Source organism: Mytilus trossulus, chromosome 7 (assembly GCF_036588685.1).
Source record: "Mytilus trossulus isolate FHL-02 chromosome 7, PNRI_Mtr1.1.1.hap1, whole genome shotgun sequence".
Classification (NCBI taxonomy): domain Eukaryota; kingdom Metazoa; phylum Mollusca; class Bivalvia; order Mytilida; family Mytilidae; genus Mytilus; species Mytilus trossulus.
This window is the reverse complement of record NC_086379.1, coordinates 10444345-10516433: the sequence shown is the minus strand read 5'-3', so window position 1 is coordinate 10516433 and position 72089 is coordinate 10444345. Positions and strand designations below refer to the sequence as shown.

Below are 72089 nucleotides of genomic sequence, written 5' to 3'. Positions count from 1 at the left end.
GAACTATATTCAGAGATCTAATTACAATATTGGTACGATAACCTTTACTTATAAGTTTGTTTAAAGGTTCGATGAGTTTACAAGGATCACATAGTGATTTCCTAGCTTTAAGTACAATATTACCATAAAATTAAGGAAGTGAAATACCATTTTTAATAAGCCTTCTACAGCATGTACAGGTATAGCCAAATTTACTAATCAAATCTTTGTATCTATGAAAGAATTTAGTAAAAGTTTTAAGTAATTTATGGTGTCGAAATTCCTGACACAACAATTTACCAGTGATGCATTGATTACGTTCGTTAAAATCTATGACATGGTGTCTATCTATACGAATTTGGTTATATTCTTACATAAACCAATGTAACAACTCATTGAACTATTAAAAAACTTCATATACTACGAGTCACGTACACCTTAACATAGAAACAGATAACCTGTAAGTGTTAAGCTTATTGCTGAAGCTTCAATGATGTAGTCTCTTTTATTTGTTTAATGAATCGACAGTATAAGGTTACTATTTATTCATTAGTACAGCTGATATAGTCATTAATTTAATTTTCAGCATGATTGGACTATGTAGACTGCAAACGCGATTACAAATATGCAACGATAGATATTTTTTTACAGAGCTGCCTCTTCGTGTTGTGAACTTAATTCAGTAACGTTGATTTGCAATTACACAAAACGACTGACCTGCACTGTATAAACTGCATTTTGTTTTATTCAAATTTAACTGTGTGTATGTTATGCTCAAATATTATCTAATTTTACTTTTAAAAAATACCCATGCTCAATATCCATGCTTTTGTTGATTGGTTACTTTGAGTTGACAATCGGTAAACTTCGGAGTCAAAGCATGGTATTTAATGAGCTGCCATACTTGTTAAATCATAACAGACGGAGAAAAAATGATGATTATAAAATTGATAAAATCGTGCACAGAAAATTAAGTTTATGATATATACATACATATTGGATCAAGAATTGGATACTCATTATTTTTCGCAAGTCACTCATTTCATATGACTTTAAAGCTTCACAATTCCAAGTGTCGAAAAATATTGCATACGTTATAAAGTTTAAATATTCAATCGAAACTCTTTTGGTCGATAAAATCCGTACTAAGTGAACTATGTATATTGAATAAAAAGATTATTCAATTTGTATTATATAACATGTATAATGCTATTTAAACATTCTTTATATTTACTTGGAAAATTAGCCGATATTGTTTCTCGCAACTGCCTAATGTCACGTTATGTGGGCTAATAAAATTGACTTTTCAGTGTAATAAACTCAAACAAATACTTGTTTCTTCTGTTTGTAGTCATTGTTTACTGAATAATTTCCAAATCATGATATGCACTTTAGAAAAACCCATAGTGCATCGAGTGAATTTTGATCACATCGGTTTGATTACAATAAAACATGTTATTGCACTTTTAAATGTTACATAAGGTAAACCTATTTATTTATATAATCTCCGACACACGACAAAAAGCCTGGTATTAATTAGGAAGGTGAGTTCTACAAAAAGGATCGATCATTGATATGTAATAAGACCAAAAGTACCCTGTTTTATTACATATAAAAAAACTAACAATTGTTACTATTTTTATATAGCATTCCATTCTCAATTTTACCCAAAACCAGGATCGTTTCTGTGCATTGTCGTTTGGTTTTTTTTTTTTGTTGCGCTTTAGTTTTTCTGTTGTTTCGTTGTTTTCCTCTTATATTTAATGTGTTTCTCTCAGTTTTAGTTTGTAGTCCTGATTTGTTTTCTCTCAATAGGTTAATGAGTTTCGAATTGCAGTATACTACTGTTGCCTTTATTTAAATAGGGAGGAATAACACATATATCAAACCTAAAATATAAAGTCTTCATATCAATTATATATTGGCTTAAATCAGTTTTTCGTACTCAGTTCATGCGTTGTGTTTAGGTAAACAATCATTTATCTTCGTTCTGTCGAAAGGACAACTGCAAGTGAGCAAATGACTGTACTCAATCACATTTGAAGTGGTTAATATAGGAATATATGAAGGTATGGTGTAAAATGACGCTTAAGAAGTTTTGCTACTCAGTTTCAAAATAACAAGCTTTTAATAGCACTAGTATATATTGATAGGGGGTTATTTTGATAAAGGAACCAAAAAGAGCAAAAAAAAAAATATTGGTCAATTAGCTTTTTTCGAGATATTAGCTTTTGCATTTTTTTGTGGAAGGGGGGGATTTTCTTTTTAGATTTATCATAGCTTTTTCATTGACATGTTTAAGTGCTCGAAAACTATTAAAAGAATATCAAGGATGTTATACGACTCACATGAAGAATTGCCTCAGACAAATTATATATCTTGTTAAAACTGCAATCGCATTATCGTAAAAGAGAACAGAGTATTGTGAAATGCAAACGTTGGTAGACATTTATTTAATTGAGTCAGTCTGCTAAATTACAAACTATTAGAATTAATCTACACTATTAACAAGATTAAAATAACCATGTAAGTTCCAATGTTTACAATTCTTCGAACTTTTGCATAATAACACATCTCTTTTGCAACAAGTCTTAACTGCTCCGTAGACTTCAAATCTTCAGAAATATTCGATTAATTCAGTAAAATAAAAGTTCCAACAAGATTGGTTTATTATATTATTTCTACAGAATAATGAGTTTGGCAGAAATTGAAAAGGAACATGTTTCTGTGATCCAGCATGTATTATATTGACAGTTTTTTTGTTGTTGTTGTTGATTATTTTCAGTAATAATTCAAGGTTCATAAAGTACGAATAGAAATGGGAAGATGACAGAACTTTGGCTGGTTTAGTATTTGTACAAAATTAAAGTAGACAGTATTATGCTTAATGGTGCGGTTCGTGTAGCTCAGGCTTTAGTTTACTATGTAATTTGCAATTGTGTAGGCTGTTGTTTGTCTAGTAACCTTTTTTCTAATTGTTTTTTCAGTGACCATTCGCCATATGAATTATAATTGCTCATTTGGTATCGTCATGCTCATTTTATGTACAAACTAGTTCTAAACAACAAGAAATTCTTTATAAAACAAAACTGCAGATATTTTATAGCTTCACTTTATTAAGTGACTTGTTTATTTACACTTAGAAATATGAAAGCAACTATTAAAGATCCCTTTGCTTAACTGAAATTTTTGTAACAAAATAAGGGCTTATGTTTAAAAATGGTTTACAAATATTAAATGTGATTTCCATTTAATATTTTCTGGTTACTTCTCTCTAAAGAATGCATGTTGTTATTCTAAAACTAAAAACCCTGTTTTTGCTAACTAACGTTAAAACTGGTAGTTTTCAACCAATACATGTATGACGTGAATAGAATTGTGTTTTTTTTCAGTGAGAAAATGCGAAACAGTGTAGATTTTGACCAACGTTCTTTTAAATAAACATGTAAGAAACAATCTAAAAGTGTACAAGAGTGTTTGTAATTATGAACAACACCATGAAGTTGTTGCATGTGCTCAAGAATATATATGAATATTTCAGATAATCTATCAAACCACTCCTTTTGTTCCAAGATAGTGAAATATAATCTGATCTGAAGAAACACATGCAGGTTTTCTATTTAGTTTTCATATTTTATTGGCAAATGGTTTCAGTGTTTTGCAGCCAACTTTTCAATTTGAAAAACAAAAACAAATAAAAACTGACTCAAGGTGTAATAAGTACTACAAAAATGTTCCATAAAGGTTGCACTTTGTAAATACAGCTGTTTCTTAAACACGCCTCTTTTGGGAAGATCTTGAATATTCATAGAAAATAAATTTTATTTACATACTGTTTCCCAGTTATGCTCTCTGCATTCCATCTCACAGAGACAAAACTTGGGAATGTTACCAGTAAATCCACATGTGCATATTGTTTACATTGAAATCCGTAATAACCTTTCATTAGAGGTTGGGTTAGTTAAAAAAATAAGTGTTAGTTTAAACTCTGAGAAGTTCAGGGCATACAAACGTTGAAAATATGCCGCACAGCCCTATAATTTGACCTTTGAAAAAAAATGTGGTGCATGTGAACTTTCAATTCTAGGATAAGATTTTTTCAAAACTTCATAGTAAAAGTATTACAGTTTTAGCCGTAAAAGGAGTTCCTATGGGAAATTGCATTGTCAATATTTACAGAACCTATAGCGTAATGTTGTTTACGTTTCAATGTATTTGAACTATAAATCAGTAACGTTTCCGTAAACCAACCTGTCTCTTGTCACGTTGGACTTCAATAATTCAATCAAGTTAAGTTGGTATTTGATTTAAAACTTTTCAGTCTATACATAGCAAGAATTTTTCACTTTTACTAGTTTACACTCCCCGACCTTTACTAATCTTAGTTACTGAAACTAGATATGAAGCAGATATAAAAGAACATTTAGTAGATACAGCTGCAAAAACGGAAGCCTTTTAATAAAATAGCAGCTTGATAACATCATTATTTACAATCTCATTGGTCAATTGTTAAGACTTCCGTAACGGTATATTATTTAGGTGTCATATTCAAACAATGTCTACGTCTTTGGTTGTTGTTTGAAATCATCCCTTATATTTTTGTTTTACTCAATTTCAAGTTAAGGAGCAATCCTTGTGTTATTGGTTAATTCCTGACGAATGTTTAACGGTTTTAGAAAATGCCTGTACCAAGTCAGGAATATGACAGATGTAATCCATTCGTTAGATGTTTTTGAGCTTTTAATTTTGCCATATGAAAAGGGAAATTTTGTTTTGGATTTTCTTTTGAGTTTTGACACTCTATTTAATTCAATAAACTGTAAATGTATATAAAAAAGTATGCCAGAATTTATTATATAAATTATATTTCAAATATAGTTGATCCACTCTGCAAAACTTTTAACTTCATTTGTCTTCCTTATCTGGTATGCACTTGCAGTGTACGATATTGGGATATACTACCACATTTTAGATGAAATTAGTAACCTAGCTATAGAAGGTAATTGTTGTTCATTTTACTTTAATGTCGTCTAGGGGAATGTTGCGTGAATTTCATACATTATGCTGCTTCTATTCTGGAAAATTATCAATGTTATTTTGTACAACTTTTTGTGCCTGATATTTATCTTAGTCTTCTTTTTTTTTAACATATAAACAAAATTTCCGATCATTTGATTAACCGCTGTTCGAATTTAATAGATGTAAAATGTGAGATGTTCACTATCTTAATTCTTAAATCTATGATGAGTTTATTTCTCGAGTTACAGGTTAATTCTTATTGTTTCTTCAGTTGTAGTCGTCACATTAGCAGCTTGAAGACATACTTTAGATGTATAGTTCGCCAATCTCCCGAATAAGTCTCTCATGTCTGTTTTCATCGAACTATGTTACATATCTGGATATCACAATACTGATGCTGATACAAGAGCACTAACGTGTAGCTATGCCACATTCAAAATTCCATCCGAATAAAAACTGCTTTCTCGGCGTGTGCGATAATTGCGTCAGGTTTGTAAAATGTCAATATTGACTATTGTTCCCTTATTTTTGACATTTTTACCTTTAATGTGTGTTTGTTTTGTTAACATATCGTTGTCAACATAATGGTGTTTCATTCGACTGCCATACAAGGGAGATGTTAAGATAGCTACAAAACCTGGTTTAGTCAACCGTTTTCTACATAAGAAAGTACCTGTAACATGTCAGGAATATAACAGTCGTTGTCCATTTGTTTATGTAAGAGCTTTTGATTTTGCCATTTATACAAAATGTCATTTCTGGTATCTACGATGTTTATTTACTCTGATACTTTCCATTCGGAATTTTCTACGGAATTCGGTATTTTTGTTATTTTAGTTTTTACATGATGAACTGCCAGGAAAATACCAACGCTTGATACATGTATCATCAGAAGAATATTCAACGTATTGTGCATTAAATTAAACCAGGATCAGCAACATAAGAACATTAGAAGACAATTGGCTAATGAAAATAAATTAAACATATTTTCAGAAACAGATATACATAGCAAACGTAGCATATATATGTTTAATTATCAAATTCATGCTTATTTTATATACCTAGGAGTTTTTTTCTGTAAGAGAGCTGTCTGCATCTTCTATTATATTTAATGTTCTAATCATCAATTAGTCTGTGGTAGGTAGTTGTTTCATTTAAGTAATTATACCACACCTTTTTTTATCCTTATAACAATTACAGCGACAATAGTTTACAGAAGTTCAATAACATTGTTCTAATGTAATAGTATACTATTCAGCATTACTATTTCCAAATTTACTTTGATACATAATTCATTGCAATATGCATGAAGGTTCATACGTGAAGGCAACCCTTCCCCTGAAATGTATTTTCCGTTTTAATTAAAACGAGAGTTGAACATTGGTTATGGCATATTGTAACATGCAATGTAGTTGTAAAACATTTTTGATGATGGATATTAATATAATTTTCAAACTTTCAATACATTTGAAATACATGTAAATATACCTACACAGAAATTTAAGGTAACAAACAAATCTAAAGTAAAAAGTTTTTTTTTCTATTTTTTTATTGTTTAATATAAACAAAAAGGATGTTATATTTGTTAAACAGTTACAGTATGCCGTTTAATACGATTGTTCAGTTGAGTATTTTTACAATTTTAAGTTAATGACGCTTCAATAATAACATACTTTCTTACTAGATTCAACGCCTCCAAAGTAGAATCAATCATCGTAAATGAAATTTCCAAATGATTGAAGCCTTATTGCAAATAGAATAAAACTTACAATGTGGCAAAACGCACTTTATAAGAGGTTTATATAATAAAACACGTAAAATGATAAGCCAACATTTGTATAATCATGTTTTTGTTTATTTTAAAACAGTGACTGAAATAAAAAGAATCATAATGACGATTGATAAAAAAAAACCTACAAAATGGTGAAGTCATCTCTCTCGATATTTAAAGCTGCACCTTGAATATGATAATTAAATGTTTGTAAATAGAAACTAAAATCAATAACAAATGAGCCGATCTTGAATATGAGAAAACGCTGCCATGGTCCTAACAGAGATATGAAAACTCTTCCTGTCTATTTTAAAAATCTATCAGTTTGTATAACTTGTTAAAGATTGCCGCTGATACTCACATTTTGTCACATTCTGAGTATATTAATCGCAAAGATCATTTATTTGTCAAGTCATGATGTTGTTATTGACATTGTATATAAATTCTTCAAGTACTTATACGAATTCCTAAAAAACTTATACGAATCACTTATTAACATTGTCGACGTCTCTACTTACAAGCGACATGTATTCGTGGTCTTAGATCATTAGATACCAGAATAGTCTTCTTATCTGTTAGTTTATTTGTTGTGTCTTATTCCCAATTGTAGCGACATGTTTCTCGGTCTTAGATCATTAGATACCAGAATAATCTTCTAATCTGTTAATTTATTGGTTGTGTCTTCTTATTTCCGATTTTAACGTTTTGACTTATGTAATAAACATGATGAGGAAGTCGTTGTTGGTGCAGTTGGTTTTGCTCAATTTGAAGTTCGTACGATTCCTTCAGTTTTCGTTTGTTTTTCTTTTTCGATTTGTGAGATATGGACATCGGTATACTACTGTTGCATTAAAGTAAAATTATGCATTGAAACGGGGAATGTGTCAAAGAGACAACAACCCGACCATATGAATACCAACAGCAGAAGGTCACCAACAGGTCTTCAATGTAGCGAGAAATTCCCGTACCCGGAGGCGTCCTTCAGCTGGCCCCTAAACAAATGTATACTAGTTCAGTGAAAATGAACGCCATATTAAAGTGTCTGTCACATGTCCTGTTGGTTTCATAGAAATACGATAGCAAAGATATTTGTTGTAAGGTTGGGGATTTAGAATTCCATGACTGATTTAATGAATATTATAATGATCTCTGCAGTATGATAATGAACATTTTCAACAACTATTTGAGGGGTTTCAGTCTTATGACCTCAATTTCAAATGCTTTTTTTCAATAGCGATTGAAAAATCTTGCCTGTTTAACCCAATCATCAAAACCAACTTTTTAAAGATATTGTTACTTTATTGTCAGTCTGAATATATATGACATTATGTTCACTCCATGTTAACCAAACAACAATAAGTCATATATCTATCATCTTCTTTTTTCTTTCAAATTTCTAAATGTCAAATACTTTTAACTCAATCAATAGACCTTTTTAAGCGTTGCATAAACGTCTTTCGGGTCAAAATAATCAATAGTTTTGCACCCATAAGTAGTTTTGCACCCATAAGTAGTTTATAAAAAATACTTTTTCTATATCCTTCCATGAGATTGTTCAGTTTTAGAAAGTTGGAAAATAATTTAAGAAATAAAAAGGATATCCAGCTGGCCTATCCATCATTGCCTACAGTTTCGGAGACTATTCATACTTATGTCATTTTTAATATCAAATATCTCCAATATCTAATAGTTGTGTTTTCCATGGAGGCATGTTCAATGTATTCTGTTATATATGCCGTTTTTGGAATGTTTTTGTTTTTTGTTTAGAATTTTAGTTCAATATTTAGGAATAGATTTAACTTCTTAAACAATATTTTTAATTTTTTTTTTTTTATTATTTGTTATCTCTCGATGTCAGTAATTGCATCCCTCATGTTCTCATTGATCCGTCTGATTCAGTTTCTCATTTCTTTACCCATTCAGTCAAACTTGACCACACAATGACCAAAGCAATATAGAAACTTACAACAAAGCAGATAACTAATAATGTATTAAAATTGGTAAATAGTTTTACATTTGAAATTTTGTTTAAAACTACATTCAAATTTCATTTTTTTACCTGATCTTTTGCCATAAGCCTCGACGACAAATATTTTGATCATCAGAACAATAAACGACATATATAAAGTGATTTATAGTTATTTTCAAGTAATCGATATTAATGAGAAATTCTAAAATGAAAATATATGATGCGTACAAAAAGACTAATTATCTTTCTAATCCATTCCACTTCTATTTTTGACAAATTTGAAAATAGGACATAGTATAACCCTGGTAATGGTATTGATGTAGAATAGTACATAATCGAGGAAATGACATCTGTTGTGAAGGCAAATTAACAAATTTAAATGTTAATCGTAAAACCAAGAAAAGAAAGAAAGAAAAGAAATGAGCAGTAGCCTTTAATTTTCCGCTTTATGTATGAGGCTGTCTCACTAAATAATTCAAATTTGATGACTACTACCTTGAACACATCTATACAATTGAACTTTGAGATTAAGAAGACGACATAAACAGTTTTGTATCTCATATCTAGACTAACAATTATACATTGACAATGAGGATCGGTTAACACAAATGTTTACGTACAAAGAGATGATTTCAACTTCCTAATGATGAACTTACCATTTTTATGTAGCAAAATTCTAGCAGTGCTTGACCACGGAGTATATATCTAGTAATTGATTATCATGAATTATTTGAAAGAGGGTTGCTGCTCTTATAGTGGAGCAGCGAATGTTATAAGCAACACGACGGGTGCCACATGTGGAGCAGGATCTGCTTACCCTTCCGGAGCACCTGAGATCATCCCTAGTTTTTGGTGGGGTTCGAGTTGTTTGTTCTTTAGTTTTCTATGTTGTGTCATGTGTACTATTGTTTGTCTGTTTGTCTTTTTCATTTTTAGCCTTGGCGTTGTCAGTTTGTTTTAGATTTATGAGTTTGACTGTCCCTTTGGTATCTTTCGTCCCTCTTTTGAAAAGTCGCTTTGTTTATGATTTTATGAATACTTAAATACCTCATGTAATTTTAAGGTCTTGAATTGTCTATCGATTATTCAGCTTTAGAAAAATGTTTGTAGTAAATATCAAATGTGGTACAAATGACGTTAAAAATAGCCTTAACTGACGTTACCCAATTTACATCGAATACCCCACTGCTGATTCGGCAGATAAATTTCATAACAAACCCGTTCTAAAAACAAATTTGTAAACGAAATTGGTAAATACAGTTATTCTCAAACTTCATACAATATAAGGGCTTATAATAGTCCTATATGTAAAACTCAATGCATCTGAATATGGTTGAAAATAAAACGGAAAAATCATCGTTTTACACCTAGCATTATTTGCACGTGTTGTATAGGTGCATTTTAAAGGCACAACAGTAAAGCCGCCTTATAATACTTCAATCGACCCTATTTACTTTTTGAAGTTTATTCCTAATAAGATAGATATTTGGCTCAACATCTGCTTTTTATCCAGATTTCAAGTCCGAATATTTGTCACAAATTTACCGACATTGTTGTGGTTTCTAGTTATAGTCCAACATTCAGCGATTTAGTGATGGTCATTTGTAGTCATTTTCAAGCATATTTCTTGTTCATTTAATAATTTCTGAAGCCTTGTGATTAATTTATGTTTTTTTGGTATTTTTGTTTATTCGTTTTTGGTGAATTTAACTGGAAAAGTGAATATCATTGTAGGGATTGTTTGGTGTTTAGGTGTGTTTGCTTTGTTTTTTTATTCGATCAAATGGACAATTTATTAGTCTCGTTAAAACTGGTCCCGCCAGATGCCCCAAAAAGGAGAGTGGAGATTGCATTGGTGTTGACATATGTATTATTTTAATAAAATCAACAGAATCTGGAAGAAAAAGTCTGATAAAGGCTGAGACAAGGAGACGTGGTGATTTTTTCAGTTATTTGCATGAACTCTGACTGAAACAGCAAGTGAATAATCCATATTTAGGTATCATATGTCATTTTAGAAGAGCTACACAAATAAGAAGATTTTCATGTTCTTCAGCTGAAAAGGAAACACCAGATATAAATTCCGATTCATCTGATTCTTTGGTGCCTGAAAATATTGATCACAATACATCAAAGTGTATTGTTTGCAAAAAAATGTTTCATAAAAGGGTGAAACATTACATACATTTATCTCCGAAAGGATAGTCAATCTTAAAGATGCTGCTGTTAGAGCATGCGACGCTGAAATGATTAATCGAATAGGGCAAGATAATTTGCTCAATAATGCATTGTAACACGCAGCATGTCTGACCACATACTAGGCATGTAGACCAAAATCCACTGACACATCTGCGTATGATTTTGCATTTGAAAGGGTAGTTGAAATTTTTGGACAGATAATTATTCGTTACAAAAAGTCTCTCGTATTGTCATCACTTTTGACAATGTCCCAGTCTAAGCAGAATTAAAAATGCTTGAGATAAAAGCCAACTTAAATACATGTAGCTCCACCAAAACCAACGAACAAACCAATATGCATGTTCTTTATGAAGCAGCCTCAATATTAAGACAAAAAATGAAAAATGTTTATATATCTGGAGGTTATTATCGTGCAAATGACGAAGATTCGTTTGAAATGTCAGAAGCAATGGTGCCACCCTGTTTGATAAGTTTTCTTACTTGGCTTCCTGACAAAAAGTCTTTTGAGACATTTTCTTCAGTATCAATGGATATGTCGCATGGCATTCGAAGAACATGAGCTGCTCTTGTAGAGTGCCTGGTGTAAATTTTAATAACATAACTACTACATTTAGTCTTATTTTTGCAGTTCAGTTGTATCAAGAGTTCGGATCGAAGTCTTTGATTGCAAATTGAAATGCACATGGTTTCTGTATCTAGTATTTCAAAATTCAGTTCCACATGGAAAACTCGGATTTAGTATCACACAACGGTTTGAACGGAAACAGGACAATAATAAGTCTATGAAGAAAAAGTATTTTCGCTGTTGCAGTGCTTACCCTTTACAAAACCAAAAATAACAGGCGAACCGTCGCAACGTCAAAATACACTAAAAGTCTTGAACTTTAAAATACTTGTAAAAATCCAATCGGCCAGACTCCAGATATGTTGTGGGTAATTCTTTGAATGATATTCAGTGAGGGATCTTTCTTGATACATGAATTGTCGAGTAATTGTACCGAAAAAAATGGTTTTATTTTATGAAAACTGCGCAAACAGACAAGTTTGAGGGACAAATGACGTCATATTTTCTACAAGATCTAATTTGTTCGTGTAAGAGGGGAAAATCAATCCAGGCAGCACGTGTTTGCAAGGACCAGGGTCTTCCTCAAGTTTCACTGATTTATGTTTTTGCCAAAATTTAGGTAGTTGTAACAATGTCCAGGCAGAATCAGTCGACATAGCTGATGACACAGATGAAATGACATGAAAATAGTTCTTGTTGTAATATTTAGTAACTTTATTTTAATTTGCTATGATTTTTTCGAAGTTTCATCTGGTATGAAAATAAACTCATAATAGATATCCAAACAGTCATGTCGCAATTATTGAATTTGTTCTTTAATACGCTTGAACACATTGAGTAATAATCACTCCAATAACTATATTATATGAAAACGTATCTTAAGCTTGTTTTGAGATAGTTGGAATTCATTTTAAGAAACTCAGTGACAAGTCAAATCCTTGAAATCTGAGAGGAAATTCAACCTGACTGGACATTTTGTGTGAGTTATCAACTAACTAACTGCATTTCTGATACTCTTTTGAAAACTTTATCATAAAGTATTCAAGAATTGCTATTTGTCGAGGTCAAATATCAAGGTTATTCTGTTACTGTTTTTTTTATTAAGCTTTACAATTTGTATACCACTGACTACCTGACAAAAACGTTAAATAAAACGTTGTTCTAACGTCATGTGCTAATATATAAAAGATTGTGTATGAGCTAACGCATTTCTACATAATACTATTCATACAATTTATTGAATAGATTCTTAATTTTATAAATATCAATGGTATTGTTTCTCCAAATAAAACTATTATTTTTTAAGTGATGACCTTTGACCTTCCGGTATAAATGTACCAGATTTTTTTTATTTACGACACATATTTTCAAAACCTACACGATTTCAGCCTTCCAATAAGCTATTTAAATCCCATGAGGTATTTAGATAATTTAAATTTCTAAAAGTGTCAAATGGTGAAGATGAAATCATCCTTTCGTAATTTTTACGGACGCCATCACGAGTTGGTTGACCGCTATGGAATAACATCAGCTGGCGTACTAAATTATAATGCTGGTACCATTTATAACTATTTCATAGATGATAATGATTATGTTCCTAATGTCGAAACTACAATCCCGTCCCCTTTTCCTGAAAGTGACCTACCGGATTAGACTTGATAACAGGTTTGTACTAACAAGAACAACACGACGGTTCCCACATACTGGGCGGGATCTACTTACTCTTCTGGTGCACCTGAGATTACCCACAGTTGTTTGTGAGGTTTGTGCTGCTTCGTCTTTAGCTTTAATATTTTTTTGTGTACGTTTGTCATTTCCATATTTAGCCTTTGAGTTGTCAGTTTAATTTCGACTTATGAGTTTGAATGTACCTCTCGTATCTTTCGTCTCATGTTTACGAGTAGGTTGCAAAAAATACCGAACACCGAAGATATTCTCGACGGAAAGTCCAAAGGCTAATGGCAAAATCACGAGCGCAAACCCAAAAAATGAACGGAGGTGAAGGCTTTCCGTATGCAGCATATTGTGGATTAAACCTGGGCTTATAGCTAGCTAAACCTCTCCCTTGTATAATAGTCGCATACAATTTCTTTATATTGACAACGATGTGTAAACAAACAAACAAACATAATAAATACAAATGTCAAAAATAGTGGAACAGCTGTCCACATTGTGTTATAATTTCAATCACTATAACCAACAAACAAAGAAAATCAAAAGGCCATATTAACAAAGCATATTAGCAAAAACAAACGACAAAAATTCCGAAATTTCCAACACATAATAACAAAATGAAAGGAGCGCCTGCATATGGCTATAACATAACCTACAGAACTTATACATCTAACCATGACTTCCATAGTAGAGGATTGCTGCTTACAAAAAAAAACATATTTTTTAACCGAGAGTGTTTATAGATGTTAAGTTGCCATGATACCTCAAATATGTAAAGACGCCATCAAGAATGCTTCACTGATGCTGAATATATTTTTCACAAATAACTGCGGATATGTTGAAATTGTAATTACCACAATTCTGTCCTCTTTTCCATGAATGTTACATATTGAATAGACTGATGACCGGTTTCGTTCTTATATGTGCAACACGACGATTGCCACTAGTGAGGAGAACCCGTTTACACTCCTGGAGCACATCAAATAACCTCAATTTTTTGGTTGGCTTTTATTTTGCAATTTTGTGTATTTTTTTTATTTTTTCGTTTTATTTTACCATGACATTTCCAGTTTATTTTCGTCTTATGTGTTTAATTGGTGTCTTTCGTCTCTCTTTTACGTGTAGCCATTTAACAATTTGATGATTGTGATAAATGCAAAATTTCTGACTCACCAACCCTTGGTATATGATTCGATAATTCAAACCATTAGTATCAGTGGTGTTAGCTATTTACAACTGAGCTTTGGATGTGCTATTGACGTGTAATTATACATGCCTTGCCAATTATTTTTGGCAAGCTTGTATCAAAGTTGTTTTTGAATTTTGTACTTCTCTATATACAGCAGCGAAATTAGGTTGATGATATTTCATATAACCAGAGATATGGATTTATTTATGAACTAACCATTTATTGCAAAATACGTTTTTTTCATTTTTTCAAACATTATCAAATACCACAATAAAACAACCGTTAATATCCAATTTCATCCCATAACATAATTTGATTTTAGGATTGTACGATTCAGCATGGCTCCTCACATATCAGTTTTGTTATCATTATCACTTAATCACATTTTGTTATATTTTATCACTAAAATTGGATTTTAACAAATTAAAAACAATAATTTGGCGCATTTGTTTTGGTATTGTCTTTGCTCCTTTGTGTTTGGCATCTGGAAAAAGCTTTTTTTATGTGTCGCTGTGTATACTACCTGGTATTTTGTTATAATCGCCGGCCAATAGTTTTTCAAAATTAGCACATGGTTTTTGTCCCTTTTTATAACAAAAGTCAACTTTTGACGATCTATTCTCGATTCTTAAAATAACATTTTTGTTTTGACCAATTTTTTCTAGACTTTCGTTCGAATCACAGTTCTTTGACTTTCTTCTTGTGCATTTTTGTACGGCAAGTTGTAATCCGGCACGGAATTTTGGACTCAACCAAATGTATATTATTGGATTATAGCAACTGTTACTCATAGCTAACCAATGACTGAATACCCATACACTTGGCATAAACTTTTGGTCATATATAGTATGGTCATGGTCACCAACCAATGTTATCACATGGAACGGAAGCCAACAAAGTGCGTAAAATACTACAACTGTAGCCATCATCTTTATTAACTGAAAAATAAATTAACAGTTTTTAACATAAATTGTAATTGATTTGGGACTATATTTATTATTTAAGTTTAACAAAACAAATGAAATTGTATACTCTAGAAAACAATGACAATATTTCTATTTCTTTTCCTGAAACGCTGATGATGAGCGAGCGACATAAATACTTATTCTGTATGAAAGCTAATATTCTGCTGTTAATGATTCGTAACATTAAAAAAAAAAACATAGAAAAACTATTCTTATTTGCATCCTTTCGAAGCAAACTATGATTTTTCAACATAACAACTCTATTTGATAGAACCAGTTTATACCAATATCAAATTTCCATTCATATTTTGTATACATTTAGTTGATAGTAATCTTTGGCATTATAGATACTTATACAATATAAAGTTAATTGACGTACATAAGTTTTCATCAATAAAATAGTAATAACTTGCATTTCGCTAATATAAGTAATCTGTACCATTTCGATCTCGAAATACAATGTATCTACAAAATTTCTACACCAATGATATCGTAACATGATAGTTTTACTGTTATATTATAATAAATAAAATAAAATACCAATACATTAACAGCTACATTGAACTCAAAACATGACAGTAAACGGAAGCAATAATTCTGGAACTATGGCTATTATAGACTAAATGTTACTGTAGCTAGAGTTGTTACTTTTAAAAGATTCATTAACCTGATAAATCATGGCATCATTGTGATTACACGCCTCGTGGGACAAATAAGATTATATTATGAAAACCAACATCTTTTTATGTCTACTGTCGGTATTGATGTAAACATTTTCTATTGCTCATTTGTATTTGGTTATCTCTGTTTTAGAGATGTTTGTGAATGTGCTAGGGAGTAATTAAGAGTCTTTTAATTGAAGACCAAACAATAAACAACGTGTGAATAGAACAAAAATATTGATCGGTTATTATTTACGATTATGTAAAGATCGATCTTCATTGTCTGAGGATAAAAATCTCGAGAATATCATACAATATATGACATTGCCAATCCCAGCGAAAACAAATAAGTACATAACGACAAATAGCATATATAATTGGAACAGGGAATGTCTTTATAAAGACAAAAACCCGAACAAAGAGCAGAAAACAGGTCAAGGCAATCAAATGATCTTCAACTCAGCGAGGAATGTCCGCATACGGAGGCGGTTTCAGCCACCCGCTTAAAACATAAAACAGTAATGCATACCTGTTCAAAGAAACAGAGGCAACACTAAATTCCAAAACATACAAACGAACAGAAATAAAACAGAAACACACTTGTAACAAATGTATTAGTGCCTGACATGCAAAAGGCTTGTGTTCTTGTCCCTGTTGATTTTTTCGTTCCTTTTTTCCTAGTGTCAGTACAATTGCCCACCCTCTATCCCGTTTGATCCATTTTCAGAACCTATCTTTTGAAGGTACTGCTAATATGTTCTCTATCTGAATTGCATGAAAGAAGAGTGCTATGTTCGTTACTGAGCATGTTATTTTAAGTTTAGCTTTTGGATCCAGGGTAATATTTGTAATGTGATGTGACTCATTGTTTCTCTTTAATTTCTGCGTTTCTGGTTCATTAGATTTAATATAAAAACTTTTTTTAGGCTACACAAGTTTGATAAATGTAAACAGTTGTGAGAAAAAGTATCAGTTTGCAAATATAAATTGGAGTTTGGCTATGTTTTCATTGATATTTATTATCTAGCAATAGATCAAATTCGGCCTAGAGTTGTTTGAAGTCTACAGCTTCAGCAATGAGGTATAATCAATAGATTTTCTCGAGTGAACGTTATACAAAGTTTGAGTAGGTTTTTTTCTAAATTTACTTTTTAAGTTGAATTGTCTTGAGGACGGTTATACACATCTTTTCTATTGGACTTTTAAGACATTGAAACATTTTATATCCATTTTGAGCTATCGTCTATTCCCAGAACTTAAGTTTTTATATTAACGATATTTTGACGTTGTACATAAAAATGGCAGTATTCATACAGACTGCTAAATTATCTTTTTGTTATGTTTATTAAATGTCTCTGAAACTGACCGAATTAAATAATTAATGTTTACTCTTCACTAGATGTTGTCTGAGGAAAAGTAAACAGAAATAAGTAAAAAAAAACAAAATCACAACAGAAATGTTTTTGTTTCAGCAAATGGTTGTTTTTTAGGGTGGAACTTTCTTTTTGTTAAGGCTAACTTTTGTTATCAGTCAAACAAGAAACAGTTTAGTCCAAAATTACAATACATTTTTGTATATATCATTTTTAAGTTTTTATTTTAGTTACAGTTATAATTCAATACACCAGACGCGTGTTTCGTCTACATAAGACTCATCAGTGACGCTCAGATCAAATGAGTTATAAAGAAAAACATGGACAAAGTTGAAGTGCATTTAGGACGAAAAATTCGTAAAAAGTTGTGCCAAATACGGCTAAGGTTATCTTTGCCTTGTATAAGAAAATCCTTATTATTTTGAGAAATTTTAACTTTTGTAACAACATTCTTTTAATAAGAATATAACTGATTTTAATGTCAACACCAAAGTGCTGACCGTTGGGCTTGTGATACCATCGAGGACGAAACGTCCACCAGCAGTGGCATCGACCCAGTGGTGTAAATAGTTATCAAAGGTACCAAACTGTACAATATAACTACTAATATAACCAATTGTATTTGCTAATTTGAAAGCGGAATAAAATAATTTAAGACAGCAGGGAATATTAACTTTGTAGTTTTATACCTTTAACTGATAAAAGGAATGAGAACTTTATATTGTAAATTTTACGATGTCTCTGAAGTTACCAGTGAGTCAGATTTGTATAACATTGCTATTTGATTAATTGTCTAAATTGTATAACACTTTTTCACGTGTAGAAAAAACATGTGAGTGGATTCCTTACTTCTTATTGGTCAATGCTCTTTTGGGGCAGCACAAGTTTACGTGCCATATGTGCACTTCCTTTTATCATTAACTTTCGTCTTGATAACTTGTGATTCTAAAACATTGCGTGAAATTTAAATCAATATTGTGTATAATTTGAACTTATAAGTGTAAAATTAAAAAAATTCTGGAAGTTCCAGCCTGGATTGATTTGTTTCAGCAATTTGAGGTAAAGGCGAACCAAATTTTTGTGTATTTATAATTTGAGTTGTTTAATTAAATTAACTTCACTTTTTGCTACATAATGGACAAACGTGCAGTTGTTTTTGGCCATTCTTTCATTCGTAGGTTAAATGATTTAGTTTTATGCAATAAACATAATGGCTGGTCAAGTTTGTCTCTTTACGAAAGATATTTTAGTAAACTTATTTGGTTTTAGTGTCGGCACTGTACGTCAAGGTCCAAAATGTATTTTTCAACCATGCTTAATAAAAGTTATAGCTGATGATAAACCCGATGTTGTATTTTTGCAAGTTAGGGGTAATGATATTAAGCATGATAGTTTTGAACCAAAGCTATTAGCTCGAGATATAACTTCATTTGCATAGTTCATTATTGATGGTTATGATGTAAAACATATTATTGTCGGTCAATTTTTTCACCGTTTTAATGCGAATCGGCCATATCATTACAACGAATTTGTTAATGAAGTATATACACATGTAAAATTGATCATAACGAATATAGACAAATTATCGTTTTGGCATCATAGAGGCATGTGGTCGGATTATGAATCCCTGATAGCAAATGACGCTGTGCATTTAAATGAAAAAGGCACTTTAAAGTTTGCAAATAGTATCAGATCCGCTTTAGGCATCTGTATGAGACGTGGTTTATTTAAATGTATGCATATGTTACTCATTACTTTGAATTTACGGTATGAAAATATGTTGGTTTATTCTTACATATGTCGCAACCCAACACTTATTTTATTTTATTTATTGATTATCATTTTCTAATATTTTATTTTTCAAACATAATTACCTTGCTTACTTGGGTAAGGTTACCGTTTTTTTAATTGATTGAGAGGTCGTGGTTGCATTTACTTATGACTGTTGTGTGTTTGTTTTGCAAATAAACCAATTTTCCTTACTAGCTTGGTGTAAGGTATAGGATATTTTAACTGGTGCGAAGGGCGTGGTTGCTTGTACTTATGCCCTCTGTGTATTTGCTTCGTCAAATATTTGCTAATGTAGTGTTATTTTTATGTTTTATGCTTCGTCAAGAAACTCATGCTACTTCAGTTATTATTGTCACGGTGATATTGGTTTGGAACATAATATTTTTTGCATTGTAACCTATCATAGGTTATAATTGCCATGTATTATATTTTATACATGTTGGTTTTTTAGATATTTGATGATGTTTAATTCATGTTGTCAATTAATTATGTTTGCTAATACGTTGAAACATGTAGTTTTGGAATTTAAATCAATTATCATACCAATATTAATGCATTATTAAAACCAATTTAAATTATATTTTTTTGGATACATTCAGCGGTTTGTTTTCTCCCCACCTTTGCTATTATTTGTCATTTATTCAATTGATATGATTTTAGTTGATGTAATTTCGTATTAATTATGTATTATAATTGCTATTTAATTATAAACTTTTATGTCAAATGTATTATTTGCAAATTGTAATTTTATGCATTTTATGATTTTGAAAAAATGACTTTTTTCGTCAATCTTGTTTTTATAGAAATATCAAAACAAGCTCAAACTCTGGCTGACATATTTATATGTCAATGTTTATGCTATCTGTCTGTCTGTCTCAAAATATGTTATGGACTGATATAACTATGATATACATGTAAGCTGTAATGCATTTATAATAACGATTATGTATTGTTTACACAGAAAATAAGTTCAAAATGTAGTATTGATTGAGTTCTCTTTGTTGTAACTATGGGAATCAATTCACTTTTGCTGTAAATAAAGACTATTAGTTCATAAAAAAGTCCGAAATAAGGTGAAAAAAATAAATGGGTCCAAAATAAATGATGCGTATTGGTAGATGTCACGGACCAGTTGTCACACTCTCTTTTGTTTTCACTATCTTAAAACATGAAACAAACAAACCAAAACACTGAAAAAGCATAAGTACTTAAAAATCAAGTAAAAACTTAATGGTAAGGGTTTATTCAAAGCTTATGAATGTTCATCTTGCAAGACACATTTCAATTGTATTATGCAAAGCAAAATGCTACATTTATCATTTGAATTGTCTTTTAGGATAATAGTCTATATGCATGTTATCTCCCACCATCAAAAGAACTATAATCATCTTCCTGATCATGAATGAACTTCAAGCGGAAGTGAAATAATCTTTGTACATTGTAAAGAAATTCATATTTACTATTTTGCAGCTGTATGATTGAAATGCTATTGCGTCTTCTATACGCGGGACTTGTCAGCAAAATATAATGAAACAATTATCGGGAAACAATGTAATAACTCGTTCACATTAAGTACAAGACGGTCATAAATCTTTAAACTGAGATCCACAGTTCCTGATTTACAACAACTGAATTTGGTCAGCTAGTAACATGCACATGTACGTTAAAAACACTACAACAACTGAAATAATAGTCCAGGTGTGGCCCAATGCATAGAAAAATGCCAGCCACTCTCCATAATTTTTTCTTAATTATTTTGACAGTTCAAATTTCACGTTCGTCATCACAGTTGTCAACATTTTTAAGAACCTGCAATTTATAATTAACACAAATAAGGACATAGGGTAATGAGTGCAAATGACGCCACTCTCCATCAATCTCATAATGTTAAAAAAAAAATAAAGTCTACGTACAACCTTCAAAAGGGAGCCTTGTCTCATACCGAACAGCAATCTACCAAGGGCCCCATCATGACTAGTGTAAAATAGTTCTAACAGGAAAACTAACGGTCTAATATACATGTATGTTAAACAAAACCCTATTTCTTCTGGTCCTGAATAAGCTTGGAATTCCTGACGTTGGTTTGATGCAAACAAAAAGGATCAATGTATTATTATATTTGCTCTTGATAATCATCTCAATAGACTCTTTGTGTTGTAAGGAGAATAGCAGCATATATTTAAAAATCGATTTTATGTCAAAACAAGATGCTCTTAAGAGCCTGTGTCGCTCACCTTGTTCTATGTGCTTATTAAACAAAGCTAAGGAAACGAATGGTTTCAAGTCAAAATTGTGTTTTGATGATGGTGATGCGTTTGAAGTTCTTACTTTACTGAACATTCTTGCTACTTACAATCATCTCTATATATAATGAGCTTGGCCCATCAGTAACAGAGAAAAATATTTTGTAAAAGATTTCAAAAATTTACAAAATTAATGAAAATTGTTAAAAGTTTACTATAAAGGGCAATAACTCCTTAAAGGGTCACTTTGCAATTTTGATCATGATACTTTATTGTAGATCTTACTCTGCTGAACATTATTGCTGTTTACAGTTTATCTCCATCTATAATAATAATCAAGATAATAACCAAAAACAGTAAAATTTCCTTAAAATTACCAATTCAGGGATAGCAACCCAACAACTGGTTGTCCAATGCATTTGAAATTTCGGGGCAGATAGATTTACACTTGATAAATAATTTCACCCCATGTTAGATTTGCTCTAAATGCTTTGGTTTCACAGATATAAGCAAAAATCTACATTATACCCCTATGTTCTATTTCTAGCCATGGCGGCCATCTTAGTTGGTTTTGCGGGGTCACGTCACACATTTTTTAAAAGTTTTTAAAGTTTGGTTTAATTTGGCCTAGTGGTTTCAGAGGAGAAGTGAGAAAAGCTCACTTGGCCTTATGGGCCAGGTCAGTTAAAATGAATAATAGTGCAGAAAGGTATCGGTTGGACTCGGTAGTTTATGCGTCTCTTGGTCTTGGTACCTTTTACTGCAATTCTTGAATCGGATTTAAAAACACTTATTCTTTTAACGAAGTTTGAAAAATGTATACTTCCATTTTGAAATGTAATACATATATAAACTTTCTTTTCGGCCAACAAGCAAGCGTGAAATCGTACGTAATCTAACCACTTAAATGTCTATAGTCGATGATAGGATGGTCTTTGATTATTTTGTTTTTGTTATGAAATAGAATAAAGTATGTGTCTATAAAGCTTTTATTATTGCCGATGGTAATGCAATTATCATCGAGACCAATACATTAAGTAGGCTTCTGGTCTATTCATATAACGTTGTAATCGTATTATGCGTGTCAAAAAAAGGACAACAACGATCATAGTCACAAAGAATGAAGGAGATTATTAATAGTATATTGGATTGTATAAATATGATTGAGTCTTAATGAGAAAAAAGTAGTAAATAGTAGAAACGGTAGAAATCGACAACTAGTAACTTGTAGTTACTTATAAATGTACTTGCAGTCGATACAATGTCTTATACGGTTAGTATAGAACAACACGAATGTATTGTATTAAAATTGCGTTTTAGCTTTAATACAATATATTTGAGATTGCTAACATAGTCTTATGTAAACGAAACGCGTGTCTGGCGTACTTAATTATAACTCTGGTACCTTTTATAACTATTTCTTAACATGACGTTTTCTTATGTGCTTAATTTGTTTTGCGAGTATTGTACAATCTTAGCTTCAAATTAATTACGTATTTAAAAAGCTTTTACATTGAATTGAAAGTAGTTTGTATTTCGTAAGATCTGTAGTCAAGGAAAATTAAAAACGGAAACTGATTGAAACAGCTGGTGAATCTATCCGAAATTGAATTTACTATAAAACATCCAAAGAATTATCTATAATACTGTTATCATGTAAAACAGCTAAATGAAAAATAATTGAAAGAACTGCATTCTGTGGTTTTACGTCATTTCTATTGTTTTGTTAGATCGTATTTTAATTTTATTTGAGAGGAGTAAAAGCGTAGACCAAAACAGGGATAATTCAACGCCACAAGTTTAAAATCTAAAAGATTAAAATAATTTGGAAACATTTAATCAAAAGGAATCTTAAAGAATAATTTGACCTGCAACTCCAGTTGGCTTAAATTAATCAAAATAATATTTCAAATTGCATATTGATTTAGATTTTCCAAAAAAGATCGAATTTGTGACAAAAATATTTATTTATCTTTCAAAATGTTAGAACGTGACCATCCGAAATGAAGCTATTCTGAAATTAAAATTCCCAATTGACCTTTTCGGTTTGTTTTTTTAGATTTTGCCTAAACGTCCCATGAATATTAAACATACTTTATATATTAACTATTATAAACACAGACTTTACACCAAAGCAGCAGAACCATTTCGAAACAAACAAAGCAGTAATTTTGTTCTCTGTTATAGAAACATCATATATTCATTTTTGTATTCTAACTCATTGGTCATTTGTTGAATTACATCCATCTCCAAGACCTTGACAAAACAATACATTATTTGATACAATGTACGTCGCCTGCTGTACTTGTCAATGTTGATCTTCTTCTGTATGATTTAATGTTTATGTTAGTTATACATCTGTCTTATTTAAAATAGAAAAAACAATATTTCTTGTTTTCAGTTTGTTGATTTAATATCCTGTTAATAAGATAAACAATAAAAGACACATGTGTCCAGCAAATAATTGGTCTCATTATTCTTAATTAATTTCCAAGTATTGAAATAAAACTGCAACAACATGTGTATCTTGAAAGTTTATTACATTGTTTTTTTTTTCTTTTGTTCCTATTTGTCATTTGTTTTTCCTCCATAAAGGTGTCAATAACCTGGCTGGAGGGTGAATGATATTATATATAGCATATCTGTTCCCGAAAAGTAATAAATCTAACTCATAAGCAATGGTAAATTGGCACTGAAATCTGGTTTGGACTGGCAGTCTTAAATAAAGTATCATTGAACATTGAAAATTGGAACGAAGAAAGTAATAATAAAATTATCACATCTGTAATTAATTTGAGATCGACTTAATGTGGGCGTTCAAACTGCGTAAAACAAGAATTAAAGTACATATGTGGCAATGTCCTGTATTGGTTCTGTTTTACTAAGAATAATTGTATTATTCTTAGCATCAGTTCTGCAATTCTATTCAATCATGCTATTTTTATCACCGTTTGACAGTTAGAAAAGAAACTATTTAATTTAGAGTATCATGCTTTTACATAAGTACATTTTCTTTTTTGAAATATCGAATTTCTTATGCACTCCTGTTTTAGAATATAGTAAATAATGAGTTAATGAAATATTCACAGAGTACCTTTAAAAAGGAACAACACGCCCAAAGGCAAATTATAATGTATATATTGCACAACATGGAATAGAACTGAAAGCTAGTAAAAAAATCAAATGTGTTCATTGGTGTTGCTTGATGGCAACTATGACTTGTAAACTAGTATTCTGAATGAAAATTTACTATCTGCCTCACCAGGTTGCAGTTCGTGGGTAGACATTGCGAATATTTAGAGGAATATTAAAGTCATTTCAATCTGACATGTCAGTCCATAGTCGATTGCATAAAATGCCAATATAAATAAGAAGATGTGGTATGATTGCCAATGAGACAACTATCCACAAAAGACCAAAATGACACAAACATTAACAATTATAGGTCACCGTACGGCCTTCAACAATGAGCAAAGCCCATCGCGCATATATAAGCAAGTCCACACATCCTTCCGCAACTTTAAATTGGGTACTGTTATCAACCTTCAATATGTGCAAAAAGGAGACAGCACAAAAAGACTTACTAGATCAAGAAAAGCAAAATTAGAAATGTCAAGTAATTGATTGATGTGCGTTCTGACATGAAACCTATTATCACCCATTCAATATCAAATGACACATATTCCAGTCGAGTTTATTTATAAAAAAACTAGATCTGTACATTTTATTGACCTTCGTGGCAAATTAACACACATGTCTTATATGGAGTTATGATTTTAATCCAAACATTGCCAAAAAAAGAAATCGATAGTTTTTTTTTTTTTTTAAACGATTCAATATCTGTGTTCTCGACATAACTAACATATTATTTATAGCAATTCATTTCAATGAACAAATATATAATGTAGAAATTTCATTTGTTATTAATACAAATCATTTAGGAAGCAATTTTATTATATTTTCATTTAAAAACGACATGTGTTAACTATGATAACAAGATGTCTTCATTTTTTATATTCTGTTTCTTTAGTTTTGATGGTCCCTCTAAAGAAAACTCAGATTGTGTTATTTACCATGCTTTTGTTTTGTCTTTTTACTATACGATAAAATAAAATTGGTGTCATGCTATAACTTGCAAGGTTTGCAATTTAGATGTATAATTGATTATAAAATTCAAGGGCAATCACATTTTAACTTTGTCATAAGAAACACATTGTTATTTCGTATTAGGTGTGTGTGTTCTCCCTCTATTATCGAGTCGTGACATTCGTTGTGTGTTACTCATCTTAGATCCATTGCTACATCATATTCGTTTATTAGGTATCATACAATTTATGAATGTTTAATGTATTTTTTTCCATTCTAAAGCATGAAATAATGTAGAACAACCGCTATATGACCCTTTCAGTTTTTGAATACAGGACCGAATACGATCGTTTTTATGTTACCACATAAGCCTTTTATCTGACAATATGATAGACAAGGCCATTACTGATATTAATAACAATGATCATCAAAGGAACTAGGCTTATCGCGAAAACATCTAGAAATTTGAACAATATGCAACATAAACCATTAGGAAAATAGAAATGGACTCATATACCCGAGAATGTTAATCAATGCATGCTCTACTAAAAACCCGCAGTGATTTCTGATGCTCCGAAAGTTTTTTTTATATCAAATTACGTATTAGGAACAACTGCTTAGAAAATTAAAAACAAATTGTTCAGAGAACAATTGAATGTCTTTCCACAAAAAAGCATGTATTCAGAAATGAAAGAAGTAAAAAAGATTTAAAATGGCATTTCAATCAAATGATAGCATATTGTACACTGATTGAAAAAATATATTGTTTCTTTTCAATCTTTTTTTAAATAAGGGAGAAAAAATATTACTTCCGACACTATTTGAAGATATAAGATGCCATTAGAATGTTTAAGACCGAATGTAACATATCTTCATTACAATTAAGCAAACATGTTGCACTTCTTCTTTTAAATATATCTTTAAAGGTGTTGGAGAAAATGCCAAAACAAGGGAAAGTCAACTTTGAGAACTTGACCTTGACCTTTGACCTTGACGTCATTTTCTTAGTGAGGACCTAGGGGCCTCAAATAAAAAACTTTTCAGGGTTATGCGGTAAATGGTTTATGGCTTAAAAATCCATACCGACAAATTAATTGGTAAAGGTAGATAACTCCTATAAAATTTCATCGAATTGCTTCGATCCATGTTAGCCAAATATTCCTGAGAATGTAACGAACAATTTAGAAAAAGAATTTTGTCGATATCTTTTTTTCTTACGAAACAGATACACACATTTAATGAACAGTGAATAGGGAGATAACAAAGAAAATTGTTCCTTTAAAAAAAAATAACAATCAAAACAAATAAAATAAGTTTGTCCACAGAAAAGTGGAATGACTTCATAATCAGAAGAAAAACAATAGGTCTTTCCACGGAATAGTGGAAAGACCTAGTTTAAAAGTTAAATTTAGAACAAAGAGGGTAATTTAAGATTGAGTAATATGCCTCATGGTAACAAAGCTATCAACTCTGATGCTTTAATGAATAACCCTTTTCATATGACGGAAGGTAAGATATTAGGAATTGAAATTGAGGGCTGAAATAGTTATCTAATTACCAGGATTATAACTAAATACGCCAGACGCGCCTTTCGTCTGCATAATACTCATCAGTGACGCTCAGATCGATTGAAAGTTCGGATTGCCTTTGATTACCACAATATTTGTAAATTTTTTTTTAAATTGCAAAACATAGGTAAAATATACATATGAAAAATTAAATGCAATTTTTGTAATCCTTATTCGTTTAACATAAGTATCAATATTAAATTTAAAAAAACACAGATACTTCAATCATTAAAACATTGTTATGAAAAGTACATGCACTACAATTGGAAATTCTAGTGGTTTTGTTTATACATGTAATATGCATGTATTCTGCATTTGTATATGAGTTATATTAACCATTACAGAAATTCAAAATCATTCTTATCATTTGTTTTTATCCCATGAACGATTTACATAATACTGAAGTAACCCCCAGGCAGCATACTATATGTTAAATTATGAACCAAATTAACTCATATTTATGTCATATGTTCTAAAAAGGACATTGACTGGCTTCATGAACCTCACAAAGCAAGTATATTCAGAACAACTGTTAGGTTACACAGAAGCGTCTGATAATGTCCAAAGCAAATATGAAGACATATCCCATTAATGAATATATGCCCTTAAACTCAAGTACTAACGAAGTTAATTCCTTCTAGAACGTTGATGTAAAGTGAACGGTGATTGTGAATTATGTCAAGACATGACTATAAATAAAAATACAGAAACTGAAAAATGCTATCTGTACAACGAACAGCAACACTTGAATGGCATCTGATAAACTGAACAATGAAGGAACATCTCTTTCCGGAGCTGGGAAATTAATATGATATAAATAGTACCAACTGCTATTCCTTTCAATAAACCTTCACAGTAGTTGACATGGAAATATATACAACGAAGAAAGGAAGGTAGTGTATACAGCAAATCATTTTTAACTTCTCTTGTCCAAATATAATTTTATATAGATGTGATATAGAAAATAATCGGACTACTATACACTACGTAAAAACATGTAATTTGACTATTTTTTTTTTCGATCTTTCCATAGTGTCTATTTTCTTTTTTGGATTTTTGAAATTTCGGTATTGAGTGTTCCCGATGAACGTAAAATCTATATAAAAAAGCGCGTGCGATGCATGGTAATTGGGAAAAAAAAGATCCCTTAATTATCCCCTCTTAGTTTCTCTAATTGTAGAGTGGTTTTTATGCTTTTTAAATTGTTATTACATAACTGAGTACCGGAATTACCTACTACAGAGTATGTAATGCATGGCAGTGCATGCATAGCAGGTATCTTCGTTTTGATAAACTTAGAAATTATTGAGTACAAATACTCCAAATACTTCAAGTAAAAAGTAAAATCACAAAAGTACTGAACTTAGAGGAAAATCAATTCGGAAAGTCCATAATCACATGGCAAAATCAAATAACAAAACGCATAAAAAAACAAATGGACAAGAACTGTCATATTCCTGACTTGGTACACGCATTTTCAAATGTAGAAAATGATGAATTAAACCTGGTTCTATAGCGCTAACTCTCTCACTTTAATAACAGTCTTTTCAAATTCCGTTATATTTACATTGATGCGTTAAATGAACAATAAAATAAAGTAATGAGAGACAAGGGCTTAAATCTCATGTTTGACCCCAAGCGAACAGTTCTGGACGCGTCGGCAGGCTAACTGTTAAATGCTATTCATACCTCACAGGCAGTGGAAATCCAACCAAAATTGACTTCGACTGTTTTGATTATTCTTTAAATGTCGCTTTGGTCATATACCTCCTCTAGCATTGAAACATCTTTAATTATTCCATACGGAATCGAATAAATGTTTTTTTTTACAATATAAGTACATTTTCTCTTCAAAACTGTTTCTACCAGTACTTATGTATTGGATGTCGACTTAGTAATTGACAAATACCTGTTATGTTTTAAAACTAAAGCCAAAGCCAAAGCACAACCAAGGAAGACCGATACAATTATTACCCTTTATATTAATATATTGATCCTTATGCGTTTATTTTTGTCTGACTGCCGGCTCGAGTGTTTCTGATGTAGGGCGTTTAATTTTTATTGTCTGATTGTCTATTATAAGACTTTTCTAGTAATACATATTGGTATTTTAATCTTGCATTGCACCTATAAAACAGTAGTATTGATGGTTGTCTGTTACAATAAAAAAATTCGCATATTACCTAATCGTATTGAAATAAATCTATGTCTGTGCTGTAAAAAAATAATTTTATTATTTTGAACTTTTTACAGTGTACATTTGTAATCATATCACAATAAAATTGTAAATTGCTTTAAAACATCATTATTTTCAGATGGTTTTTATGATGTTGATAAAGCATATGAACTGAAATCATAGACGGTTGAATAGAGTCGCATACGATCGTTACGTATACAATTTAGTTATAATCTCCGTACAGTAGTCTGCTCGAATCTGATTTGAAATGGATATCTATATTATTATATAAACCCAACAAAACATGTGAAATAGAATTTCTTATTATTTTTAAAATTTACCCGTTGGTGTTTAACGTGTACAGGTTTTTGGTTAATTGAATATGACATTAAGCAGAGAAACCATAAACAATCGACGAATGCATGTTTGCGTAACGAACATTTATATCTTTTCAAAAAAGAACGTGGCAAACCCTTAATTTTGATAACTGGAAATCGTAAGACCAGATTCGAAATGTCAATAAAATATTTCATTTTGAAATCAATGAATTATTTGAGAGAAAATGGACGCATAAATAAACTGATAAATAATTTAGTGATTAACATAAACTTATAACAAAGTCAAATGTATATATTGAAACATAAATTATAGTGAATTCAGAACACCGTGGTGAAGAACAAGGAAGAGAAATCGAAAGCGGTGAAAAAAAAATAGCCGCCAAGTAAGATCTCAACAGTACTAAACACATGTGTTATAACTAACAAGATACCAAAATTACTCTTTTTATAATGGCAAGTTTTATCACATATTTGTTACGAAAACATTCCATTTTGAATATGTAAAAAAAACTGCAAAATTGTCCTACTCGTTTTGCTGACCGTATACTCGAGAAAAGGATTTATCGAATTAACAAGCCACAGACTGGTGGAAATAAAACTTCATGTTGGGGCAGAAAGATTAATACATATTCGGCGAATGACCTTTTAGGGATGTTTATCAGGATTAAACATTTACAACCCGAACAAAATAAGAGGAAATTAACATATTACAAAACTTGCGACTAACAGTTAACGTTAACGTTTCCTCCTCAGTCAATTAAAGATATTCAATCACAAAAGTTTGTCTTATATCTTCAGTCGTGTATTAAAAGTGTGAGTGCAATTTTGTAACCCAGACCGTAAAGGGACAAACAGAATCGACAAGTCTCGCAATTGCAACTATTGTTAAGATTTAAAGAAACTGAAATATTTATTAAATTCGCGGGTTATTATATTTTGTTTCCAGATTTATAAACTGGTGCTAAAAATAAATCACGATGGATCTGTTCGAAGAAAATCTATGTGTACTTTCTAGATTTTCATATGTTTGCAAATATTGAGTTTTAAAACATCATTTGCCTTTGACTCCCATGTCAATATTTAACACGTGAAAGCAGTAAAAAGTTGCACATCTTCGTTACTGCCCTTCACGTCACTTGCGTACAAGAGCAGTAAGGCAGTAAGTATGTACACAAGCAGTCAAAAGTGGCAGTGATGTTTTTGCGATCATAGTTTTGTATTAGATATCAAAAACTTGTCTACAGGGAGGATGAACAATTATCAAACCAAATGTTTATACTTAAAGAAAACAGCAGGATAGACCAATGTCTACCACAGATTGCAATAAAACTAAATCATTTAATTTCAACATGATATTACATGTTAGAACCAAACTCTGTTACAGTTGTTAAGAAATTATTTTGATTGTTATGAACATTTTACAGTACAATCATATTGTCTTGTAAAGTTAGAAATACATACAAACTAAAAAAACTTAATAGTCAGTATCTACTTAGTCAATGCCAATAAACAAGATTATTTTTAAGAATGACAAAAATAAATGATTTATATAAGTAGATTTTATCGTGCAGAAAATGCTGAGCTATTTTCTTTAGCAATTCTATTTATGAATTTAAATGATTATTTGAAAAAATCATTTATAACGGGGAAAATGTTTAGCCGAACGTTTTCACAATTCATCAAGCGTCTGTGTCCATATAATTCACATTGAATTTGGACCAAAGTAATAAAACAAACTATAAATTTATATTGGATTTAATTCAGAATGTGTAGTAGACCACGAGATGAAAATTATAACGTTACATGATGGAAAGTGGAAATTTCTTATTTTTGATAGTCTAGAGGCAAAAATATTAGTTTTTTTCTAAATTGTTTTTCCAATACCAGACCGGGACAAGTAAAGAACAGACCAGGAGAAGAGTACATATAATATGCTCAACACAATGTTTACAAGTTTGGCATAATGAACGCTTATTGAATATTAGTCATGTATAGATGTACTTATACATGCAAAATCTATTATTTTAAATCTGCAACACTGCGACAAAATACATGTTATGATTCGTGTACTTGATGATAAGTTTGTCCATATAAAAAAAGAGCACATGTAAGCTTTTTGAAAATGTTTTCATTGCATAGGAAGAACCAGCAAACAGAATATGTTTTCGTCGCATCTTTTTTTAATTTTATTTAATCATTTCTAGTTTGATGAATTAAAAAAAAACCTTTTGTTTTCTTATCCCTCAACTTTATTTCGAAACCCTCAACAAATAAAAACTGACCGCCACGAAATACAAAAATAATGATGAAAGCTGCGTTTAATACTAACCAATCAATCAATCAATTTACTCAAATCTATGCTTCTCCCGCCGCTAATGATTCGTTGAATAACTGTTGCTAGAATTAATTTTCTCTTAATTAATCTTTGATTGCAATATCGAAATGAGAAAGGTAAAATAATCCGTAGACAAATTTCTGAATATTTCAGCACCTTTGTGAAAAACAATTTGGGGCCGCAGTTTTGTTTTTGTTTGCTTTTTGTTGAATAATTGTTTTTTTGCAAATGTATGTTATGGTTCCGTAATGTAACGAAAAAACACTCCTTGTTTAATTTTGCACACCTCAGATAGTTTCCTCCAAATGTCTCTTTTTCTACAATAGCCGACTTCGTTTCTCACTATTTCAATTTTCTTTCCTAATTAATAGGGCATCAGAAAATAAGGTTACTTCTAGATCTATCATAGGTGTAAACATAAGGTGACAACCGTCATATGTTATTACTAGTTTTAAACTATTTGTTATAATCTTTTCTGATTGTGTCTATTGGTGATGTGGGTCATAACCTTTACAGCTTTGTACGTAGCTTTGAGTACATTCAAAAACAATCGGTTGTGTCAAATATATTCTGTTTTAAATTACTCTTGCATAAAATGCAGTGTGATGAAAAAGTGGAAATACTTTATAATTAATTCCATTGCATGTGTCTTCTATGTTTGAATCTATTAGTTTTTTATATTTCTAGCCTTGACAATGTACATGTAGCTTTTTGGTACATTCAAAAATAATAGATCGTTCTAAATCGTATTAGAAATATTCTGTTTTTAATACTCTTGCATATATCATAGTGAGGAGATAAAGTGGAATTACTTTATAATTAAATCCATTAAATTTGTCTTATGTTTAAGACTATTTGTGCCTTTGTTTCTAACCTTGACAATGTAATATGTAGCATTCAACAACACTACGTCATTTTATCTCGTTTCGTCCAATACTCTTGTATATACCGTTGTGCAGTTTTAAAGTGGAATTGCTTCATAATTAATTCAAGTACATGTGTCCTACATTGATTTGTTCTGAGTCTCTGTTATATCCTCTTAGTTAACTTTATCTCACTTTTATTATGATTTGATTTACTAAAGTAGAAACAGATTTCTTTACTGACATATAACTTTCCTGTCGTAAACCATCTTAAAGAGTTTGTTTATTCTTATTTTGATTTGTTGATGCATTGCACTGCAATGCACACATATGATACATAGATAATGTAAAAGCATAAATGTTGCATTTATACATCCATACATTAAACCGTTTGTTGTTCAACTCGAAAACAAATATTAAAAAATAATACAAGTGGAGTACTTGATTCATTTATGGAAATACAATGTAAATATTCAAATTCTGGAAAAAATTGTTGAAAAAAATTAAATGACAATAACCTATCCAAGTCTACGTAGGCTATTCCCATTAAATAAATCCTTGTCTTAAGCCTTAAGGCCATTTAAATTCAGAAACAAATGCATATTTGAAATTTTAATAAAAGAAGGACCATTTCAGGTATCATTTTTACAGTTATTGCAGAAATATAGAAAAAAACTTACAAATATTAAAATATAATACACCTTCATGTAGGTCTGTAATAGCGATGTTTCAATCACATTCAGGGGGTTGCGTTTTTGGCATTAATTGTATTCTTTGTGAAAACCGAATACCTGCACATGTTTATTTTGAATCTTTACAGCAGCTGACATGTAAACAAAAATTATAAAATATCTGTAATTGGGTAACTGTAACAAGTATACAAGTTTTCTAATAAAAGCCAATCAATCTTCTATGTGGATCATTTGTTTTCTCTAGTGCAGGTTTTTTTTATAAACAACTTTTTATCTTCTTCTGTCTACATGTCTACAACAGATCTTTACTCATGTCGTTTCGTGCATCTCTCTCTATAGAACCTTATTGCAGATTAGTTTAAGACAAAGGCGTCATCTACTATTTTCTAAGTTATAAATAATTTAAACAACTGAAATCAATTTTAAACCTATAGAACTTAACAGAAGATCTGCATTGTCGATACAGTGTTAAAATGTAAGCATTAAATTTGGTTCAAATTAAAAAAATAAATTGATATAAACAGGCACTGTGGATAAACCATATAACACGATAACAGAACACTATAGAGAAATACGAGCATAATAATTGAAATTACTTGCTTTATCCTTGTATTGATGCATTCTTATAAAGGTTAACATGGGTGAACGTATACGCATAGAACAGAAAATTCATGCTTCCCCTATTACCAAGTTGAAATCAATTCGCATAAAACATATTACAGAATAAAACATAGCTTTTGTAAAATATTATTTGAAGCATATTCATATTACAACTTTATGAATGGATGGAAAGTTTGATGGATTCCAACCAATGCCACATTGAATTTATAGAATTTCAGATTAATGTTTATGTCTTTTTACAAACATCAATATTTCCTACGTTATCATTAACATAACATATGCATATAATTTGGAGGTTTGCGTTAATTGGGTTTTAACCGAGCATTCAGACTTGCGGTCAATTCATTCGCTGCAATGTTCTAAATTTATCCTCAGTAGAAAACTATGCTTTCAATTAAATTTAGAACAATTGTCTTTACCCTTGCTTAACCCTTGCTTTACCCTTGTATTTATGCATACTTATAACGAATAACACGGATGAACGTGTAAGCATAGAAGACAATACACGCTTCCTGTATAACCACGTTGACATACATTCACTTAAAACGTATTACAGAATAAAACCTAGCTTTTGTTAAATATAAATTAAAGCATATTCAGACTACAATTTTTAAATGGATGGAGAGTTCGATGGACTTCAACCAATGACACATTGCATGTGTATGAATGTAATAAAACCAAAGGTAAAAAATATTAAAATTTTCTAATGAGAAGTGACAACCTCATAGTAGCACTTCGGTTTTGTTCTATTTCCATTCGTTTTTAATCTTTATAGATAAAAACAAAAGTTTTTTTCATAACCAAACTTTATGGGATTTTTTCAAAAATATTTATAACATAATTAGATTACTCTTTGATCATACAAAAAGTCGAATAATAAACTACTGTTGAATGCGCAGTTTGAAAAGCATCTAACACGTATATAACAGCATTTGTTACCAATAAATTCAAAACTCGAAGGAACATTAAAACATTTTATGTTTTGCTGCAATAATAAATGTCAATACCGGAAGCATGCACTTATCGCGTTCTTAGTAAACAGGACCGTACTTAAAAGCAAAGGTTTCAAATATGATAACATCAACTTTGATTACATATATTGCCTTCAAACAAAATTAAAGGAAGTTTCAGTTTTGTTTTTCAAAAAATATATAAAAAATACGTTTCTGCTTAGATCAAATGAACTTTCAACTGTGAAAAAACTGGAAAATTTTCGGATTGATTCAAACGTTTAAACTACTGAAAGCATAACATCAAAATTATTCTTTGGAAGTTGGACTAACTAAAGATGCATTCCTCTAATATGTCTGAATAGTTCATAGTTAGAAAAGAAATTTCAAAAATTTTATTTTAATTATTCTGTATGCACTTATCCTGTGCGCAACCTACTGATTATTATAGTTGTCATTAAGTGGGTTTTTTTTTAACCACTCCACTTTGTTTTTAGTTTCGCCGACTATTCTACTTGAGAGGATTCTTTTCAGTTAAGCATACACTACTTAAAGTCGTTTCCTCACAAGGACCCTTTTAGTCAACTCTATAAGTGCACACTTTCGATTCAGACATTTATTATTGCAGTGAATTATTTTATATTACTTTTTAAAGAAAGCAAGGATAGCCTATTTGGTTTCAACTTGTGCTGTAGTTTTTATGACTACTTTTCAAATTGACACCCATACTTCATTTAAAGCGCACTTTCTGTTATCCTAATCGGTTGACGGTCAGTACTTTGATACCACGTCCGGGAACGGGAAAGTTGTTTTGTTTTGTTTGGTTAAAATTCATTAGGGAACACAATTAAATGTGAGAACAATCTAACGACACACACACACACACAAAACATACATTATTTACAGGTTAATATAATGTATTCAACATTAGACAAGTATATATACAATATGAAAAGATGCAAGTCGTCCCTAGTATAAAATAGTAAACAATTTCAAAATTAACAATGACTACCAAAGATCATCCATATTCTCAGGATTCAGTATTATTCGGAATAAAATAGAAAATACTTGCTTCCTCAGATTTTGACAATTTGTATTCAATGAAAATATATTTAAATGAATCCAATAAAAATACACCTAAATCAAACAACTGACAAGGTTTTTCACAAGGTGACAGAAAATGTTCAGAAGTGCGTGCAATCAAACACAATTTATAAAATATAGTTTCTTCTATCAGATACGAAAAAGAGTTGCGTCATTACAACAAACGACGAACTGAAAACAGCAGCCCGCAAAAGACAATATAGAAAACTAAGGACAGAGCAACATGAACCAAACCAAAACCAGATCTTATCACAGATGTTCGGATGGGAATCATATCCAACTCCACACGATGCACCTGTCGTGTTGTGGCGAGAGAAAAAATCGACGGTAAAGTTGACATAAAAACATATAATTCAGGTAAAATAGTACTACACTCTATACACATTCTATAACGTAGTAAAGTATCAAAGAATGTGGACGGTAACTGAAATCAAAATCGAATTACTTAATTCTATTTACAAATGCCGAATTGATTTCATAAAGTAACAACATGTTCACCACACGAAGACAGTTGACCTTTGCAGTATACTCAGTTTAGGTAAATCCATTTACCAAGAATAATTAAATTAAAGATATTATAATTCTTTTTTACTTAATATAAAAAAATAGAGAATTGATAATAATAACATAACATACACAATGTTTAACAGTATAACAACCTTTAACAACAGTACAAGTATATTAAGTCAAAAAGAAAGACTTAAAGAGTTAATGTTAAATCCGCTCACTTTATAGAAATATTGATAAAGAAATTACATTTATGTTTTTTGTTTTGTGGTTTTATTTCAGTCTTTTAGTCTTCTTTTCTTTTAGCCATGGCATTGTCAGTTTATTTTCGACTTGTGAGTTTGAATATCCATTTGGTATTTTTCGTCTGTCTTTTCTTATTCCAAATAGGGTCCTATACATGAACATGTAGATAGTTAAAACCAAAATACAATTTCTCCTTTTCCATTTTCTTTTCAAAATTAATTCTATTGCGATTTTGTTTTTGTTTTTATTTCGGCACGCACGTATAAGGAATGCATGAATCTTGGTTATCAACTAAGATCTAAATTAGAAAAGAACTCAAATAAAGTTCATCATTATATATCTTGTTATATTATTCAAATCCTATAAAAGAAATGAAACGAGTATTTCCTGAATATGTCAATCAGAACTAATGAAGGGTCTAATGTCATCTAGAACTTTCACGTCTCAAGTGTATTTAATGGAAAATAATGGTTAGAGATATTAGAAACCACTTGTTTGCTTGTTAGCAATGGTAATATCAGCAAACATGTATTGTCCGGTTTATTTTAAATTACAAATAAACACCATTCTTGAAAATAAATGTTAGAATATTCGTACAATAAAATAGATAATAAGAAAAACAGTTTTCTAGAGCAAACTTGTTTAATACCTAAGGCAAACCTGCCATAAAACTTCCATTCAAGTTAAAAGAAATGTTTATCAAACAACCTGCGAAGGAATTTCCTTGGTGGTAAATATCATCATTATTTGTACGTTTGTTCGCCTGTCTACTTGTGACAGTCGTGTCTCGTTTTTGTTTTGACGGATAATAATGATACTATTTTTTACTTTAATGTTGCTGTCTATCAGAAAGTGTTCTGCAACTAAATTAGGTTGGAATGTCTGTCTGCAAGGGCAAGGTCATCATCTAAGTTTAACTAAATATTCAAAACCGTGTCGGAATCAGAGTTTTAAAAGCTTTGAATTATAAATATTAATGTTGACAACCACAAGCGGATGTGTTGAAATACAATTGATTTTATATCATCAAGGTCTTATTTACTTTGCATATTGAGATAGATACATAGAAAAAAGGGGCGGATCGGGAAACTTTTGGAAATTATGCTAGTAGCTTTTCTGGGTAATTTTACCAGAAACATCACACTTGGCACCCATTATGTTTTACTGTTATATACGCATGTGCACCTTAACTCTACAGGCATTGTTAAATTAAGGAAATAGAATTTACGGATAATTGCAAATTGTCTTAAATGATAAAATTATGACAGAAAATATTTTAGTTATATCCCTTAATTATGATTTATTGCTGCGTTATGATTGGGAAAACATGAAGTAACAATAATGTTGTGTCATTTTTCCCTTAAAACCATCACTAATGCTTGTCATGTGTGACTAATTGTCAGGAAATGCATTGCATAATCACGGAAATTGAAAGGAATAGTTTTCACTTATCTACACAAAAAAATATAATGAGCTGGCATGGATGTGATATGTCATAATTACTGCTTTTCACATATAATTAGCATATATTATTCAAAAATTCATAATAAGTTAAGCAACAAAAAAAGAATACATAACAAACAAAGATAACCCAATTCCGTAAAAAAACCAATGTATTGCTCTTAATTAAATCAGAATCTTGTATATTGTAGCTGAATTGTTGTATAAATAGCTTACTGCGAATTAAAGCAATACCTATCGAAAAACACCTGTTTTTAACCTATATTGCAAATAAACTGACAACGTCATGGCATAAAATAAAAATGACAAACAGACAAATAATAGTACAGAAGAAACAACATAAGTAACTAAAGACTAAGCAAGACGAACCATACCAACAACTTTGGGTGATCTCATGTGCTCATGAAGGGTAAGCAGATCCTGCTCCACCTGTGCCATCTGTAGTGTTGATAATGTTATTACAAATCCGGTAAATAGTCTAATTTTGTAGGTGACATTCGTACAAAGGGAAGGGTACTGCAGTTATGAAATAAAGAACATATACTATATCATCTGTGAAACGGTTATTCCATAACCGGTTAAATAACTCGTGATGGCGTCCTTAAACATGTTAGAATTTAATAAGGAATGATTTCAACTTCACCATTTGAAACTCTTGGTTTAATAGCTTGCTTGTGAGCAGCAATCATCTATCAAGGAATTCATGATAGGAAACACAAGCCCTGGAATATCGTATCAATTGGTAGATATATACTCCGTATCTAGGCGCTACTGGAATGTTGCTACATAGAAATGGAAAGTTCACGATTGGGAAGCTGAAATCATTTACTTTGTCGTAAAGCTCGCTTTTGCTCGTGATAACATATTTAGCATAAAAGGCCAACCCGTGGTAAAATCATTATAAATTCCAGCCTTCATGGATTATTTCTAAAACATAAATTATATGGTTCACCTCTGACCCCCTACGAATCTATAGAGGGTAAGCAAAATCCATAGAGGAAAAGGCCGAATCTTATCTTGATTTTATTCATCCTTTATGGTCTGTAGGGATCAAAAGCGAACCGTATAACAAATTTATCGCACGCGGGATTTTTTCTGCTGCTTTTTGTAGAAGAAGAAAAACAATGAAACAATGAAACACAACAACATTAATAGATGACGTCATCATTAACAGATGATGTGACGTCATAAGCCCCTTTGGAATTTACTTACCCTTTACGGATCCATAGGGGTCACAACGTGACGTCGCTTTACCAATCAGAACGTTCTAATTTATCCGAATCGTGATAATAACATTTATCAACTTCCCCGATAGAAAATAGAGTGCATAGTGACAGTAAATGTATTGAAAACAAGAAAAAATAACTGTTTCTCATTATTTATTTTTTTTGTAGAAAGTTTAATTTCATAGTTTTGGCAAATACAAGGTTGTTGTTAAACAATTGTTTCAATTTTAAACATAACATAGGTCTGTTGTACGCACGTCTGGCATACAAATATATAAGCCTTTTGTCTTTAATGAGCTATTTGTTGTTGTAAAAAAAGTAGCAGGCATTTTATAGGCACACCACTTGACTGACACATTCACTTTGTTGAATAAATAATTGTTTGATAGTTTTCTATGCAAGTAACGCAATGAAGGCTTTTGCTTTAAGATTGAAGAAATTAATTGATTTGTATTGTATATTGATATCCTACAACAGAGATGTTAGAATAGAATGTACTTAATCATTAACACCCACCACTCTTTTACATACATTTGCATCTTGTAACAGACATGTCTTTAGAATCTTTAACTTTGAAGACGATAAATTTGTTGTAATTCAAAGGTTATCTTAATCAATCAATCAGTAATGGATGCATTGATCACTTGGTGGTGTGCTGAATACAACACTGTTCGAAAGTTTTCGTGTATCTGGGAGTATGATATTTGATAAACCTTTAATCATGCATGAAGGGTTTTCTTATTATCTCGTACGGTAATAACAGTAAGCTGTTAATATGGTAGTTCTTTATTTCTAAAATTGGTCAGAAGCATACTGGTTTGAAAATAAAAATGATTTCACCATTTGTAACACAGTTCTAGCTGTATAAATATTCTTGTAACTGTTAGAACATACACCAAATAACACCCTTACAAAGTTCACTGTCCTGAGTGTTCTTGAATTTATTTGTACTATATTCCTGTCACGTAATTTTCTTATTTTAGCGGTATATTTAACATTGACTTATAAGTTGCAGTTTGACTAGCCATTAAACCATGTCCAATCCACCATTTCATCTTAAAATGTCGAATACCAAGGCAGGATCTGTGATTTTACTTCAGACAGGTTCATCTATATTTACTGATTATTCGATCGAATTGGCATATGCATACATATAAAACAAACCTCAAGGTTTGTTTATCCTCGATTATTATTTGGGAATTATTCCTTATATGGAGAGGTTCCAAATTCCGCAGACTGATTTAAATTTTCTTGTCGCACGTCTTACATGTACATGTATGGGTTTCCATATTATATACTAGCATATCACTTCAAATACTGTATAAATAAGTGTTTCGAACTAAATTGATTATTTCCCTTGGTTTTTCCTACGGCCACACAATGGTTCAAAGCTATTGTGAAATTTGTAAGATTTTTTGTGTTGGTATTAGATTTGCATAGATCACTCAGACGACGTTGACTTCGTTCTCAAAAGCTTCATAAAAAATAAAGCTGTTTTACGTAACGACTTACTTGTGTTGATGATAAGATACGCACACAGCCCATAATGAAAATAAATGAACTTATCATTTCTCGGAAATTTACGTCAAAACGTTCAGATGATCTAATTAATAATAAGATCAAATAAACGCTTGAAATAAAATGTCAACAAACCAATTACTAGATGTCATATCGTGCGGTGCCAATTTCGAATCAATGTCTTTAATTCCATTGATGTGACTAGACACTTTGATGGAGGGTTTATAATGCCAATGAAGCTCTTTCAGCGAATGGTCGATTAAGGCGCTTAATTCTGCATGCAATATTTCGTTTCAAAGTATCATTATGAACAAATAAAAAAAACTGTTCATTTCCGAGGAATCGTGTAATTTGACAACTAACATTTGCTTTTAATTAATTTTCGTATAGTATTAGCATGAATATAACTTTCAATGCAGCTTGTTTGATCTTCTAAATTGACGACTGACATATTTTAAAATTAATATTTTTACTGATTTCTCATGACCTTTGATAAAAAGTATTCACAAAATGAAAATTTGCTTTTTTACACTTGACAAAATATTTGCCTTCTTTACACTTTACAAACTCGCACAACAATATCCCAGACCTTGCGTGACATGCCTTATAGTTAATGTTATAGTACACTTTCTATCTTTATCATTAAGTGAAGACCAGACAAAGCGTTGATTTGTTCAGTCATCGCAATTACTCTAATTGAATCTTTTTATTGTAAAATAAAGTGTTAAGAAAGCATAAAAACAGACCTTATTTCATCATTCTACTATTGCAGGACAACACAAAAATATTCAACATTTGAACTATTCGGAGTTCAGTATCTTTGTGATTTTACTTTCTACTAATTTAATTGGAATCGTTTTCATAACAGTGCAGCCGGGACGATTTCTTGGCAGGCCACCGTTATCAATTGACGATTTATTGGTGGACCCAGGTTATCAGGTTGACTGGGTCAGAATGATTAACGTTCCTCTGTATCTCTGAAATATTACATCGTTCTTGTTATAAATAGTTTTACTTTGGGGTCACCAAAATTTCTAAACGAATAAATAAAAAAAAATACAAATACCTAGTAGAGCACTAAACCTTGTGTGTTTACTTAAATGTTTAATACTGAAACATTTTTTCTTGTTATGCACGTGCACGCACTTTACTCTTTTATTCTATTTAAATCACTGCGGGAAGGCCTCTAACATACTGAGTGAGGGTAAACTCATTGTGATTGATAGTCGAAGACAAACAAGTTCAATGTAAATGATTCAGTATTACATGTATTACCAGCGTAAGTTTTGCGGTTGTCCATACTGTTACAGGAATCCCACTTTTTTTAGTGTTTGCCTCGTCTGTTATATGTCTCGCTTCTATGGAACCAGGGTATATGAAGGTATCAATATATGTTTTATATACCCAAAATACAATTTATCGATATTGGCGCTCAACTTCATTGCTATAAGGCTCTACCATAGTACAGTTTAAACAACACTGCAAAATCGCTGCTTACCTATTTATAGCGATATGTATAATTCAGTAGTAGGGCACAAGTCTAGAAAGCAGCACAATATGCCCGGGTAAAGTGACACGTCGTCTTGTAATCATTAACCATAGTTTGTCAATAAGTACTAAAAAATATGGTTCATTTATAAATGAAACAAGGATAATTTTTTTTAATTTGAATGAGTTTGTTTCACAGTTGATCTATTAGCATAAATCATAACTACATAGACTCTTGAATATTCAAAAAAGTAAAATCACAACAAAATGACCTCCAAGGAAAATTCAAAACGGAAAGTCCCTTATCAAATGGCAAACTCAAAAGCTCAAACTCATCAAACGAACGGATAACAACTGTCATATTCCTGATTTGTTACATGCATTTTCTTATTTAGAAAATGATGGATTGAACCTGGTTTTGTAGCTATGATAACCCTCTCAATTGCACGACAGTCGCATAAAATTCATTTTATTTACAACGATGCGTGAACATAACAAACAGACTCAACAAGCAAAGTTGTCAAAATACAGCAGTCAACTTTGTGTCACAACCTCAACCACCAAACTAAACAATGAATATGTAATAAAGAAACACACAATAACATATAGACCAACAGCCGGTGGTACAAATGTTTCATTAGCCTAATGTGTCATTAAGTCTTCATTAAACCCTTATGATGCATTAGGCTAATGAAGACTTAATGGCACATTAGGCTAATGACACTTTGATACAACCGGCTGCAGGTATATTAGCAAAAATTAATGACAAGAATATACAAATTAACTATAGTACAATTACATTGTGACGGGGTGTATAATTACAAAGCCACGTAATATATGTAACGAAGAAACATTAAAAAAATGTGTACATTTTATACCAACTCTTCAATTGTATACAAAGAAGCATTACGTATGGAGTAATAATTTATCATTTGATACGAGAAAATGCCAAATGTTGTTCATACGTCAAGTACGTAATGCAATTTCAATCTTGTAAGGCTTGATTATTTAAACATTAGACATAAATATCTGTCAACTTAATTAATGGCTGTATTTTATTTGTACACTTGTTCATTATTGCTTTGATTTTTCTATCGCAAATTTAGTTTCCGTAAGACGTATATTTTTTACATTGAGAACTGAATTCAACGTTAAGGTCTGGAGTTTGCTCTATTCTAAATTGCTAAATTGTGCATGAAAGATTAGTAATTTTGAACGGATATATCTGTTTATGAAAGAGTATTTGCCAAATATACCAGTATAGGGATTGTTAAATTTCCCGAGACTGTTTTTTCTAGCAAATATCCCTCTAGATGATTATATATCTGTTCAATTACACCGAAGAATCTTTTATTGAAACTCTCTGTATAGGTGGAGAGAAATTTAATCTAAGTAAGAGTGTATCCTTACATTCCAAAAGTTCACCAGGTCGTATATTGGTCAAGTGACATCAAATATAAAAGGTACAGAGCATTTATCTATTGTTGAGCATATATTTTTCTTTCAAGACAAATTCGTTATTTTGTTTATGAAAAGAATGTATGAAATATATTTATTTTCCTTAGATAAATTATACAGAAAAATGCTAAAACCATTTTTAAAATATATATTTCAGGGACACTTATGTCCTTCATTTCACACTGAAATAATTTCTTTCTATCAACATATTCTGAAATAAAACATTTAACAAAGAAAATAACAGAGACAACACAAATTTTGCATGAAACATACATGATGATTAAGAATACATGCGAAAATTCAAAACTCTTTCGGCAATCCGTCATTTGATCAAACATGTCAAAATCACCCCAAAAAGTGTATTTTTGTAAATTGATGTGGAACGTAATTTGCCCTAAAAGTTAACAGGTTTAGAAGCATATTTTCCACAGATATGTTTATATTCTCAATTAAATTACAAAGTAATCCTTTTGTTTGCCGTTTTTTTTCAATTTAATGTACAAGTATACATGGGGTCGCTAGAACTACTATGGAAGCAAAAGGAAAATAATGAGAAACATAACAAATGTAACATTACTCCAGGAACATAATCTAATCAAAAATTAGGGCAAACGATTTTATATAGAAGTTTGATCGAATATAAGTAATAATTTTCAAAGGTTTGCATTGAAAACAGGCCACCTGAATGAGGAATTTAACGTCATTGAATATCATATTAATTATATGGTCATTTTGATAATTTACTGTTTGCAAAAGTATGAACTAAGGAATTTCTTATCCCCGTCCTTTACTATTCATTTTTTAAGGAACAAAATGGAAAAAATGGTGGCTGGCTACGTCACCATTGTCACGTGATATTTTACTTAGTTCGATATGTAAGATAAACGGTATATATGATATGTGATATTTATGAGTTTGAATGTCCTTTGGTAGCTTTCGCCTCTCTTTTTAACTACTTTGCCTGTCGGATAAGGTACCCAATTTATTTCAATAGGATCAGTTAAGTACAATTTTGAGATGTGTTAAGGTCTTATGAACTAACAATAAGACGATATACCTTCATCATTTTACTATGACATTTGTTGTCCATTCGTTTGATGTGTTTTATTATTTGATTTTGCCGTTTGATTAGGGACTTTTCGTTTTGAAATTTCCTCGGAGTTCAGTATTTTTGTGATTTTACTTTTTAACTTTACATCTCGACGTAGACACAGTCATGGGCGTTGTCATTATACATCACTTACTCATGATGTATCTTTTAATGCCACTAATACAAAAGCCGTTAGGTATGTACCACATTCGCATACATGAAACAAGTATCCTGTCTTAGGAAGGGAAAATCCTGGTTTGTAAAAAAAATCACTCTTATTCAAACAAATTTTTTATTTAAACTGAAATGTCAAAATACTTGATTTTCTTGGTTGACAATAGATTTGTTATATTAGTTGACGTGTTTTTTAATAAACATTTGGCTTTCCCGTTGGACCCCACAAAACCCCCTAGCTTGCCTACTAGTTTCTTTATTCTTATGATGCTGAATTTCTATAGGAAGACAACAGTTAGATGCTTCATTTTTTCTCAAAACAAGAACGATTACTAAAAATATGTCCAAACATATCCAAATACTTATTGACCTCACACGGTAACGAAAACCTTTGTTTTGGTCACATAAGATCAATGTGTACCTGAATCTAAACATAATTTTTTTTTTAAGAAATGATTTGGTCGTAGATTGATGTATTTTTACTTTCCGTTATAAAAATGATGTTCTCTCGCTAAATAATTCAAAATTTTGTGACTATGTTGACCGCATCTATCATATGGAACTTGAGATAAGGGATACAACACATAGAGTTAAGTCTGCATCATATTTTGACTCACATCTTGAAATTAACACAGAAGGTCGGTTAAAAACAAAACTTTCCGACAAAAGAAATTATTTCAGCTTCCCAATTGTGAACTTTCCATTTATTTGTATCAACATTCCAGGAGAGCCTGCATACGGAGTATATATCTCCTAATTGATACGATATTTCCGGGCTTTTATTTCATTGACAAAGGGGTGCTTATCACAAGAACGGTATTAAACCACGAGTTCATGATGGTGAAGTTAGAAATCGTCCATTCGTTAATTTTAAGGGCGCAATCACGAGTTGGTTAATTGTTATGGAATATCCGTTTCACAGATGATAGCGGATATGTTCCTCATATTGGAAATCCCGTCCAAGTGACCTACCGAATAAGACTTTTACCTGGGTTGTTATAACAGGAGTAACACATGTTGTACCACATGTCGAGCGGGATCTGTGTTTCCTTCCGATGTACTTTAGAATACCCCCATATTATGTTGGGGTTGATGTTGCATATTTTTTAGTTTTTTATGTTGTGTTTTGTGTTCTGTTGTCTGTTTTTTTGTGTTTTTTTTTTAACCAAGACTTGTTTTATTTTCGATTATGTTATTATTTAATGCTACATGTTATTTTAATGTTAATCTTACTTGAGAAGCGTGTTTGAAAGACATGTTAAAAAGCTTTAATTTTCCTTGAAAAGTAAAGAAAATATTAAATTGAAACGTATGAACTTACTTCTCTGTGACAATTTTTAATATATTATGTATCGAATTACTTGATTATTGTGATCAAGTTGTATACTATCGCTACATTTACGAGATTTGTGTAAACTACTTGTTGATAACAAAATAAAGAAAGAACATATAATGTTATTGTAAATAAAGCACCATATGTTATATGTGTAAACATATAAATATTACCGTTATGGCTGTAGCAGTATGAAATTAGCCACGTTGCTAAATGAGTTTTGATAGGACTCCGAAATCAGTGTTAACTATGTAGTTATTTATTTGAATTGACCAGAAGTCATACAAATTGAATTATCAACGGATGCCAACACAACAATAAAAGTGTTATTAAATCAATGTAATGATGCTTTCATTTTCATATGAATACAAACAGGTTTTAGAGTCAAACCGAGAAGTTGTGATTTACTTGAATACTTAATACGGCATGGCGGCTTGAGATGAGTGTTACAAGATCCCATCTAACATTTGTAGCTTTAGCTGTCAAGACGCCACACAATGCATCACTTACTAAAGTGTAAACATATTGATTTGTTTAATAAATAAGTTAATATATTCATTCCTTTCTTGTCAAAACAGAATACTATTCGGAGATATATAATAAAGTATGCAGCCATGAACAGGTACACGTAATTATATGTTGGATGATGTGAATGAGGCGATAACCTAACAACAAAAATTGTAAATTATAACTTAATTAATGTCTACGTATGATTCTCCACAATAAGTCAAAGACCATCCTAGAGTTAGAATTAGTTATAAATCGACTCAACATAAAAAAAACGGAAATCAGATATCAATACCTAAAAAAACATACAGCCCAACTGAATAAAATTTTGCTATGTTACTTTAGTTTTGTGAGTAATCAAGTACACCCAACCTTTCATCTATAGATTTTGGAAAATAATTAAATGATCAAGAAAAACAACCAAAACAAATTCAACTTGAAAAAAGAATATAAAGTCATAAAGATGACGTACTTAATCTAAATTTCCTATATAATGTGTAATATGTTTGATTTTAAAAGTATGATTGAACTTTAACATACCACTGCATAAGGCATTTTAAGGAGGCTTACATTATGATTCCACAGAATGAAATTATTGTCATTAGTTTTGACCTCTTTACAAACTTTGTTAAAATATATTGGTCAAGTTTGAATTTTGCTGATCAATTTTGACAATTTTCTGAAACGAAATATGCCTTTTATTTCTGAAATTTTGTTGATTCGAGGATTCGAAAACCAAAAACACCAAGTTATTTACTGTTATCAATGGAGTCATAATAAATTAGTTCAAAAGAGTCATTAACATATAATGTGAACAACAAAGTCATAACGTTACGAACTATAGTCAGTATGATTTTATGTTAATCTTACTTGAGAAGCGTATAATTGTTCACTTTTGAACTCATTTATTATGACTCCATTGATAACAGTTAATAACTTGGTGTTTTTGTTTTTCGTTTCTAAGAGGTTTTTTTCTAGATATTTAGTACATAAGTTCATTGTTTGCTTTCAATTGTTGCCAATTATACTAAATTATGTTATTTGATCTAAAGGTTAGTAATTCCCTCGCTAACTGCTGTCATGTTACTTGCAATCATCCCCGAATCAGCAAAATTTCAGAAATACAAGGCATATTTCTTTTCAGAAAATTGTCATATTTGATTAGAAAAATTCAAACTTGACCAATATATTATAACGAAGTTTGTGAAAAGGTCAAATCTAATGACAAGAATTTCATTCTGTGGAATACATTTTTTTTGTAGCACCTCGCTGGTGTGATTTATCAAATAAAGTAACAATTTTATTTTATTGTGATCACAAAACGAAAACATCACGATGAATACGAAACAATATGTTTTCTGTGAATCGTATCCATTTGTTAACTCGGCTTTCAAGATAAAACTAATGTTTGCACGATAATTTAATGTAGGTGTAATCAAGGAAATAGTATGTAGACAATACCATCATCTTGTAGTCGATGTGATCACATGAGCAGCAATGACAATCACTATCAGACAGTTTTGATTTAAACGGAATGATATGCCATGAATGTTCAACCGAAAATATATCCTATAGAACCAACCAAAACATTTTAAAACATATTTTATGTTTGCTGTGATGAAAAAAGTATACCAACACATGGCCAGAGACAAATTGTGTATACGTTTAGATATCAAAGTCATTTTTGGACGAAGTCAGCAATTCTCTCGATAGACAATATCAGTTGGTGTATGGTTTGATTAATCTGCTGAAAAGCCTTAAGATGTTCCTGCTCTTGCTTAGTTGATTTGTTTTTACACAATTCATTTACAAATGACTTCAGATTTAAAGCGGAATTATTCATTTAAGAAAACGTTAAGCTGCTGTGTCATATTTATGGCCTCGAAATAAATCTCAAACAAATCGTTAATTGACTTTCCTGTTTATTGCTACAAAATAATCATTTGACTGAAAATAAACTGATTTACATTCATTATCTGATAAGAGGTGTACCTTGAATAGCACGGTGATTGAATTACTGTATCAGTTTTAGTGCTCTGGTACTTAAGGTGGTACCCAACACTTTCACTAAAATTAATTTGGCTCGTTAAATTTTCATAAAATTTTGACAAAGTATTGACTTTGACCCTTTAACAAAAATATAAAAAATTCAAACATTTGAACCAACCCTTTTATCAGAAAAATTACACTGGTTATATAGCAGTTTGACAAACACCAATTTTTATCTTTTAAAAGTTTGATATTCCTTGTACATCACAACGTAATTAAAACGTTAAGCTGACTTTACAGAGTTATCTCCCTGTAGTGTTAGGTACCACCTTAATATCAACCGCAAAAGCTGGTAAAGAGCAACCAATGAACATGTCACATTCAATAGAGATTCCACCATGGTTAGAATTAAGGAGCCAACCCAGGTCAGCAGTTGTATCGATTTTTTTGAAAAATAATCAATACGACAAGACAAATTCCAACTTCCGGCACCTTGCTTGTCTATGGGGTTATGTCTATTATTTCCCATATCAATTTGAATTGCCGAACTGCTAGGTTTATTCAAACAAGTAGTAGTCCACAAAACCTGACAAAACAAAATGCTCGATAACATTAACCAACGGAACGAATGCAAAACAACTGTCATTTTCCTAACTAGGTACATGCTTTTCCAAGACAACAAAATAGTTGTTCAAAGAACTCCTTTAATTTAATGAAATTCGATTATAGTCGAACGTGTATGAGTAAAACAAAAAATGCATACATACATAAGGCCCGAGAACACAGTTATTTCGTAGTGCATTTCTTTTAGACAATAAATTCAAATTAAAAAAATCGCACCTGCTCTTTCTCAACAAGATTTTTACAGTGTAGTGTACTACCAGTGAGACAAAGAATATCAAAATTATAGAAACTTCTACCAGCTCTAACTCAAAATATTGACAATTCTGTGTTAAAGGGGTGTAAAATTCAGTTTGACAGCTTCAGACGTGCTAAAATTTGACCTTTTAGAACTGGACCAATTTACTTCTTAACATAAAGATTCAGAACCCAATTTTTTTTTACATGTAATTACACCCCCCTACTTGATATTTCATGCATTTAATATCAAGAAATAAATTGGGAAAGTGTATCAAATAAGACATGCAAGTTATACACTGTTTACACTAGGGACTATATTCGTAGACAACGAAAACCAAAGGACGATAACTGTGTCCTTGGACCTAATAGGACAGAAAGACTTGACTAATCTTTATAAAACTTTGCATAACCTAAGCTTAGGCAATTGTGAGATAGGTTGCCAAGTTTCATGGCCATATGACATATATTAGAGACACTAGGGTCATTTTAATATAGACATTTGAATGTTTATTTTTGACGTGTAAATCAAATATCTTCAACTGTCAAGATTTTTGCCTTAAAATTTTAAAGTTTGCAAAAATTTGCTTTTTAAATGCTCTTGAATATCAAATATTAAGTATTAAAAGCATCTGAACACTCATTTTATTTATCAGATGTATTGTAATTATTCCAAAGTTAAATTTATATAAGCCTATGCCTGAAAATAGAGATTTTCCAATTTAGGGACGCCTTATATAAATATGCATTTTTCTCAGCCAATTTGAAGATTTTGAAATTTTTTATGCCTAATTTATTCTTTCATATATATAAAATGTACTTTAAATGTATAGAAAAGTGTCAAAAAGCATACCACATGAGTATAAAATGGTCTTGGGCCATGTAGTACTGAGAATTATTTAGAGTCGATTTAGGCGGTAGCCCATATTGACATATAAAAATGCACACAGAAGCTATTAGAAATGAAAATGTGTAACTTTTTGCTCATTTCTATGCTAAGGCGTTATGATACAAGAAGTCTAATTGCAAAAGGACTCTTGCATTTAATTTTTTTAGAAACAATATGGTCTGATGGCCATTTTTTTCACTTTTCAATGGAAAACTTGCATTTAGTTTTAGCCTTAATAGGCATAAAGTTGGACCACTTACTATCATACAGAGAAAAAAAATGGTAGCCTATGAAAGGAGTAAGGTGTACTGAGTATAATAAAGTGCTTTTTTTACAGATTTAGTGAAATATTTGTGATGGACTACAGATTTGATGTACAAAGCTCTTCACATTTTACATACATCTATTAGGCCGTTTAACCATGGCCGTGAATACAAATATCTGCACTTTTTTTCTGTGATAATCTACTTTTCTCTATATCCAGAGTTCACAAATGGTTAATTAAATTTGATTTAATCATAGAAACACAAATATCAGGAACAAAAAAGCTGTCAGATAGAAAGTCAGCATGCCTCTTAGCCATAAAATGTAAACTGCTTTAAAATGCTTATTATAGCCGTAGAATGCCAAAATGGCACATTTTAACAGAATTTCTGTAAACCAAAGATGTAAATCCTTTACTTTGATTGAGTTTGACAAACTGAAACCAGCAAATCATTCAGGAAAGTTGCCAAAGTACAGAATCTAGATTTCAGGAATCCATCTCTTAGGCCCGAGAACACAGTTATTTCGTAGTGCATTTCTTTTAGACAATAAATTCAAATTAAAAAAATCGCACCTGCTCTTTCTCAACAAGATTTTTACAGTGTAGTGTACTACCAGTGAGACAAATAATATCAAAATTATAGAAACTTCTACCAGCTCTAACTCAAAATATTGACAATTCTGTGTTAAGGGGGTGTAAAATTCAGTTTGACAGCTTCAGACGTGCTAAAATTTGACCTTTTAGAACTGGACCAATTTACTTCTTAACATAAAGATTCAGCACCCAATTTTTTTTTACATGTAATTACACCCCCCTGCTTGATATTTCATGCATTTAATATCAAGAAATAAATTGGGAAAGTGTATCAAATAAGACATGCAAGTTATACACTGTTTACACTAGGGACTATATTCGTAGACAACGAAAACCAAAGGACGATAACTGTGTCCTTGGACCATAACATGATATAGAATAAGCATTTCGTCAAGACACCATTAATGCACTATATAAATGCATGTACTTATACCATTCAAGTACACATTATCGATATCAATTAAAGAATCAAAATATCAAAGGTCTTTCATCAATTTTAATTACTTCTTTCCTACAGAATTACATAACAGACAAAGAAATATTAATTTAAGATAAAAATCAAATGAAAAATTGTTATGAACTCGAAATTTTAAATTCATACAGTAATTGACACGTTATCTATACTAGTTAGATTTCTCGTCAAGTATCGTTACTTCTTAATGTTTCATCAATTAGTTTTAGACTACTAGAACTTGAAGTCCAATTTGTTTAAGGATGATGGTTAGCAATTTTCGAAGGACGATTGCGAATATACGATAAATTCTACATTTTGTTTGGCTTGTGTGAATTCTAAAAGCAAAACTTATTCTTATTAAGTTTTCTGAAATCTTTTGAGTTTAAAATAAAATGGCTTCATTTTATTCATGTTTGCATCACAGCCGAATATTTCGATTGAGGTATCTTCTGTTTTCTACTAGCATCCACCCAAGCTAAAAGAGGATCAGTATCGAATTGGTCTGGCTACTTTTTTGTAATTACATTTATAAAACAAAAGTAGATGTGATATAAATTCCAATTAGACGTTTTAGTTTTAATGTCGTTAATATAAGAATCTGTAGGTCATTGTAGGTCGCCGTTCATTCAAACTATACTACAATAATTGATCAGCAGAAAAAAATATTTTCTTGAATTAAGACAAAAATAATTCTATTAAGAAAATTGTAGAGTCTAAGATAAAATAGATAAATATATGAAATTACCATGGTATATCCATTAGAGATCAGGATCAATTCCTGACAGGTTTAACTATTTTCTCAAAATTAACTGCCTTGCCAAGACAGGAATGTGGCAGCTGTTTTCCATTCCTTAATGTGTTTGAGTTTCGATTTTGCCATTTGATTAAGGACTATCCAATTTGAGTTTTCCTTGGAGTTCGGTATATTTGTTGTACACTTTTTTTTTCTATTACCCAAAGGTGGATTCTTTAATTTATGGGTGTTATTTCAGATATTTAGAAATTGTTCTCTTCTTGCTAAAAAAATTCCGTATTTGTTTTGTAATTTTCAACCTACACTCAATTTGGTGAACATTTATAAAAACATTATTTTCATTATCCAATTTTTGACACATAGAAATTAGTCTTGGGCTTTAAATTGAATTCCAGCAATTCTGTCTCCTGTCGAATCAATGTTGTGCAACTGTAATTCACGCATGTGTAAAAACAAACAAAAATGAAAATAAGTATTTGACTTGTGATTCACCAATGTTTACACATAGTTTATCAGAATATTGATACTTGTATGGACTTCTCTTTTGTCATATAATATTTGATTACCAATATTGTAGCTGAGGTAAAATAAAATCATGATTTACACTATCGTGCATTTTTTCAATGAAAAAGAACTACTTTATTGAAATTTCATGCATGCAGTTTGGTATGATTTAAAATTCGATTCTTAATGAATTAAGCATACAGATGATTGTAGACATACATATCATTGAACAAATATGAATCCACAATCACAAGCCAAAGAACTTTTCACTGTGCTTGATGCTAAGAGCTAACATGACATTCTGTAAAACAAAATATTCACGACTTGTAGTATGCAAGACTCGGACTTCTCTTGAACTGAATTTTAATGTGCGTATTGTTATGCGTTTACTTTTCTACATTGGTTAGAGGTATAGGGGGAGGGTTGAAATCTCACAAACATGTTTAACCCCGCCGCAGTTTTGCGCCTGTCCCAAGTCAGGACCCTCTGGCCTTTGTTAGTCTTGTATTATTTTAATTTTAGTTTCTTGTGTACAATTTGGAAATTAGTATGGCGTTCATTATCACTGAACTAGTATATATTTGTTTAGGGGCCAGCTGAAGGACGCCTTCGGGTGCGGGAATTTCTCGCTACATTGAAGACCTGTTGGTGACCTTCTGCTGTTGTTTTTTTTTTATTTGGTCGGGTTGTTGTCTCTTTGACACATTCCCCATTTCCATTCTCAATTTTAAGATGTAAACCTATGGGAAGCAACAAGAAAACAATGAACGACTCTCTTCAATGTAGACATCGTACGCATTTTAATCATTATAAGTATTTGCAAGGTCATAGTTAAATAGTCAATTTTTATTTAGTCAGTCTGAATTTGTTTTTAAATCCATATTCTGCAAATTCATAACTTAATTCTCTTATCCGCTTAAATACTGTTTATCTATTTCCACTTGAATCCTCTGGTAATAATAGATTTGAAGAGAAGAAAAAGTTCGTTAAGAGTTCCATTTTTTTTTCGTTATTAGCGTGTACATAAAAACCAAGCAGTCAATACTTTTTTATGTCTGAAGAACACACATGGGAGACATAAGAGTTTATAGCACTTTCTTGTGTATGAAGTTACGTTGTTTAATGCGGGTTTTAATTGACATTTATTGTAGGGTTAAAATAATAATTAAGAACTGCATTGCTCGCTTAATTTTGTTAATTAAACGAAACCATAATCAACTTTAAACAACTAACATACAAGTGAAGGTTTTAATTTTGATTAAGACAGGGTTTGATCTTATCAGATTTAACGAACTGCCATCAGTCCCCATGCGTCTCCCTCTTTGCACAAAGACTCACACCCCACCCCTCTCCACCCAAACTTTGATCGTGGTATTTTTTCCTTACTTTTCGACAGTTAAAATGAGAGAGAAAAAATGAACTATAAGGGCAATTGGTTGTCTTATCTACATCAGTTTAATTTGAAGTACTTTCTTTTCCATCTAAAACATTTCACAACGTCTGTATAAAATGTCATCATGTTATGAGTTTGAGGTGTTAAAGCAAACTAATCAGAATGGTCCCGTACACTAATATTTATCAAGTATATGAACATAGTTTTCGCTCCGATTTCAGAAAAAAACAGGTTTCCTCATGTAGGTACAAACTCAGTGATGCCACATACGAGAAAATGGGAGAGATTTTGGTAACGGCAATAATTTTTTGTCATCTGGCGCAACATTTTTAAAGGGATGATTTCAACTTTACCACTTAGAACGCTTTGATGGCTACATTGTAAGAACTAGTCAATGATATCATGATTGGAAATGCAAGCTCGCGAATATTATATCATCTGCAAGATATAAACTCTCTATTAATATGTGCTTGGATGTGCGCTTTTCATACATGAGAACGGTTTATCTAGCTATAAAAACTAGTGTTATTCCACCATGTTCTACATAGAAAATATCTGTACACCAAGTCATGTATATGACAGTCGTTTTCCATTTGTTTATTGTCTTTGAGCTTTTTTTGTTTGCCATTTGATTATGGACTTTCCATTTTGAATTTTACTCGGAGGTTGGTATTTTTCTTATTTAACTTTCGCTAAACAGAAATGAAAAGTTCACAATTTGGAAGCTGAGTCCTTCTGTTTAAATAATTTGTTCTTAGCCGAACCTTATTGTGAACTTCTAAATTTTAGTCAAGCTGTGAGACATCCTGCAGTGTATCTTATGTATATCTTATTAAAGAAACTAGTTGAAAAGAAGAGAATGTAATTGGTTTCCATTGCGATGCCGATTATTTGCTGAAAAACACGTCCCCAAACGTAACAAATATGTCGTAAATCAATAAATCAAGCATCATAATAATGTAAGAAGCAGAGTATTTTCTTTTAATCACAGCGTTTTAACAAAATGTGATTGGGAAAACTTGTGTAAAGGGTAGAAAAATCAAAAGTCTTATACATTAGTAACATGAAAGTTACTTTGATAATATGGAATATTTCAGGTATCCACATCTGATTCACTACGCCCCTAGAGTAAGTAGTTTCACAATAATTCTGAAGTCTGTCTTTTACTGCTAATATAATAGTTTAGAAAGAGATTTCGGAAGAAACTTGGATGGCCCGGTATTACAATTAATGTTGCTAGTAAGGACACCTATATAACTTAGGAATCCAATAAAATGTATGAGAAATAAGTAATGTCTCTTTGATTGCAATTACAAAGGATCAGACATACATATAGCTTGATTTCTTAGTGAATTTCTTAAACTAATTCCTTTATCAATTAGTTGATTTAACTACACAACAATGTACCTTGGGGCTGTTTCTTTGGACATATTTGTCACGAAGTAGACTCAGGACAGGTGCTTAGCAACATTTGGATACTTAAATATCTATGTATCCTGTATATTCAAAGACCCATTTAGGCTTTTATAATTGTTATTTGTCCCAATTATCTCACTGCCTTAATCCATTCCTGTACTTGCACCGAAAAGATACTAGACTTTTGAAATTCTATTTATCGCAACCCCTTTGTTGATATCTATTTTATAACAGTTATTTAAAGATTTAATTTCATGCGGAGAATAATATAAATATTGAAACTGAAATAAATTGTACTTTCCTTACCAAATTCATCACAACACGTTTATTACATTTTATAGATAATAGGCTTAAAGTTAAGCATGCCGTATTTATTGTCTAAACTATTGATTGTTATGAATTCTGGTATAATACAATTGGAAGCAAATGCTTACAGACACGAATTAAAGACTACATCTCAAGTATAACAGAGATATCAGGCTTAAATGCACAATTACGTAATTTACTCACAAACAAGTACAGTTTTTTTTCATCAATATTAAAAGATTTAAAGGAAAGTATTCTTTGTTAGTTTATTTCAACACATTTGTATAAATAATTTTCATTTAAAATGTTCATAATATGTTCAATATATACTTCTTTTATCCAGTGAGTTTGATGAACTCACAAAAGGGTATTCTTTTTTTTCAGTTGTGGTTTCCTCAAGGAGTTGATATTTTAAATTTAAAAAAAGACCATGGACTTGTACTAAATAAACTCATCATAAATACCAGGATTTACACACTTGCAATAAAATACCCATAGGTTGAAAACAATGGTTAGGTAATTACAACAAGTAAAATAACAAATTTTCTTACAATGTCCGACCTGTAAAGATGATAAGCATACATTAATTTTCGAATCCTAACCAGTTTTAAAATACTTTACACGTTTTGATGTACCTTTTCGGTGTGTAGACCATCTTTTGAGTGTATACTAGTTTACGTTATTTTTACCAAGATGCTGCAGAAACGCAAATAAAACGCAGTATGTTGTACTTTCATCCTATTATTGATAGTTCAATACAACAATAAAAGAAATGATATGAAAAGTTTACTTCTTTTATTCCTTGCAGCAAGGTGTGATTAAATCTTTGTTGCTATAAAACACAAAGAACACACAGAAATATAAACTGTACATTGCATGAAGCAGTTGTTGTTGAACTTATCTGATAGAGAACAAAAACAAACTAGAGCGTTGATATTGTATATATACGAAATATTCCTGTATCAAGTGAGGTCGAACAAACTGTTGTGGAAAGTTTACAAACGATACATAATTATTTATTTGTTTTAAAACAAAATACACCTTGACGATTAAAATCAAAAGAATATGACCAACTTGTAATATCATTTGTTTTAGTTATTTCTAGTCTGAATCACATGTTAAAACTTTTTCAAACTGTTTTATTCCCGTACAACAATAAAATACTTGTTTTTTTTCATTTTGCGTTAAAATTTTCATCGTGTGATTAATATAGGACAAATAATTCAAACAAAGCTCATGTAAGTTGAATTGTTTCAGGTCTGAAGAATCAACTCACAAATGGATGTCTATACTGATAACTTTGATATTTCGGTGGGGTTCTTTTTGTAAAATTAGGTATGTATGTAAGATGATATTAAATATCTGATATACGTACATAATTCTACAAATAAAATGAAAACTTTAAAGAATTTTTTTTCGCTACGTGTTCAGACCTTGCAGTATATTTTTAGCTCACCTGGCCCAAAGGAGTCAATTTTTAACCATTTTTCGTAAATCTTAGTAATCTTTTAGAAAAGTCTTCTCCTCTGAAACTACTGGGCCAAATTAATTAAAACTTGGCCACAATCATCTTTGGGGTATTTAGTTTAAAAAGATGTGTCCGGTAACTCGGCCAACCAACCAAGATGGCCGCCATGGCTAAAAATAGAACATGGGGGAAAATGCAGTTTTTGGCTTATAACTCAAAAACCAAAGCATTAAGAGCAAATCTGACAGGAAGTAAAATTGTTGATCAGTTCAAGATCTATCTGCCCTGGAATTTTAAGATGAATTGGATCATCGGTTGTTAGGTTGCTGCCCCTGAATTTGTAATTTTAAAAATTTTGATGTTTTTTTGTTATTTTCTTGAATACTGTTATAGATAGAGATAAACTGTAAACAGCAATAATGTACAGCAAAGTAAGAACTAAAAGTAAGTCAACATGACAAAAATAGTCAATTGCCCCCTAAGGAGTAATTGCCCGTCATAGTCAATTTTTAACAATTTTCACAAAATTTGTAGATTTTCACTAACATTTTCCAGAGAAACTCTACTGTTATATATAGAGATAACTGTAAGCAGCAAAAATGTTTAGTAAAGTAAGATCTACAAACACATCACCATCACCAAAACACAATTTTGTCATAAATCCATCTGTCTACAATGTTTAATATTAACATAGACCAAGGTGAGCGACACAGGCTCTTTAGAGCCTCTAGTTTTTTAGAGCTTCACATATTGCATAGACACCTGTTTTTCGTTGAATACTGTATGTTAATCTTCAAATGTCAATTGGTTATTTGTGCTGTTTGGGTTGACATCAAAGTGACAAATCGAAAAATAAAGGCAACAGTAGTATACCGATGTAAAACTCATACATCGATAGAAAAACACAAATCCGGGTCACAAACCAAAACCTAGGGAAACGCATTAAATATAAGAGAAGATATATGACCTATCATTACAATGTAACACACACAGAAAATACTAAGCATTAGACAAAATAAATATAACACTGCCTTTTATTCTGATGCAGTAACACAGTACTGAAATATTGTTTTAATATATTTTAATATGATACGATTCAGAAATTCAATTTAAAGTAAAAATCTTTCCCTTTGAGTTCGATCTGATTCCTAAGCCGAGTTTGTTCTCCGTTTTGATAGTTTGATAGCTTACGGTATTCAATTTCCTGTTCTCTATTTTTATAAGAAAATACAATAGCTTTGATCTGGGATAGTATTTCTATAACCATTTACAATGGCTTTGACTCCGGAAATTATTTGTTCCAATTCATAAATTGGAACTAATCAAATGTCATGCGATTAAACACCTTGTTTTACTAATACTTCCATATAATGGGAATTACAGAATAAAGAATTGATATTTAATTATGAGGACATTTATGTAAAAATCGTCTAGGTTTCCTTCCTGGCTTAAGTTGTTGATTATGGTTTAATTAAAGTCATGAAGGAAATGTTCCAAAAATTGCATAAATCAAATGTTCTCTGCCATAGTTACCTTCCATTATGCAGATAATGGGTGGTCCTGTCAAATATAATTCTTTTATTATTACTGCTTTCAAAATAGATTTTTGTAAAGTTCTAAACGTACAATGTAGAAAGCAGACTGTCACAGATCTTTCATGAGTGATCGATGTAGAGATGTTCATATTTGATATGATAAGTTTGATAAACACGTAACAAAAAGGGATTACGGCAAAGATATTGGGAAAATGTAACAAATGATTTTTTTTAAATTATTAATACCGTAACACTTTACTACCAAGCCAGGAAAGTCTGTTAAATACAGAGTAAAAAGGTAAAAAGTTTGTCAAACAGAACCAACCACAACACAATAGATTTGAAGAAAAAAAACAAAATACATGGGAGTTTTTCCCTAAATACAGTGCATCATCTGCGGTGCAAATATTACCGGTGCACGATCATACTTTTGAAACATGATTGAACTATATCATTATTCGGCAACGAATCCTCAATCTTAGAATGACTTTGTAAAGGTTTTCGGAATTTTTGTCAGATAGTCGGAATTCTTAGTTTTTCCCAATCAATACAGGATCATATATTTTGCCCCATAATGCAGATTTTTCTTTTCATATAAGACTTCAATTATAGCTCGTAATAGGTAATTTATTTATTTTTATATCTAAGTAATACCTATGCATATATAAAGGTTAAAATCAACCTTTTCACGCATTTTTTTTAATCCAAATATCTCGAAAATGAGCACAATAACCTATCTCTATTTTTAGCTTATTTTGTTCATAAACTTTCGACTAAGAATATCAATTTACTTAAGATTATTAGTATCATGAATATAAAAATAAGAAGATGTGGTATGCTTGTCAATGAACGAAAACCAATTTGATATACATCAGGAAACAATCACTCATTCTGAATCATATGATCTTAACTTGGGACAAGATCATACAAAATGCGGCAATGGTTGAACTGGTGTTAAGGCTCAAACCCTCCTCTAACCTTGGCCACTGATGTAACAGCTCGAAACAAGAACACACAATACAAAACGAAAAACAAATCTGATAGATAGCAATAAACAACAATCACTCAGTCTCAATCACATACTCTTATTCTTTTAAATCTGAAAACATACATCTGCACGAAAACAATCATAATACTGTCAACGAACGTGTGATGTTTATATACCGCCTGTTGAAAAACAAATCCGTAAAATCAATTGTAAACAATTACATAGCGAAGCACGGAAGTATATAAAATCAAATACGACTTAAGTTTTGCGTCAGATAGAACAAGACCTTTATTGATACTATGTAATGTATTTTCTTAACATTTTTTTCATTTCCCACAATATGCTAATGAAAATATCTTTGTTCTTTCAGTTATAAGTTGTTAATAAACATTTTGATATCGGTTTATATATTTTTAGTTTTTGTTTATTTATGTTTATAAACATCTATTTTACTATTATAATGACTGAGAGTTTACTATATTTACGCCGTAGGTATAAACATGTTTGATACAAACGAACATAATAGATTATCTTTGGATGTATGATATTGGAGAACTTTCCTCCAGATTTACTTTCCTCCAGATTAACTTTCCTTCAGATTTACTTATCTTGTCAAGAGAGTTTTTTTTAAATATTTGGTCTTATAAATCAGAGACATGTAGCAAGATTATCAAGAAGACAACTTTCCAACTGAGTTCAATTGACGAAGCTTATATTTGAAAACTTGTAAAACAATTCATCAAGTCAAGTTGGCTTTTAACAGCATAATAAATAACAGCAACAGCACACTGTTATTCCATATCTTTAATATATTATCAAATTCATATGCGATCGATATAAAAGGAAGTGTAAACGTTCAAAGACCCGTGAATGCTACATAAAGTCAGTTCATTTAGAAAAGTGAGGAAGATTTTTTTAAATATTTATATAAGCTATCAAAATATGTTCGGTATCGCGTTTCAAACTTCAAAATGTTTTTTTTTTATAAAAGCGTCAAACACATATGCATGGTTCGTTCATAATTCTTCCTAGTATGCATATATTTGTACCATCTGAAGCTACCTCTATAAATCTTTTTCATTGAAATATATACCAATCGATCAACAGTTTGTATTGTTTACGTATACCATTAAGTGTAAGATTGGTGTCTCTTGTAGTCATTCATGTAATGTTAACTTGTCGAATAATTTTTTTACGTAAATCTAACTTTTATTCTCGGTGTCCATTTCAAGTTGATTTATGTGTTATATTAAATTGCTGTTTAAATACAGAAGACAGATTAGTTGATTCGACCGTTCAGTTCACATGCCTAAAATAAAATTCATTAAAAAGTGAAGAGGTGACCTGGAGAAGTCATTAAAATGTCGATCAGTTCTATATCAGGACAATATTCAGACGGATGCAATAACTGATCAGATTTACTGCGCCACGATTTTCTTTCTTCATTTATGCTGCAACAGGTATTTCTAAAAATAGAACATAAAAATGAAACACAGTTGTTCCATCTCTGATAATACTGATCGTCCGCGGCTGGTTTCTCAATTTCATTATTTACTGTTTTCTCATCATGGTTGATGCATGAATGGAAAAACAATAAATCCGTGCACGTTTATAACCGAATGTCCGTATTGAGATTTCATTATAAAAAAAGATATGGTATGGCTGTAACTAGACAACTTTCCGCCAGAGATTACATGACGTAGAAAGTAGGCAACTATTATAAGTCCCCGAACGACCTTTTACATTAAGCATGAATCTATCACGAACTTAGTACGATCCCAAGTATTGCGACATTTTTGATAATGTATTACATAATAATATATTTTTTTCTATTTTCTATCATACAAAAACCTTTAAGACGTACAACGTAGCAGTAAAATTCTTTGTTCAATTTACTTTTATTGAAAAGATTGATTATCAGTAATAAATGCAATGATTGTTATCATTAGTTTCAACTTGTTAAGTTTTATATTGGCGAATGTATGATATCGTGAGTTTGCCCAGTCAGCTGAAGATATAAATAATTCGTGACACCGAAGGTTGCGTGTAAAAGATTACCGATTTTCACTTCTTAGCAAATTAATGTGGATTAAAATGACATAAAAGCGATAATGAAAATCAAAAGGTTTTAATTATATCAAATCTGAAATTCAAAGCTTGTTTGTTTATCGAAAAGCTAAGAGTATGATGATTATATCTATACTGGTAGCTGTCATGTGCATTATCAATTGACAAAGGCGACGTTTGTGCTTAAAACATCTTTAAAAGTTGTCAGAATACGAATACAGAAGTCGGTTGTATTGACGAAGTACAAAATAAATTTGATTCTTTCTATTGCAATTCAAAACGTACATATTACAGTAAAATTGGCTTTAAGAAAGGATTGACCTTATGTGAATATGAATATTCAAAACAAACAATATTAAGTGTTATCATGGTTATCGGAATTGTTGAATTATTGACATACATTGGTATTTTTTTCCCTTGTTAATAATCATTATTAAGTAGTAGTAAGATTATAGTGTTAGCCAATACATGAACAAACGACTGAAAAGGTTAAATCTGAAGATATTGTTTTGGGAAACATTATAACGTTGACATTTAGCTCTGTTCATGAAGTTCAATTGGAAGTTTGATTATGTAAAATTAAAATTAAATAACGATCAACCAACAACCCCAAAAAACACCTTACAAATACTGCACAGAATGAGACAAATTCTTTGTTGTTGAGTCGCATGTCTATTGTTGAAGAATGTTTTTGTTATTTTTGTTGCAGGGTTGCTTTCTCGTTGAACTATATTAGTTTAATTTAGTTTTAAAATAGTTTTTAATAGTAGGAAACAAGTTATTGCAATTTAATTAATCCATTTCCACTTTACGGGTGCAAATACTGCCTCGTAGTGGTATAAGCCTGTTCTTTTTCGAAATGTACAAAGGTGTCTTTTACGTGCAAAAGATATAGCTTCTCTCTTTTAACACGGGTAATCTATTCATCGTCCCTTTCCGATGGAGTTTCCTCTTTTCTCAAGACCATACTCGTAAACGGTGTCGAGAGAGAGCCGAAAATTTAGTCTCTGAACATTTCTTCTAGGAACGGGGATCGAACCGTACACCTGTATTTTTGTCTATCTGATGAGTTAAACCGTTTTCAACTGATTTTTATAGTTCGTTCTTTATGTTGTACTGTTATAACATTGTCAGAGGTTAGGGGAGGGTTCGGATCCCGCTAACATGTTTAACCTCGCCACATTATTTATGTTTGTGCCTGTTTCAAGTCAGCAGCCTGTAATTCAGTGGTTTTCATTTGTTTATGTGTTACATATTTGTTTTTAGTTCATTTTTCTATATAGATAAGGCCGTTAGTTTTCTCGTTTGAATTGTTTTACATTGTTTTATCGGCGCATTTTATAGCTGACTTTGCGGTATGAGCTTTGCTCATTGTGGAAGGCCGCATGGTGACCTATAGTTGTTCATGTCTGTGTCATTTTGGTTTCTTGTGGTCTCACATTGGCAATCATACCGCATCTTCTTTTATACCTTTGTGTTGGTAGTCCGATGCGCTAACCTCTACACCATGGTTCTCCCAACATCAACTTTTGTTCTTGTTGCTGGAAAGTTTTGCCATTTACAATGAATGAGATTCACCTAGTACGTAAATATTCCTCTCGGGAAGAAAATATCATGACTTTTGTATGTCTAATTTTCGTTCTTGTTGTCTGGAAATTTTAGTCTGGCGCATGTGTCCTTGTCAATGTGACGTAAGCGTGTAACATGCACTCTTCAAAGTTTAGTTACAGTAAATGTGCTATGTCGAAGATTTTACTAATAGTTATCAAAGGTACCAGGATTATAATTTAGTACGCCAGACGCGCGTTTCGTCTACATAAGACTCATCAGTGACGCTCATATCAAAATATTCATTAAGCCAAACAAGTACAAAGTTGAAGAGCATTGAGGACCCAAAATTCCAAAATGGTGTGCCAAATACGGCTAAGGTAATCTATGCCTGGGATAAGAAAATCCTTAGTTTTTCGAAAATTCAAAGTTTTGTAACAGGAAATTTATCAAAATGACCACATTATTGATATTCATGTCAACACCGAAGTGTTGACTACAGGGTTGGTGATACCCTCGGGGACGAAACGTCCACCAGCAGTGGCATCGACCCAGGGGTGTAAATAGTACTTAAATTGTGAATATACAACTTTGGCACCGATTAATAATTAAAAATCAAAAAGCACCTATTTTGAAAGAATTCAATAAGTAACATTTCAAATGATAAAAGAGATGAATGCTATTTTTTCGATTTTTAATTATAGTTTCAAGGTTTTATACCATATTTTAGAGAAAAAAAAATGGTTACCATTTTCTGTTCCTCGCCCTTAATATGTATGTCATAAAAGTATTAAATTAAAAAACCCTTTTCAGAAATCATATATAAAAATTACTATTATTTTGGTTCAAAATCCAATCATCTTTAAAACGACTATAGTATCGTTAAATTATTTATTTCCATATTAAAGGTTAATTTTTTATAAAAAAATTCTGTCTGAACTTTTTATTTTTATATCATAACTAACACATGTATATGTATGGGTTATATATATATATATTTATATTAACCTCGTCTCAAATTTAGCCCAACAATCTTCGATCAGCAAATAACGATATTTTTGGTTCGTCCTTCAGTGGCTTTCAACTTTTGTCGATTTCACAATTAGGTCAGTCGGGAATGGTCTTAGACAACTCCAAAAACGTATGACATTTCAAATCATTGATTCTTATATAACTAATAATTTAATCAATATCAAAAGTCTGTTTCCGTCTAATTATTTCTGTTATGTGTCAGGACAACTTTGGTCATCTCTCACTTGAAGATGCCTAATGGCACTACTAATTATCTCTTATCACGAACAGACACCTTTTGGAAAAACATATGATATCACTTCATTATTTCACGGACAAAACATTAACATCAGTTTTTCATATTAATAAAAAAGAGAAATGTGAGTACCTGTGACCTTAAAACAGTCAATTAATATCATAAAATACGCAAATTGGACGTCATTTGATAACTTACAATTGTCGTTGTACTCACCTTTTGTTTTGCTGACGCTAACTGTAATCGTCTTTTATTTTCATCATTTCCATGAAGAGTTTTTTTCCAAATGTTATATCCTATTCTACTATAGCAGAATATCAACACAACTAATGGTCCGAAAAAATGTAATACCATTATTCCTGTACTGTAGGCATACATTAAAGTGTGATTGTTATCCCATGTTTCTAAACATTGGCCACTTGTGTTTGAATAATATTGCACTTTTGATTTGATTAATGTTGGAATGGGTATAGATAAAGATAATATCCAAATGATAATAATAACACACAGGGTTTTTCTTGTAGTAATTCGTGGTCTAAATGGGTGCACAATGACGATATAGCGGTCAAAACTCATTGCAACCAATGTATATGCGCTCAGAAACACTGCAACCACTTGTAAATAACTCACTAAAGGGCACATGGTTTCACCGAATGGCCAATAGTTTAATAAAAGATTGGCCACAAATGTGAACGGAATACAGAAAATCGCCATGATTATATCACTTATGGCTAAGTTCACAAGAAAATAATTTGGAATAGTTCTCATCCGTTTGTACGCATACACTAGATAACAAACAATACTATTTCCCCCTATAGCTATTACTACGATTATAGAATACAGGAATATGAATATGGTTTGTAAAAAATGAGAAATCTTTTGTTCAGAAATGTAAGTTTCATTTGTGAAACTGTTGTTCATTTTTGTTTCCCAACTTCACAATTGGCAAATCACATCATAATTATCAATATACCAGTTATGATGTGCAATTCCTATTTTGCCTTGCAATTACTCGGTGTATACAATCAATTTTGATTTCTTTAAAACTTATTATCCATATACCAGTTATGCTGTACAGTTCCTAGTTTGCCTTGCAATTACTCGGTTTATACAAACAATTTTGAATTCTTTAAAACGTATTATCCATATACCGGTTATGCTGTACATTTCCTATTTTGTAGTGTTATTACAAACAATCAATTCTAATGTATTTAAAACTTCACGGTTTAAGTAGAAACCTTATTTCACTTCCAAGAAAGTTATGATCCGATGTCGTTTGTTTTCTCATTTCAAAGTTTCCGACTTATTTCCAATTTGAACCTCGGTGCATTTGTTGACCTCGGAACGACGATAATACGCAATCATTGTTTTGAAACATCCTGATAAGAGATGTTCTGATCAGAGATGGTTGTTTATCGAACACAACTCCAAAAGTTATTGACCACCTGTTTCTGTGGTATACAGATATTTATACTAATAAGACAATCAATAAAACGATAAATACTTTACATTTGGTTTGATCACTTCTTCTTACACGTGTTAAATAATATCTGATATTTCATGCTATACAATATCGAGAAAAAACATCTGCATCATAATATGCCAGCCGTGTAGAAAATTATTTATAATACAGACTTCACAAGAGTTTTTACGTCTTGCAAATTAGTTTCTTTTGTTCGTTATTGTTCAAGTCACTGCTTTTATAACGAAAATATCTTAAAATGAGGTAAAGGCTTCATTATCATATTTTAACAAGAAATATATTTATAGGTTTAATTGTTATCACTTCATCTTTGTTCATTCGAGTCACCGCTCAAAAGAAATTATTGTATAATCAAGTTTACACACGTAATAATTCACTTTTTTGTTTGCATCAATCATTGCATTTTTTTTTCAGTACCTCAGTATCAATATTACTAGGAAACAAGCATCATATATTCAAATAAATCAAAAGCTGGCATAAGGTAATCGTTTATAACTTTCGTTTGTCTGCTTTGTAATTGAGGGTTGTTTTTTATTGCTCCGTCTAATAATTTTATTGAAAAAAATGTAATTGCTTTTTTTTCGATATGTATTCAATGTCTTATTTGCTTTTTGCCAAACATACAAAACGAGAGATTTTAAAATAGCACACTTTTCCAGAATCACATCACATTAAGTCAAATTTAAACATTCTTTGGTAATTTACGACAATTATTGATTGAAATATGTTATTTCTTCACCATTCTAAATCTAATAAATTATAAATGTTACAATGCAGTTTACTATAACAGCAGCTGATCAATTAATTTAATGTGTCCATTTAGATGAACGTTAGTCTCCTATCAGGTACAAATATCTGTTAATTGTTTCAGAGGATAAAGCATCAAAAAGACGCACAACATAAACTAAGCATACTTCAAAAAATAATTATAAGGGGATTCATTAAAGACGCCATGAGGATAGAAAGGTCTAACCTGATGGCTATTAACAAGGAGAAAATACTATGAACATTTAGTAATGTATCTTAATTGGATAATATGTGGGATGATTTGCTTTTGTTCGTCGGTGTAAGACGGAAATTAAATTGATGTTTACTAATTGTTCTTTATATTTGCAATACAAGAGCAAGTAATTGTGTACGTATGCGTGTATCAATACTACATTGCAACAAAATTGAAATTGTTTGCTATTATAGAACGTTTGGATAATTAATAAATCATAAAATACGTGTAAACGTCATTACTAATTAAAAGGAATGACTGTAATATTTTTCTGTCTACGAAGAAATTCCATAAAATAATGTGGTGCAAACTGAAAATCATGCTACGTTAAGTTATTTTAAAAGTGTGCACCACATTTTTTTTTAAATTATTTCGTATGGACAGAAAATAAAATTTCTACAGTCATTCATTATAGTTTAGTTCTAAATTCTATGTTTTAAGGACCAAACATGAAAACCCGTTGATGACGTCACGGACTAATGACAAAATTATGTCTAAGAGCTTATAAAAGACAAAAAAAAACAGCCAATTACAAAACGTGTTACGTCCAAAATTCAATCAGTTAATCATAAAACATCACCGCAAGTTCTTGACTTTTAAATATATTCGGACATCATCTACACTTTGTCTATCATGACAGAGAACATATTTTTTTGTTCGATATTCTTTGACTACACGACAGCCTTGATTGTTGCTGATATGTTAACCCTGAAAATTAACCGTCATTAATCATCACGTGTTATTTGGGATTTCATATATCTTAAGTTTTTTTTATTTAGTCGTAAGTGTTGCCTGCCGATGGCAGGATATTAGCATAGTCCTTTCAGGCGTTCATGATAATCGTCATATCCAGTTTGGATTGGAGTTAAATTGCACAAAGATTTAACTAACGGTATTACTAAAAAGGGAATGTGTATGCATACGTTTGTAGGATATTTACACTAATAGTAAGAAATACACTTAAAGGTAACACGCGAAAGTAAAGAAATCATGTCTAATATGGCAGTTTAATTGAGGTGTCTGCTTCAGACAAATTAAGAATACAAAAACGTCATTTTTAAGAAATGGCAAGATAAACTAAATATACCGTTTATTGAAAAAAAAATATTTATGAAAGATCAGAGTTCATATATGCACCGCGTCGGACATATCTTATCTGTCCAAGGGCAATGATTAAACAAAATTTTGTGTATTTATCACTTTATGATTTATTTATTTATTAAGCGTAGAGAAATGAAGGTTTAAGAGCAAATGCAATTCATTTTTGATATAATTAATATTTCAAGGGCATAACTCGTAAAAAATATTTGATTGACTATTATTTTCGACATTGTCATAGACATTGATGGTACAAACCTATGATATAAATTTACTCGAATTTTATACATGAGATATACCAATGCAATTTTCCATTATATACAATATCTACAAGGGCACAACTCTTTTAATACTGATTTCTCGGCACTGAATTTCAGACTCGTTGGAGACCTTGCTTATATAAATCTGTTATTAGTTTCATATATATCTGTCATTATACAGTCAATGTCGTTCAAAACTTCAATACATGTCAATGCAAATACACATGAGAGCGTTAACGATACATTTTTCGTTATATCGATGTTCGAAGGGACATAACACTTTAAAAAATGTTTATTTGAAACTCATCCGAAACATTGCTGATATAAATCTATGTTTACATGTGAGAGCGCTAACAAGACATTATATCAACTAGTTGATTAAATTAATATACTTAACAACAAAAGAAGCGTAGATATATTGCAAGATCAAAAACTTCATATATCTAAAGACGGAAATAACTGGTCCGTTATTTTATATTGTTGACTATGATTCGTGTGACATTTACAGATATGCATTCAAATCACCATAGCCAATCAGATATGCAATTTCAAACAACTATGCTGTTATTGATAACTGCTCTTGTATTGAAAAATTCCGTAGCCTTATAAATTAAAAACTTCTGAACCAAAACATTATTAGGCAGGTACAGTCTAAATAGAACAGCCAAGTCAGATCAGCTCTAAACTGATTTTGCGGTATATAATAATTCAAATAGATTGAAAATAACCAACTTTTCAAGCCGGAAACTTTATTAAATTCATCAAATCCAGAATCATTGGATTTTGTAGAGATGATACTCTGTGTTCTGTTATTATAGTTTAAAACAGAGTTTCAACCTTGAATGATGCTTTTTTGACAATTCTTTATTTTTTTCAGCTGATAGAGAAAGATTGATATTAAATGTGCATGCTAATTTGTAAAGGCTGTTAACAGTTTATTGATATCATAAAAGATTAACGTTTTACTTATTTGTTTTGTAACTACATTGTAACAGTTGTATTTTGTTACGGGCATTAACATATATTGTTTATATTAAATCAAAAATAATTAGTTTGTTTAAATTCAAATTTAGTTTGTAAGTACTAATGTTTCTTAGTAAATCATTATATCGAAATTACAGATTGGCTAGTTCATAAGATATAAAATATTATTCTCATTATAATACTAAACACTGATGAAACCATAATTATGGATTTTGTGTTTTTGTACAACATATTATATTTTCATTTAGGTGTTAAGTACATACATAAGTATACACTGCACTTATAGATGTGTCATTCTTCTATGACAAAATTTGTGTATTCTTGTCTTTTATTGCTGCTATAATTGTGCTTTATGTATATGCGTTTTTTGCTTCTATGTTACATATGACGATGATATATACTTACACATCCCGTAATTGTTTTTATTGTGCTATGATAGACACAAATATGCTTGTCTTGCATTTTTGCTAATGTGCTTTACCTATATGAATTTTTGTGCTTCCTATTACATATTTGTTCGTTTTTATAGTGATCGAGATTTTAACATAATGTTGATTGCTGTACCTATATTTGTGACATTTTTTACATGTTTGTTTTGTTCACACATCGTTTTTAATATGATGACAGTTTGTGCGACTGTATTACAAATGAGAGGTTATTAAGCTAGCTATAAAACCAGGTTTAATCCAGCCTTTTCTGCATAAGAAAGAACATGTACAAGTCAGGAATACTATAATTGTTATCCATTCGTTTGATGTGTTCGAGCTTTTGATTTTGCCATTTAATAAGGGACTTTCCGTTCCTCGGAGTTCAGCATTTTAATCATTTTACTTTCAAGTTACTATATTGTTTGAATTGATTTAGATTTTTCATTTCAAGGCCTTATAAAGCTTCTAATGCGATTGAATTTGAAAGGCCATACGATGAAATATAGTTGTTAACCTTTTAGGTCATTTTGTCTCTGATAGGGACTGGTCTCATAGGCAAACATATAACATCTTTCTATTGTTATCTGAAGTAAGGACACGATGATTTTAAAAAGGGTAAAAAAGAATATTTTGCATTTTAAGTTTATATAATTTCGTGAAGAAAGAATGCACAGTATTGCTATTAGGGTTAGAATATCAGCGGGATAACGGGTATGATATCTCATTCAGCCAGCAATCCACCTACACCACATATAACTAAATTAAGAAATCTAGATGTTTATCAATTATAAACTTATGTATAAAGTTTTAACATTCTAATTTCCCATCAAGTTTCTACTTTTTGGAAAAAAAATATTTATGACATTAATTATTTTTTTGTACATTTTGTATCTTTACTGTGAAGATTTTTAGTAATGCAAACACAATGTAGTATGTTTGTGCATTGAAATATATGACTTCACTAAACATGCGTGCAATTCTAACTGATTGTGATATATATACTCCATTAGAAAGACCTTATGCATGAGTCATCATAATCCAAGAACGAAAATGGTTGCATTTTGAACAATTAGAAAAAAAATTGAAAGTGTTATTGAAAATATAGTTCAGATGTCTATTGTTCAGTCTTTGTGACAATAAAAGTTAGTCATGAAGTTTTAAGATGGTTGAGAAGCAAACTTCTATAAGGACATCATGTCTCTTATACAGCGCTTCACTATTACAATGAACAAAAGAATATCATACCATATAAAATGCCTTTAACCAATTTTCCATATATTTGTGTATTTTTGTAAGATAAATTGTTCAAAAATTGATAATCATAACAACATACAGCTCCTAAGGAGGTCGAGCCAAACATTCTCTTAGTATATTTTACATTTAGACTCAGGCTAATTGAAA

General features: G+C 31.0%; 1 protein-coding gene across 1 annotated transcript; it reads right to left on the bottom strand.

The window, feature by feature from the left end:
- Positions 1-14608: 14608 nt before the first annotated feature.
- On the bottom strand, positions 14609-66852 carry LOC134724619 (RYamide receptor-like). Its single transcript, XM_063587753.1, has 2 exons — positions 65652-66852; positions 14609-15303 (listed from the first exon to the last, which is right to left on the bottom strand). The coding sequence occupies exons 1-2, from the start codon at positions 66354-66356 to the stop codon at positions 14866-14868; spliced, it is 1143 nt and encodes a 380-aa protein (XP_063443823.1). The 5' UTR covers positions 66357-66852; the 3' UTR covers positions 14609-14865.
- Between the last annotated feature and the right edge of the window lie 5237 nt (positions 66853-72089).

Excerpts from the sequence above, each read along its gene's own strand:
- LOC134724619 (XM_063587753.1), bottom strand. The coding sequence starts at position 66,356 with ATGAACAACAGTTTCACAAATGAAACTTACATTTCTGAACAAAAGATT. Across the intron at positions 15,304-65,651 it reads TAGCGTCAGCAAAACAAAAG|TTAATAAAGATGATGGCTAC; the intron begins GTGAGTACAACG and ends TTTATTTTTCAG.